This window comes from Polypterus senegalus, chromosome 11 (assembly GCF_016835505.1).
Source record: "Polypterus senegalus isolate Bchr_013 chromosome 11, ASM1683550v1, whole genome shotgun sequence".
NCBI classification, from domain to species: Eukaryota; Metazoa; Chordata; class Cladistia; order Polypteriformes; family Polypteridae; genus Polypterus; species Polypterus senegalus.
In genome coordinates this window covers 89,025,251-89,089,708 of record NC_053164.1, presented here as the reverse complement: position 1 = coordinate 89,089,708, position 64,458 = coordinate 89,025,251, and the positions used below count along the sequence as shown (strand labels likewise).

Genomic DNA, 64,458 nt, shown 5'->3' with positions numbered 1-64,458 from the left:
AATCACTGGTAAAAGAAAAACCTCATATTATGATATACTGTTCAACTTGTTTTGATGTCTAATAAGCAAGGCTTCAAGCTTTTTGGAGTGTACCCCTAACCCTCTAGACCCAAAAAAACTCTAATTTTAGGGCCATTTTTGGAGTTTATTTTGTGAAGGAAATTAAACTTTTAATATAAAGTTTAAACCAAAAGGTGTCCTCAGCAAAAATGATCAGAAGGACTTGAAGTTGTGCATGTTACATCAGTTGACCCCAGGGGTCCACCCCCCCTAATGGGACACAAAGAGTAAAAGTTCCTTTTCGCAAAATTTAAAAAAAAAAAAAAAAAGGACCACTGATGTAGGCATGTGGAATGTCATACTATTCAAATTATAATATTTTTTACAGTTAATTCTTTTCTCGAGGTCCTACACCTCTAACAGCCACTGCCAGAATTTTAAAAATGAGAAATTTCAAACATAAGTATGTGGAATATCATTTTAAACTATTTCAAGTTCAGTGATTTTTAATATTGTGTTATTTTTAGTCCTTTACTAGGTACAGTGCATCTGGAAAGTATTCACAGCGCATCACTTTTTCCACATTTTGTTATGTTACGGCCTTATTCCAAAATGGATTAAATTCATTTTTTTCCCCTCAGAATTCTACACACAACACCCCATAATGACAACATGAAAAAAGTTTACTTGAGGTTTTGCAAATTTATTAAAAATAAAAAAACTGAGAAATCCCATGTACATAAGTATTCACAGCCTTTGCTCGATACTTTGTCGATGCACCTTTGACAGCAATTACAGCCTCAAGTCTTTTTGAATTTGATGCCACAAGCTTGGCACACCTATCCTTGGCCAGTTTCGCCCATTCCTCTTTGCAGCACCTCTCAAGCTCCATCAGGTTGGATGGGAAGCGTTGGTGCACAGCCATTTTAAGATCTATCCAGAAATGTTCAATTGGATTCAAGTCTGTGCTCTGGTTGGGTCACTCAAGGACATTCACAGAGTTGTCCTGAAGCCACTCTTTTGATATCTTGGCTGTGTGCTTAGGGTCGTTGTCCTGCTGAAAGATGAACCGTCGCCCCGGTCCAAGGTCAAGAGCACTCTGAAGCAGGTTTTTACCCAGGATGTCTCTGTACATTGCTGCAGTCATCTTTCTCTTTATCCTGACTAGTCTCCCAGTTCCTGCTACTGAAAAACATCCCCACAGCATGATGCTGCCACCACCATGCTTCACTGTAGGGATGGTATTGGCCAGGTGATGAGCGGTGCCTGGTTTCATCCAAATGTGATGCCTGGCATTCACACCAAAGAGTTCAATCTTTGTCTCATCAGACCAGAGAATTTTGTTTCTCATGGTCTGAGAGTCCTTCAGGTGCCTTTTGGCAAACTCCAGGTGGGCTGCCATGTGCCTTTTACTAAGGAGTGGCTTCCGTCTGGCCACTCTACCATACAGGCCTGATTGATGGATTGCTGCAGAGATGGTTGTCCTTCTGGAAGGTTCTCCTCTCTCCACAGAGGACCTCTGGAGCTCTGACAGAGTGACAATCAGGTTCTTGGTCACCTCCCTGACTAAGGCCCTTCTCCCTCGATCGCTCAGTTTAGATGGCCGGCCAGCTCTAGGAAAAGTCCTGATGGTTTCGAACTTCTTCCACTTATGGATGATGGAGGCCGCTGTGCTCATTGGGACCTTCAAAGCAGCAGAAATTTTTCTGTAACCTTACCCAGATTTGTGCCTCGAGACAATCCTGTCTCGGAGGTCTACAGACAATTCCTTTGACTTCATGCTTGGTTTGTGCTCTGACATGAACTGTCAACTGTGGGACCTTATATAGACAGGTGTGTGCCTTTCCAAATCATGTCCAATCAACTGAATTTACCACAGGTGGACTCCAATTAAGCTGCAGAAACATCTCAGGGATGATCAGGAAAAACAGGATGGACCTGAGCGCAATTTGAGCTTCATGGCAAAGGCTGTGAATACTTATGTACATGTGATTTCTCAATTTTTTTATTTTTAATACATTTGCAAAAATCTCAAGTAAACTTTTTTCACGTTGTCATTACGGGGTGTTGTGTGTAGAATTCTGAGGAAAAAAATTAATTTAATTAATTTTGGAATAAGGCTGTAACATAACAAAATGTGGAAAAAGTGATGCGCTGTGAATACTTTCCAGATGCACTGTACCTAGTAAAGGATTAAAAATAACACAATATTAAAAATCACTGAACTTGAAATAGTTTAAAATGATATTCCACATACTTATGTTTGAAATTTCTCATTTTTATGAGATGTGGAAAAAGTGATGCGCTGTGAATACTTTCCGGATGCACTGTATCTACCCCACTATGAACCTTTATCAGAGGATGAAAAATACATTTCTAATACAACTGAGAATATTTAGATATTATAATATTTCAAATATAAGATGTAACTATTCTTGTTTATTCTTATGAACACAATGAATCTGGTCAGCTTACATTAATTCATATTTTTCAAATCTGCAACTGTACCTACCTCTCTGCACTATTTTGTTTCTTCTTATAATATGTACTCCATTTTTTGGTGACATTATTCATAAAGTAGGCATACTATTTCATATTTATGCTGATTACATTTTGCTTTATCACACTGTAAATACTTTTACACAATAAGCATTATAAAGATTAATAATACAGATTGCTTTAATTAAATATGTAGAAATCTTTATTGATTCATTTCTTTTTCTAACCTTGTTCTGTATTAAATGTTTTATGCTAACTAATGTCTTTTAAGTTGTTTTTTATTTTATATATTTTTAAGATGAAAAAAATGTCTTAAACCCTGGTAGTGTAAACAAGCACTAAAATACGATCCTTGAATCCATGGAGTACCTAAGGAGAATTAAATTTGGATATGGGAATGACAAGCAAACTCCACACATACAATGAATTAGCTGGGAATCTATGTCAAGTCTCCGGAACAGTGAAACAGTAACATTATTTATTCTACTACTGTGCTATCCTGTACTAATTATTTTGACACAATAAAATCTCATTAAACCCTTAAGTAATGCTAACAATACAAGCTCATTACTTAGACATGACATTAAACCGATTCACAACAAGCAACACATACATTCTCATCAGCACGACCATACACAAACTATAGAAGCAGACACAGGGCATGAGTACTTTGATACTAATATGAATATAAAAATATACTGTTTAACTGATAATTCATTTAGTGCAGGACAGGAAGAGTAATAATGAACAATTTCTGTTTGCTGCCCAGCTGTTAAAAAAGTGCCTAAACAGAAAATCACTTTCATAAAGTTGAAGGGAACTACAGAGGACCAGCAATGCTGCTTTATTTTAAGTCTGTCATTTAAAATTATAAGTCTCCAACCTTGTAGAGGTTAATTGAAACTACAGTATACCTACTATTTATCAACTGCATTTTTTTTCATTTCATTTCTCTATTACAGATTCAGGAGGAGGCAGAGCCTATTATGACAACATTGTATGCATTTCAAGAACCAACCCTGAAAGGAATGTGAGAACTATGTAGGGCACATTTACACACATACCCTCACTTGCCAATCTTAACATGCACAACTTTGGAATGTGGGAGAAATATGAAATACCTAAAGAAAGCCCACACAGGAGAGAACTGGACCAACAAGTTGAAAACAGCAAACTGGAACTGAGAGAGCAACACTAACATAATGCAAAGTTCAGATTAAGTTTATCACATACACGCACTGCATCCTTAGTTACTGAGCTCAAGTACAGACTTCCACATCAGACTGCATCCTGTTTATGAGAAAAAATAGTTACAGGCAACTCTTGCAATGTTGGTTTAACATGAACTTTATAGTTAAGTTCCTCCTTGGTGTTTTGTAAATATGAACATTAACCTCTCATCCAACTGAATGTTCCTTTTGGATTTCAGAGATTCATATATAAAGATACTTAGTTTGTCAAACTGCTTAAAATGTCTACTTCAAACAAAAATCACTGGGTACCCCATGCGTTATCTTTACTATTTTAAATGTAGTCGGTTTCAGAAATAGAAGATTAAAATTGAAATATTCTATACTATGAGTTTCCTGACTCAACAATTATCTATGTGTGTTTCCGAATGAGATTCTTTGGATTATTTTGGATGCTTTTCACATCTCAGAGGTGTGTATTACAGTAATTGGCAAACTCTAAATTGGGCCACTGTGCTAAATGGGTCTGTGGTTATGTGAATAAAGGAGTCCTGCAATGGGTTGAGGACTTATCCTGATAACATCTTGCAATTACACAATGTGGTAAGATAAAATCAGTACAGTATTCTAAAGGCATTAAGCATAATAATGTAAACTTCTACACAAAACTACATTTCCCTTACCTGAACATGGTCAGTCACATAAGCAAGAGGAATTAAGAGCTCAGAAAGTCACTGCAGAAACAATTTTTTGTCATGTCCATCTACCATTATAAGGTTTCTCACAGATCTGGTAAGTATTTACTCTCAAAAACACTTTATGTCTCAAATGAAAAAAATGACAGCAAAACCAAGTCTAAGACACACTGGAACGTCAAGGTGAGCATTTACTCAGAAACACCAAAAACAGTAACAGTGAATTTCCATCTTTGTCACACAACACTGGTAAGACTTATCAAGAAATAATTTAACATATTTAAGAGAATCTTTAGAGCTGTCACAAGTGCTACTGTAAATTACTAATATTTATCTTTATATCAATACCCATTAATACAGTTATACACATTCATACACACATTTATCTGATGGATCATTTGAAATATGTACTGGTAAGTCGATTTCTTTACAGAATACACAGCAGAAATAAGTGAAATAACCTACTGAAATTATAAGAAAGCAAAATGGTGGCACAGTTGAGTTATAGGCTTACACCTGCTATATTGCATTATATGTGGAGACAATGCTCTTTGCTTGCATTAAATTTTCTTAACACGATAAATTACCTTTTTCCAGAAAAATTCAATTGAGTAAAGATGACATTTGAAAGTTAATCCTGGTTGTTTTCTGAGTAATTCCGAAAATTGCATTTGATTATGTCATTTAATGACAACACAAATCCTGTCCAAAATGTTACTTCATAAGTATTGCTTCCAGTCATTGGAGTACAGTTCATTCTCCCGCCTGTGTTTCTGTACAGGCATGTCTGTCCGCACTCTTCTCAGCTTGTTCAAGTCAATTTCTGCCAATGCAAAGCCTGGTTTATCTCCTCCACAGCGTCCAATAATGTCACCCCAAGGATCCACAATTAGGGAATGGCCGTAGGAGGTACGGCTAGAATTGTGCCTGCCTACTTGAGCTGCAGCAATTACAAAAGTCTGTGTCTCAATCGCACGAGCACGAAGTAGAACCTACCCAAGCACAAAACAAATAATGTAAAGTAAGTAAAAGACAATAAAGAAGCCTCAAATCCAAAGCTAAAACCCCAAAAAATGCATCAATAAAAAAATATTAAAATGTGTTAAATAACACTCTTCAATAGATATAACTGCATTTATATTTTAGCAATACAACTGCAATTTTACAGGTCTTTTTAAAATCAAAAATCTAAACCTACCTGGTTTGATCATACCAGAGAATGGAACAGATAAAGATCAAACTCGGTTAACAAAAAATATAGTTTTGATCTGACTTCTTTTTAGACACATGGCTTTTGTTTCTGTCAATAGCAGTATAGGATCAATTTCAAAACCAATGTAAATATAATGAAAGCATCTGAAATACTGAATTTTACTACTGTCTCAAGAAACAGAAATACTTAATGAAATGTTATGATTTAGCAAAGTTACAGATTTCATTTCCATAATCAGGCCCTCTTCTCTGTGGTGTTGTCACAGTTAACTAAACTGGTCATCTTCCTGTACTTCTCCCTATTTAGTTGTCAAGTACAGTCAAAAAGTAATGCTTAAACTTTCATATATTTTTATATTAGGTATCATGTTTGTCTTAAATATTATAATGGTGTATTTCAACAAATTTTAAAATCAGTTAAATATAAATCCTACACAATTACTAATTATTAGCACAGTTTATATCTTAAACATTCTACTTTTTGCTCTGCAACAGAGATTATTACTGAGATTCTGTTCAGATTACAGTTACTCCATCTTCAATAGCATTACTTATATCAGATGATTTCTGCATTTTCCTCAAGTGATCTTAATCTTGGAAAAATGCCACTTTATTTATTTATTTTTTTTTTAGAAAAGTGCAAGAAACGTGTAATTTTTCAGATTGGTCTATTTGTAGAATTATGATGTTAAAGTAAAAGTGGCACAGCATGAAATAGGAAACATTTTTGTTTCTCAAGTTTTGCTTTTTTCCTTAATCACAAGAATTTCGGTAATTCTAATTACTATTATAACACGGAACTGGACAACTGCTACGAATCTGAAGATGAACTCTAGGATGACCACCAAAGTACAGGGAGATTCTAATGGAGAGGGCCCTGAGTTATGATGTGTCATTCACATAATAATGAAACGACAGAAATGAAATAAATACAGTGCAATCATAATCGGTGTTGGAAATGGTTGCCTTCTTTTTGCAAACACAGATCAAGACGGCACTTCATATTGGCAAAGGTATCCGCAAGCATTGTAGGTGTGATGGAAATAATTTCCTGTTTAATGTTTTGCTGTAATTGTTCCAGTGTATGAGGCTTGTTCTTGTACACTTTTCCTTTCAAGTGCTCACCAAAGGAAGAAACCCGGAGGTGACAGGTCTGGGGAACAAGGTGGCCATAGTCCCTTTGAAAAGACCTGATTGCCAAAAAAAGATTCAATTTGTGCCACGCTGCAAACTGACGTGTGACAGGTTGCCTCATCTTGCTGGAAATAACCTTCACTGTTTTTACAGTCATCCAGCTCATTCACAATAAGTCAAAAAGAGTGCAATGCCTCACTCGTTTGTACATTTATCCAGGAATGCTGCGATTTTTATTTTGTTTGGATTGCTTCATTATTAAGACAGTAATACATTATAACTTGGGGCCTCATTTGAATTACCCTATACTTTGGCAGTAAAGAGCTAAAAATTGGTTCTATGATTATGCAAAAAGTTTGGCAAAAGGAATTAATTCTCTTTGACGCATGGGTTGCTGCAAGATGTAGTGCAATGGTGAGATTTTGGAATTATTTTCAAGAAACCAACGGGGTTCTGCTCATCAGGTAAATTCTTACAAATGTTTAAACTTGGTGGTGGTATCAAATGCAAGGCACTTACTAAACAAGTTGTGGAAGTGTCTCTTAATCTGCCTATTAACATAAATAAAACAGTAGAAATTCTTATACAAGTACTGTATAATTTTGAATGATGCATAGGAGTGAGAGTAGGCTGAAAAAATGGAATGTTATACAAAGCTGGAAAAGACCGAGATCAGAATCAGGTAGGTATGCAGAAGAACATAAAGAGTGAGGAAGACAAAATGTTACAAGAGAGATAAGATGTACAGGGAGGAAATAAGTGATGTAGTCAAGAAGAAAAATACAGTTGAGTGGAGGTGGAATGGTTTAGGCCAAAAGGAAGCCCAATGGCTATATGACTGGAAGTGATATAACAAAAACATTTATTTCTATAGCATATTTTCAAGTGCTTTACAAGGTGTAAAAGAAATAGTAACAAGAAAAAAATTAATTTAATTAGGTAAGAATAATAATAAATAAGTAACAAAAATAAATGAATATGAGCTTAAATAACAAAGATACATAATCCATAGAAAGGGTGGATAACATAAGAGTAACTGTCCTCCCCTGAAAGGGCTAACCATGAAAAGAGGAGAAAGTGAATTTGAAGGATAATAGTTGTTAGTCTGATATTAAAAAAACACTAACAAACTTGTGATAAATACAATGAAAATTTTACAACGTTTCTAACAAGAAATAAATCCAAACTTTTAACAAAACGGCCTCAGAAATAAGTTTTATTTAGTGTATAGAACAAAACAGAAATTTAAAGACATTGCGTGAAATTATTTTACTGACCTCCCAATGAGCAGTGCCAGTTGCTAATGTAAAAGCTGAAGGATACGTTAAAATCTCGGCCCCCTGTCGCATAAGAGCCAATGAAAGCTCTGGAAACCGCACATCGTAACAAATAGCCAAGCCAAGCTAGGAAAAAGAAAAAGAAAACATAAAATACTTGAACTAATGAAAGAAAAAGGCTTAACCGATTACTCTCTGAAATACATCAAATGGGAGGTTGAGATGACCATAACTAAATACTATATTTTCATTTCACAGTAACAATTTCTGAAAGCCATTCCAACAACTACATTTCATCTGGTTTTAAAAAGCCAGTGCTAAAAAAACAGAAGCCACACTTACACATTTTGTGTGGCTGGTCAGAGTTTGATGGAGTCAAACTAACTAATTAAATCTGGCATTTATCTTTATAGCAGGACTGTGAGTTGTAAAAACTGGTCATCAGTGTCACTTCAGCTAGACTAGTGGCAAAAGCATTGGAACTGATCAGGAATAATTCAATGGGATCTATAGCTAGTGGTAGTAAAGTATTACTTTTACTTTTTAGAGTAGCTTTTGGTAATGATACTTATTTTTACTTGAAGAAAAAATGTGATTTTATCCATTATATTTGTGTCACCATTGTTACTGTTCCATTTTACTTTATTGTTGAAACGTTTTCCTTATGGTCAGCTGGCTTATTCTGTGGATTTCTTTGATTATTTTCAGTTATCAGTCAGTTTAGCCTTCTAGTACAGATAGCCAATAGCTAAGCGTATCGCTTTCTGATAACTTATTATGTGATTTCATTGGTCGTAACTGGCTATCAGTCACAGTTGTCCTGTTAACAGGCAGCAAGTTGACCAAATACATGCTACCTATTTTTATGGAAGATCGAATCTTGGAGAAATTGCTGGAGTAACCTGAGTAAACACCCCTGGCCTTCAATTTAGTGGACTAAAAAAGGGGAATGAGAAAAGAAAAAAAAAAACTTTTATATTAACTACATCTTTATATGTCAAATGATACAGACGTTGTAGGATAGAGCAAATTAACTCCACTTCCAAGTTACAAAAACACATGGCTCTAAGTGGTTGCTTCTCTCCTGTTCAGAAGATAACCTACCAACTTATTCTGTAGGTAGACTAGTATCAATCTTAGCCCTGGAACATCACAAACTCTCTAGCTATACTAGACAACATTCATTTTTGTAAAACACTTAAAGATTTCAAGTCAATCTGATTTTGATATCCTAAATAAATTTGTACTTCTATAATTACTAATATCTAGAAATCAAAATAGCTGTACTAATTAAGTAAAAAAGATCATTATGTTTCTTAGTGTGTGGATCAGAATACAATAGTTAGCTATCCTTAAATTACCATCTAAAGATGACTGTATGTTAAACAAGGCACTTTCAAGTCTGTTAGTTCTGAAATGCTGAAGGATACGGTCTTAGTTGCACAAACGTTTGCCTTTTGAAAAAATTTATAAGTACAGTAGTTTAAAAACTAGTTAGTTTGTATTATATAAATAAAACTGTATTTAAAATCTTTAAAAAATATATTTTTATTTTTTTTTCACTTTAGCTATTTTAGTTTAATTGGATATAGCAGAAACTACCAAAGATTTTTTGACTTATTTTAGTAGTTTTATTTTTGCTTCAGTTCACGTATTTTGCTTGTAAGGCATTGTATACTTGCTTTTTTCTTACTTTGACTTGAAAACAGTGTGCCTGTGAATTACTATACCAGGCAAGATTCCTGGTTATACAAACTCATGAAGAAATCCGGCTTGTGACTTGAGTGGGTCTTAGCTTGAAAAGACAAAAACAAATATTCATCCATTGCAATAAAACTTAAAATAAACTTAAATTTCTGTGAAATACAGCAATGGAATCAAGCTGCCACTGTAATTCAGTGTTAAAATGTATGCATAAGATGGAAAACTCCAGTGTACCTTTAAAACATAACTTGCATATTTTTGTGTGTTTAATTCAGATTACACACTTCTATCGTTTACCTTTGTCAAAAATAAAAATAACAATTAAGTATTTTATTTATTAACCCTTTCTTAACTGAAACTGGAAGGCATAACTAAACGTTGAGGTCTTACTTTCTGATTCTATAGAACAATCATAATATTTGCAATAATTATGCATGAATAAGTCACTGACCAAAAATACTAAAACAAACAAAAAAAGCATTTTCTTGGGAATCTTATACAGTTTAATCTCTTCACTTTTATAACTTATTTCATTCACAAAGCTGAAATTTGATGGCAACAGAGGCAAATACCAATTTAACCTTAACAGGAGAACATGAATTGGTTTTGTTTTGAATCGAGTGTGTTCATTCAGCACACTGTTTGTACTCATTGTTAAAAAAAAAAAAAAAGAGCAGCAAAATAATTTGTCTTCCAGAACTGACTATTTTTAACTACACACGAAACCAATAAACTTAATTACCAAAACCTATCTTGGTTACATCACGCTCAAGGCAGGAAACACCTCAAAGTCAAATATAATTCCATCCCTGGATACACTTGTACACAAACCCACATTCACAAAAAAAGACCATTTTAGAGTCAACAGCTAAACAAACAAAAGTTATCATTGGGATTTGGAAGGACTACCAAGAAAAAACAGATATGGACATAAAGTAAAAGTGCACACTCCATGCTGACATTGGGACAGAAGCTGAAAGTAGGCCTTTGCATCTATGGCGTAGCAGCAGTAATTACTGTTCTACAAGTACAGTATATGAATGAACAGATGGATGGATACTCTTGATCTTCCCCCTATTTTTGCTCAAAGATATAATACTAAGATTATTAAAATTCACTCTTAATAAACTTTACCTTGCCAATTGGTGTCTCTAGGGGTTCAAGTATTTTTGGCCCTGGAATAGTGAAGGCACTTTCTCTCAGTGACACTTTTTTCTCAGGTAGTTCCACATCAAATAGATGACACTTTCGATACACTGCCATGATAGTCCCTGAAAAAAGAAGTTCCATTTTAGTAACACACCACATTTTTCACTGGGTTCAATGACTCCTGATGTTAATATCACTATATGTTTATGTCCAAAAACAAAATAAGCAACTTCAGTTATTTTACTAGTTTGAAAGAATTTTTAAAATGTAAGCATGTTTAACAAACTCAAAAATACAACAGAACTCAAATTACCCAACATAAAAGACCAACGATAGCCTATAGGCAAATATGTGATAATATGAAATATTAATAGCAAATCTAAATGATACAGATTGAGAGAAATATACAGCGCCTTCAGAAAGTATTCAAACCCCTTTCACTTTTTACACAAAGTGAAAAGAGTATTTAAGGAATTTTTCAAATCTATTAAAAATAAAAAAAACTGAATTACAATGACATAAGTATTCAGACCCTTTACTATAACACTTAAAATGTGGCTAAGGTTCATCCCATTCTATTTACCATAGTGGAGATGTTTCGACACCTTGCCTGAAGTCCACCTGTGGTCTATTCAATTTATTGCACATGATTTGTAAAGGCACACAGTTGTCTGTAGAAGGTTTCAACCTGACAATGTGTATCAGAGCAAAAAACAAGTCATGAGTGTGAAGGAAATGCCTGAATAGTGTAACGACAGGTGATGGGAAAGCTACAAAAACTTACCTTCAGAGCTGATGATCACATGACTGTTATAGATTCTTCGATCTGTCTCCCATGCATGCCCTCGTTCATGAAATCCACCAAGGGAAACCCAGATTCCTAGGTCCCTGAAAAGAGGTTACACACAACATTTATAATGCAAGAAATTTCCCATTTAAATAGTGAAAAGAGTCATACTTAAGAAGCAGGAGTAGAGAATGTGTTTCAAGATGTCAACAATGATGCATATTATGCCTGTATCAGCTAGCCTGAATATCAAATACAGGTTTAAAAATGAACATTTTAAAGAAGTACTAAAAACCACACACTATCAAAAGAACAACTTGTGTCCTGTTGGTGTGCCAAAAATGTAATATATCTTTATTTTTTGCATATCCTTTTGTTGAGCTTTTAAACAGCAAAACATTATAATACAATATTATAATGTAAAAAATAATTTCTTCCACCAACATCAAATATGACAAAGCAATGAGAAAAGAAATCCAAGGTACTAGGTACTGAAGAACAGGAGCTGCATCTCACTAGACTACCGGGCTCTGTAGAATAACTATGTGGATTTCCACCGAGTACCATTTAATTTTTTCAGTTTTGGATTTTATTACATGTCTCTTTGTTACTGAGAAGTGAAGAGAAGCACTAGGTTTTTCCAAATAATTTAAGATTACTCAACACGTTAGAAATGTGACAATGGCCAATACATTTCAATAATCTTTGAAAATCTAAAGGCCTCCAACAGCACAGTAAAGCTAAATGCTAACTAGATTCTAAGTTGAGTGCAAGGCCAAACTACTGTATAGTATACACAGAAGGGAGCCTCGTGCTAACAGGCACCTTTGACAGGTGAGATCTAGTCCTGATTTAGGCAGTCTGAGCTTAAAGGTGAATACTATGTATGATTTTGAATATTATTAGTCTATGTCTGACAAATTCATATTTAATGCATTCGTTGAGAAACAGCCTTCTATTCAATGCCTGAGATTGTGAAAATGAGCTCTTTCTCCCAACGCAGTTTTTTCTTGGCAAAAGGCGACCAGTTTTACACATGTCGGTATGACCTATACATGATTTTTTTGTTTGAAGGCTTGTTTACTAAGAATTAATGTATGGTAAATAAGGGTACACATTTTAGGAAAATACCTTTCGTTATAATACACAATATTTCCGTTTTGCAAGTAATACAATGATTCTGCAGCAAGTTATATGTCCAAAGGACGAAAAATGGTGACTATAAGGGTTTTAATGCCTAGCTCATACCAGAAACTAAAGGACTGTTAATTGGTTACAGTTATAAAAATCATTTGCCCAAAAGCACTAAAAAACATTTTGAGAAGAACCTTGTAGCTGGGATACCCTTTGTTAAAAGTTACTATGGCTTCTTTTTCATGCCAGTTTCCACTAGATTATTTACTCTAAATTTGGCAAGCATGTGCCCTTCGATAGATTGGCATTGTACCCATCAGTCGCTCCCGCCTTCCACCTGAAAAGCTGTTGAAAAAGTTTCTGACTCCTAGCCACACTGCAATGGAGAAGGTCGGCTCAGATATATGTCTATAAATATGCTGCTGAATGTTTAATGCTCTCCTAAAACTAGAGTGAATATTTCACTCTTCTATGTACTGCGCTTTAATGCAAAATGGACTAAAGAATTTTCAAGCATTTTAAATTACTGAAATATTGTAATACATTAACTAAAACTATTTACAGTATATAAAGTGTACATTGTGATACAAACATGAGACTTGTGTATTTTAAATTGGCAAGTAAATAATGGCACCGTGAAACATATCAGGTTAAAGTCTACAACAGCAGCTCAAGGGACGTTTCTTTGGGAACGAGAAATCATGGCAAATGGTCTTCTTAGTAAATGAAAGTGCTTCATACAAGCATTACTAGGTAATATGGAGAGATACAATTACTAGCACATCTTTGTAAATTGGCCAGCGGCTCAGGGGCATAAAAGGGCATACTGTAACAAATTAGGAAAACATTTAAACTGGTAATGGCTTGATAATTGTTATTTGGTTGTGTCCAGATAACACGCTCCTTATCAGTACCACCTGGCAAAGACAGAAATGGCTCTGTGTCCAGAAGAAGCCCTCACCTGCATACTCCTATTGGTGTTTCCCTACAAACAGTAGATTAATAATCAAATAACTGAACACTCCAAAACATGTCTTCTGTGTCTCCTTGTCCAAAATGGCCAACTGGAAATAAAATTTTATTGATAACTTTATACATGCTTCATTGCTGAACAACATTAATTTTAAAGTCCTGTCTGGTGACACAGCTTGAGCTTTTTGAGCTTCATGTAGAAAAAAAAAATAAAAATTAAAAGGACTGAAAAACTGGGATAAATTATGATTACTGGAAGAACTGTTAATTTACAGGCAAAATGCTTTTGACATGATGACATCAACATTGTGTTATAATAGAATCTTTTTTTATGATGTTAACAATGTAACTTTAATATTGAATAACTGTCAACCCTAAACTGACCTAGAGCTAAGAACTGTGTTATGTCCGGTAATGGGCTGGTTAATCTCTTTCATCCAAAAATAGATTAAGAAAGTCTGAAAATAGAGAGATGGGTGGATGAGCAGGTGAAAAGATGCAAGTATGTTTATAGATAAAAAAGAAACAGCAAACAAAGAGGGCAGCAAGCTATACAACAAAACATCACCTTCAAAATGATACGGGGATTGATGATTCCAGTATATGCTAATGAAAATACTGGCATCTTTCTAGGCATCATTTCTAAAAATATAGAAAACCTTTTAGCTGACTGATGTGTTACCTTTTTCCTGCGACATCTGTTTGTAAGAAAATTTCATGAAACTTACCTTGTCTACCTCTAATCTCTACAATTACAAACATCACTGAACTCTTACCTAGCCATCTGTGAGTAACGTTGAATTGTGTCTCCCTCCAGTGTCTCAGAGAGCTGCAGAGTTTCCTCGCGATTTGTTCCAATGTAATCAAAAGCCTCAGGAAGGAAAACCATGCAGGCTCCATCTTTCTGGGCCTGTTGTACCAGCTGCTGACAAAGACTGAAGTTAACATTCTTGTCAGCTGTAGAGGTCACTTGACACACTGCTGCAATTGGATTACACGAACCTGTAGTCATCAGTGATGAAGACATCCTATACAATGAACAGTTTATGCAAAGAACAGCACAAATATGAATTGCTCATAAAAACAAAACTGTTGCTCTATCTGTAAAATGTACCATTTCTACATAATGTACTTTGTTTAAAATGCAAGTACATCACTCAGGGAGAATAAAAGGCTATTATACTTGAAATGGTGACAATCCATGATGACAAATGAACACAGCAGTGTATCAACATACATTTACAGACTTTAGCTGTAGTTCTATAGCTACATTTTAGCTTACTTTGCTTGTTTTAAACATTAAAATATGGAGATTTAATACAAGTAGTTATTAAAAAGCTTAAAATCTGTTTGAAACATTAAACAAGCCAAATGTCTTGCCTGTATTTTGTCTGCTAGAGTTACCATTCAAAAGAAATATTACAACCTATAGGACACCAATCTGTCAAACTGGTTTGATAAACAAGTTATCCTAAAATCTCATCCAGACATTTCTTAAAAGTTCTCAGATTACCCATCTGACTCAGTTATATAGTTTTGATGATTAATTCCAGATTTCAAGAACTCTATGAGTAAGGATACATTTCTTAATGGTTGTCATTGATACGCTTCTCTTTACTTTCTACTAGCATGCTACAGTAGTGATTGTCAAAGTGAAGTTTTCACAGGCATAAATCAAGCAGTCTTTAAAGTGGCAGTCATCAGGGCAAAGTGAATTTTAAAACGCTCTGACATGTTAGTCTGTTACAAACTTTCTTATGTATTTAAGTATAAAAATCGTGCTGCTGCCAGACATTCACACTGCTAAATTAAGTTCCTTTTGTTAGTTCTATGAAGAAAAAACATGAGTTTCCTAAGTACAATACAAACTTCTACTTCAACTCTATTCCTTCTTGCTCCTCTCCTGTCCAGTTGTTGCTGTTACACTGTGTCTCCTTCCTTCTTTCTAGACACTTCTTCAAACTCGGTCTCTTACTCAAATCCAACCAATCACTGCAACTGCCAAGGACTCTTCTTCAAATTCACATTGATGGCGGCCTGGAGAGCGTGCCTCTGGTCAACACAGCCCTTTAATTACAAGTGACTGCTGACATACACAGCTTCTGCTGCATCAGTGCTTTCTGTTATAATATGTTCATGTCCCAGAGGTTATTATACTGTATATCATATGATTCTGAGACTATGAAAAGTACATTTAAGAATGTTGAATCAGATTATTAATTTTCTTAGCATTAACTGTAATGCTAAGAAGGTAATTTTTGGCAGTAGGTGATCTGCTGGATCATTGACATTGGTAAAGTAATCCTGGGTCCCAGACAGCTTGACAACTACTATGCTAGAGTAAATGGATTCAATACCTAATGAGAAACATTGCACTTAATTAACTTTAATAATGCCTTGGAGTTGTTCTTTTAAGAATATACACAATTCTTTAAGGCAGGGTTTTCAGCTTTAGTCTTGGGGCCACCCTGTGGCTGCAAGTTTTTGCCCCAACCAAATTTTTCCTTATAAATTGGATTCCATTAATTAGGCAGTTTCTGAGTTTTCTATGTTACTCCAGAAACTTCAAGCTGGTTATGTCAAATAATTACTGGATGAGGCAAGCATTTGTATGTGTTAGACAGGTTGCATTAATTTGTTTTATCCTTAATATTATTTGTTAATGTTCATGATATTTAAGATATTATTTGTTATTAGGTGCACAAGTGTATAACAATGACAAAACTGCTCCCCTTTAAAATTATGCATAATTTGTCGAGTGTCCACTCCACTCATTATTAATTTTCAGTATTCCGATACAATTTAGACAGCAAAGAGAAAAAAGTTAATTAAAAAGCAGAAAAAAAAAAAGAATTAAGCACTTAAAGCTACAGCAAGAAATTTTCAATTTCTTATAAATGTAAATCTCACACTGTTGCCACTTTCTAAATTCATAATAAGATATTGAAAGAGGACACCTAATTAAACTGAGATCAGTTAAATATGAAAATGGCCAATTGTGAAATTGTTTGGAATTAAAATCTGCAGTAACTGGGTTGAGTAAGGACTTAACTTAAACAGGGGTTCCTAAAGCTAGTCCTGAGGTACCACTGTGGCTGCGGGTTCTTGTTCCAACCAGTTTCACAGATAAATGGTTCAGTCTTACTTTTAAATTATCAAATTGTTCAGTCTATTTCTACTCTTATTTTACATTTAGAAATGATGCGCTAATATATTTGAATGTAAATAAAATTTACAGATTCACATTTTTACCATACCAATAAATGTTAATGTTCTTCTACCACGTTCTTTTTAATTAACACCTTTTCCTGTGGAGTTCAGTGTATTCAAATACTGATGACTGGAGACAAGCAATGGAAACTGAATAGTAAAGCAAAGCCACTACTTTAGTATAACAATCATTCGTGAGTTCAGCTATACAGTCAGACATGTAATGACTGGAGAAGAACTAGAGCTCAGTTCCTAACGCCGTGAAACAATGATTAGCACTCCAGTGGACTTTAAATAACAAACCGTACACCGGGTATCCTTCTATATAAAAGCGGTCGGGATTGTCCTTCCGTCCCGTGAGTACTACGCAGGCGCGGAGTTTCACACACGCCCCGTCCATTTTGCAATGTACGATGGTATTTGTAGTTTCGTTTTTCCAGGTAAAAGATGATTTTCTACTCCAGACTGTGCGATATTTTCTTCTTCTTTCTTAATATATAAAAGCGGTCGGGATTGTCCTTCTGTCCCATGAGTGGAAAGCGTATCGGTATTCCGCTTATCCCAGACTTACTACTTGCGGTACGAAGTGACATGATGTGAGCAGAGTTCTGGTGCTCCCATCGTTCTCTTGCTTTTGTGCGCGATGCGCTGGAAAAATAGACAAAATTATGTCTCTGGAAATAATTAATGCTGATGGAGTACAAATGCCTCACCGCGTAGTAAATATCAGGGGGGTTCAAAAGGGCGACCTCAATATAGAAAAAAAGTTTAAATTTCATAACAAAAATAACAGAAACTACGAGTATTAAAGTAATACCGCTCAAATGCAATAAAACCAAATTAATGAGTTTGTATAAAATATCAAATTGATCTACATATTGAATTGCCTTAAGAAGTGGTCAACTTAAACGTCGGTCGCCTTAAAAGGCGGGTTAGCTTAGTATAAACCTATCAGTTGAAAAAAGACGCAGTTCCAAAGATGCCCACCACACGCAATCACTTTACAAACAAATATAAAAAGTGTTTGTTTTTTTGTAAAATAAAAATCACATATAGCTCTAGACAAATTGTACACAGCAAATTTATTTACACTGCATACCTAGCACTCTTTTAAATAGCGTGCATCTTACCTCAGCACACTTTTCTGAATATCCTTAAGGTGAAAAGTCGTTGAATGAACCTTTCGAAAGCAGCATCTGCTTATATACAGTAACATCTGTGGTTTGGGAAGTCTGTTAAAATGTAATGAACCCTTTAGTATTGAATGTTATCTGCTATAACGTTACCTCTTCTCCAAATCTCAGCTTGCAAATTAGAGCATGAAGAAATTCACAACCTTTGCTCTTTGTTAAACATTAACATACAAAATGAATGCCTAAGTTAGACAATGATGTTAGAACGGTGTAATACTTAAACTTCGATCAAGGAGCAGGAGATTACTTATTAAATAATACTAAAGGTTATATTTAAATTAGGAGCTACTGGAAAAACAACATTCCACTGCAAAGCCTCTACTATTGTGATGATGTCAAATGCGTCTTTCAACGTTTAGCACGGCCACTCAATTGCCTGAAATCGATATATATATATATAACATTATTAAACATGTTTTTCGAAACTGTTAAGTAAAATTCTTAAAAGTACTGATGTTCCCTTTTTACAATGTCCTATTCTTTTCGCGTTTTCATTACTAAAATATTCATGCGGTAAAAATGATAGAACAAATAATTAATATACACTTTAAAATCATGAGATTATAAATTAGGATAACGGCGCAGTTTTATGCACTTTATTGATTATACTTCATAATCTGAACAGCAAGTCCCCTTATTTTCATTCGGGCAGTTGGTAAAACAGCCAGCGGTTGTAACGGGGGGCCTGTCGGAGAAGGCTGGGACAATTCAAGATGGCAGCGAGCAGTAGCAGCGGCGCGGCAGCCACCAAAGCCAATGCTAAACAGTCTGGACTTACAGCTGAACAGGTACTGACCAAGAAAAGGAAGTCGGATATAAGCTAGAGGAGGACCTGGAGACTGTTACACAGAGATAGACACATTGCTTGTGTTGTAATATATCTTAGGGCGACCAAGGGGGGTCTTTATCGTTAACGCCCTGCCTCTTCCTCTAGTGTCTAAACCTCGGCGATTGCAGTTTTTATTTACTGTGAATTAAAGGAGAAGGTAGCTCCATTTACCAAAGAAAGGCGAGATAAAATGTGAAATAGTAATTCCAACAGATAGTTGATACAAGCGTATCTAACGGAAAACGGCCAGTAGCATTTTGCACAACTTGCCTGAAGACTCAGTCGTTAGGATACTTTATATGTAAGGCCATCATGTGGTCTGCAGTGCATAGCTGTCACTTCTACAGTGCAGTTTCTGATGCTGATCCATGACACAGAGGACGAAAATGCAAAACCAGTTAGAGGAAAAAAGCTTGATACTGCAATACGAAAGAAAAAGATAAGCATGAATTAAATAATTTAGAGCCATATATCACATTTATATTTATTTAACGCGGCGTCGATTTTATACACCGTAAACATTGATTTACAGTGGGATTTATGGAAGGAGGAAAGAAAATAGAACATGGCAGTAATATTAGTATTACCAAAGGTAATTTCAAAAGTGGATGAGAAGTACCATGAACATCTACAGCATTTCGGAGCGTTTTCATGCACAAAGTCTAAACTGAAACGCAATTTGCATAAATCCTCAAATAAAATAACGTATAAAATGCTGACAGTGTGAAATCGCCAGTTCATAACAGTGGTGGAATTTCGGATCTATCAAGGAAAATGCATAACAACTGAATAATTTACGAGTGTACTTAAAACCGAGGCAGCACTTAGATTTGCCGTTTGAAAGGTAATTGTAATATTTGCATCTGAGGATTCAAATATGAGTAAAGCAGTCAGAAAGTAATAAAGCTCGGCACAATCATACAAAAAACACTTGGCTGTGTGCTTTGACATTATATGCAATTTTGATATTCATGGCTGAAACGTCTTTCCTATTACCTAAAATAAAATAGAAAAATGAAATCAGTTTGGTGAACTCCAGAAATCAAAGCAGCACACGACTAAAAGAAGCAATCTTGTCAAAACTTTAAAATGTTAAAGTCATCTAATTACAAACAAAACGGAAATGCTGACAAAAATCATGGCAGCTCCTACAAATGGAAAATGTCACTACATTATATAAGAAGGTGTTTGAAACTATAGCACTTAAAGGAATGAATGTTCACTCAACATACAGTTTCTCAGATTAAATCTTCTTAAATTTGTAAGGACCAAAATGAAACCATGAACCAAAGGCATTAAGAACTGTAAGAAATGAACTATTTGAAAAGATGATTTATTACTAAATTAATTGCCGTTGCTTTGTAAATAGCATATAAAATGCTGAGATTCTAGACGGATAGATAATGAAAAGAAAAATTTTGAATAGCTGGTCTTGTTTTTACGAATGTTAAATTTTAATACCCTAAAAAACCTGAAATAGCGTAAGCCGTCATAATTTGGGGAGTCCATAAGAAATATAAGGATTTACCACATGCATCAGAAATGCATAATAAAAAAGAATAGTTATGTCAGATATTTGAAATATGAAGATGCTTCCTTCAATTTACATATTTAAAGTCTAAATATTCTCAATTGTAATAAAAAATGTATTGTTTTTCACCCTCTGATAGAGGTCCACAGAGGGCAAGATTCCTAGTAAAGGATTCAAAATAAACAATCCTATTCCTAATTACTGATCTTGAAATAGTCTAAAACAGTACTACATGTGTTTATGTTTGAAATTTGTCATTTTTAAGCTTTTGTAATGGTTCTTAGAGGGCTAGGATCACTGGTAAAGTGTCAGATATCAAAAATATTATCATACTTGTGATCAGCAACCTTGAAATAGCATAAAACGACGCTCCGCATGCCTGTACTACTGATGTCCTGTTTTTTTGAAGTTTTGTGAAAAGGAGTGACTCCTCATATTCCATTTTTGGGTGAACCCCTTGGGTCCTCCTGATCATTTTTGCTGAAGACCCCTATTGGTTTACTCTTTATTATATAAGGGTGTACTTTCCTGCACAAAATATGGTCCAAAAATTAGGGTTTTTGTAGTAATAGGGGGGCTTTCCCAAAAAAACTCAATGTTTTGCATAACTAGACATCAAGATGAGTCAAATGGTATATTTTATGTGGAGTGTTTTCTCATACCTGAGAGTCAGGTGGCATTGGACATAAAACACAAAAATCTGAAGTGATTTCAAAGCATTCATAAATAATTCATATCAACACAAGATGCTCCTTGCATAAAGATTTGTTTCTCCAACCTTTCCTGATAATCCAGTCATTCAATCATGGAGCCCTCTATGCAGCTAAACCCTTTCTTTAATAATAACTTACTCAGTATTCTAAATTTTGTATTTCATTCAGTGTATGTTAAATCATTTTCAGCAACTGGCAAACTTTGCTTAATTAGGCAAAATTGTGTAGTAGAAAGTTGCCTGTGTTTGGATGTGAGTTAATGTAGGTTTAATACAGTGGAGAGAAAGAGAAAGGAAAGATTACAGGGATTATTTTGTTTCACTTTTGAAAAGGGTGTTAAAAGGTTGTCTAGCACTTCTGATTTAAATTGATTTTGATCCCTGCAGACCCCTGACTGTGGTAGAAAATCATGGAGATGGTAAAGAAAAATGTGATTATTTTTGTTGTTTGGGAGTACATATGATTGCGTTAACTATTTTTCATTCAAACACCATCTAATCCATGAATGGTAATCATGTAATCCTAACTATTTATTTGTTATTGTTGTGATTCTGGTCCCTGTTGTTACTGCGCGGTATAGAATTCTCCTGCCATTTTACATTGTAATATATTCAAAACAGAAAGATGTGGTGATGTGAAGTATGTCAGAAAAATAAAACAGCATTAGACTTTTGATTGCAGGAGCACAGAGTATATGTCATCCCATCCATTAGGAGAAGAGTACAAGTATGTAATTTACAGGTATATACTGTGTAAAGGAATGTCACATTGGAACAAAGAGTCCAGAATTAACAGGAAGGCAACTTATTCAGCTTAGCCATTTATGATTACAAGGTGGTGATGGTGGGGGGATTGGTTAAAATTAATACTTTACACATGAAGCAGCATTATTGTTAATGTAATCATTTTCATAGCACTTCACAACACAAATGTTATTTATATACATACTAGCCGTGTAAGCCCGTGTTGTAAAAAGCCCGGGGTCCTAGAAACTATTGAAATTATCAGAAAAAAAAGTCAACTGTAGAGGTGTTAAGTAATTGAAAGGAACTACTCTGGACAACTCTTTCCTAGGAAGATTTGTTTTGCCGACGTGCTCGCATCACATTAGTGGCGGGAGGAAAAGTAAAAGGGATACCGTTTTGCCGATGTTAGTGGCTAAGCAACTTTGTCTTTCCTCTGAGGTTTCGTTTTGCTGACGTACTGGCCTCGCTTGTGTTATTAGCGGCTAAGTGAGTTTTCTGTTTCCTTGGGGGCGGAGCCCTTACCCTGACTCCACCTCTCACTTCTGGGCCTGACAAACGCACACACACTTCCACACGTAAACGTTTATATATGAGATATATCTTTGTATATTATTACTGAAGGTTAATGTTTAATGTGATCTTAAATGGCCTCATGACCCTGAATTGATCTAGGTGGATTTAAGAATGCTGTGCATTTATTTATTTATTTTTGGGCATTAGTACATTATCAGTTTCTTACATACATTAAGCAGCTACTGTAGCTGCCATGCATTAAAATACAATTGAAATGTACTTTATTTCAGGGAAAAATGGATGTTCAGTTTTTAACCTCACCCTAATTACGGTATTGTTTTATTCATGATATGTTATGCAATATTGCCGAATTTTACAGCATTAGTCCATTCATATTTTTGAATGTTTTGCTTGTATTGTAATTAGAGAAACAGACAACTGTGTTTTTAATTATGCCTCTTGATGATGCATTTTGGGTCAGATACTCTGTTCTTGGATGTATACTACTTCTTTTAAGAGCATTTTCAATGCTCACTTTAGCTTTCTTAGTCAGTATATAGTTTAATAGGCAGTCTGCATATTATTTGACTGGTAATTTGACATTTTCATCACCTATATTACATTGTTCTGCAACTGGGGGACAACGACTCTGTTTAATTTAGTTCTGTATGTTACTTCTTGACTGCCACCTGCAGCACTAGACTGGCTTCCCTGCTAGTATTTATCAAGCCATGAAACTAAGAATGGCCCTATGCGTCATGTGTTTTAATTTAACTTAGTTTCTTTTTTGTAAACAGTCAAACTCATTTTAAAGTTTTTATTTAACTAATTTGAATAATGACATTTATATATTGCAATGAGCAATAAATATTTAATTACTTTGGCATTAACCCTGAGCAGGTCTCAGGCTCTGAATACTATATAATTACATTTAAGCCCGAGTGAGGCTCACGGTGATTTAATGATCAGCTTTACAGTGTAAATGCTGAATAACTCCTGGAACAGTATTCTGCTGTCATCTAGTAGATAAAACAACATTATGCTGAAACAAATCATGAATATTTTTATGCGTTTTGCCATGCTAAAGTAATTCATCAATATTCATGAGTTGGGTGGAGTCTTCAAACAAAACACAGTTGCATGTAAAAGAGAAACTGTCAAGCCAATTTTAGAACAAACTGGGACTGAACCATTAGTTGAATTAAGTGATTGTGATGACAACGTGAATTGATTACCAGATGTTGACATGGCTATTAAACTGATGCATATGTCACCGTATGACCAAACTGCCATAATATGCCTGGGGAATTTAGTTTCTTGAAGGTTCAGTGTGGTGCAAATAGGTGTGTGGCAAAAACAAAAAAATGATTGGGATGTAGTAGAAAGGCGAGAAAGACATTCACCCCTAAGTACTGTTCACAATGCAGCAGTTATAGTTTGTGTCAGGGGAAATGTAGAAGTCATTAAGCCGTGTGCCGTGACTCTTAAGCAACAAGTGCACCAGTCATAAACATATAACAGGTTATGCATGCACCGTGAACAAGAACGTAAAAATAATAACACATCTAGTTCAAACATACATATATCATCCAGAATGTTTAAGCTGTGCTTGCAAATATTTCAATATATAATTATTCTTAATATGGATACTGTATTCCGATATTAATGTTTGGGTAATTTGGAGTCCTAAACTTCTGTGTCCTCCATTCAAGCTGATAGGAAACTGGTCACTTTAATTTTTCATTACTAACAACCCAACTTGCGCCATTAAAGTCATTTCATTTCAATAAGCACTGGGGATCTCTTAAAATATAAAAATGAGGAGGGATGCTAAAACTGGGAAGGTGTTGAAAGAAGGATTACAATTTTTGGCAAATATTAGTTAAAGGTAGGATAGCACTGAACAACAAATCTTTTGCCAGTATTATATAAAAAATATTGTGAATCTGTATGTAAGTGTATATCTCATACACAAATATTATGCTGTAGCCTAAAGAGATATAATTGATGAGCAGTAATTTATTGCTGAAATTTTAAAACATAACAAACAAAATTGGAAAGCAGTCCATGATTTACAGAACGTAAAGGCCCACAGAGGAGCATTTGGGACTGAGAATATTGTTCATACCCATTTGCTGTTCATCCTGCCAGTTTCTCCCTGCTGCTCATAAAACTACTATTGGGGATACTGGCCAGGAGATAATTGATTAAGATAAATTTAGGTTGTGCACATCCGGAATATACTGTACAAGATTAATTGTGTAAAGACAAACTACGGTACCAAAAGTGCTTGATTGCCAATTTATTTAGTTCATATTTCTATTTCTGACTTTTCCAGTTGATAAGAAGCTTCTAAAGAATGTGTCTTCTATGGTTTACAGCACAATTGAGAAGTAATGTAATTCAACGTTTGGTTTTGTTGAGGATGTCTTTTTAATTTTGCATTTTACCCATTTTAGGTGGTGGCTGGTTTTCAAAGGTTGCGCCAGGAACAAAGGAGCATGGCATCAAAAGCAGCAGAGCTGGAAATGGAAATCAATGAGCACAGGTATTTTCCATCTGTTTCTCAAAATTCAGAAATTATTTATCTTATATGTATGAGCTTAGTTCCTTGTTTGGAATTCCCATTAAAGAATTGCCCTGGCAGCAAAGTAAATTAAAAACCACCTGCGGGCATTTCCAGTAAAAATTGTTAGTAGAACTCATCTACATATACCTGACTTGGCTATTCAATGGAGTCATTAATTCTGATTTAAATTATGAATAATTTTATAGCAATGACAACATCCAGAGGCATGAATTACATAGGTCATGCTATAAGACAATTTCCCCTTGGGGATTAACAAAGTATATCAAATCAAATCAAAATCAAAAGATGGAGAATTTTACATAATACTGAATGTGTCTTTTTATAATTAACAGCACACAATACTTAAAACTCTGCTGTGGGCTTGTTGATTTAAATTTATATTCAAACCCGTACAATTTGAGATAAATACATTTATATTGTATATATTTATGATCTGTACAAATATTCCTGCTTTAGAGGTTGAGGACTTTGATGTAAACATGCTAATCAATTACATTCCCAACATATTTGAAAAGTAAATGCATTATTTACCCACTGCTGCAATGTTTCCATGAATCAAGTTCAAAAACTTGATCTGAACTTGTTCAGGGTATAGTGACGATATAACTTTGGTAGCAGTTAATGTAATAGCATTTGATCAAGATGTAATCATGGTATAAATGTTCTTATACTGTAGCAGAAATGTGTTTTTTATCCTGGAGCCTGAGTTCTGTGATTAAAAAGAGAAAAAAAAGGATTTTATTTTTTGACTGTATTTTCCACTTTCAGCCTTATCCATTGATTATTCTCCATAAAATGTTATATTAATGGCACTCATTAAATATATATACACCTATACACCTATTGCATTGAATAACTTTTAAAATTATTTTTAAAATACAAGTATGAAATACTTTATTTGATAGGAGTAAGAAATAGTACATAACTGTAATTTAACCATTTCATTGGAAAGATGACCTTTTGCACACATTTTATTTTACTTTTTTGCAATTAAACACTTTACTGTAACCTCCCTCTCTCCCTCTTTGTCTTTGTTCTCCTTAGTTTAGTGATAGAAACTCTAAAAGAAGTAGATCCTTCCCGGAAATGTTATCGAATGGTGGGAGGCGTTTTGGTTGAGAGGACAGTAAAAGAGGTTTTGCCGGCTCTGGAGAACAACAAAGAACAGGTACTGACAAAATTATGGCAGTTTGTTAACAACTTTTCTATTACCAAAAATGTGCTAATCACAGTAAATATTTCTGCAGTATTTCAGAAATTATTCTTTAGGTCTGTATTCTTCATTTCAGGATGCTGGTATCCTAACTCTTACATTCCTTTATCAAAAGGCGCTATTAAATACTGAATGTTTCAATCACTACCACTTTTACTAGTTCATTTGTTTTAGGATGCAGATAACCTATGACTACAGTACTGAGATCACTGACCGTGAAATCTACACTTTCCACTTTGGTTTTTCCCCGATTCTGAAATTTTCCTCCTACATCCAAAACTCATTCTTAATAGGTGAATTGGTGTGTCTAAACCGATTTTGTATGAATAACTATGGTACATGCATGAGTGCGACTTGTGATAGACTAATGCCTTCTTCTCTTTTAATAACCTGATTATGTGTCCATGTAAACCCAAAACTGGGCTACTGTTAAGGATTTTGTAGTCTGCACATATCTGTTACACTCTGTCAACCTTGCATGTATTTGCTCTACACACTCTTTCAGCAGCCATGGGTAGAAGCATCCATTAGATAAATTTCCAGAGGCAAATGGTTGTGCAATCGCATTATTCCTTCTTCTGGCTCAAATAATCTGTCTTAAATATTTCAGAAATGGCTAAATTTATGTTAATCAGCAGAATGTACAGAGCTAAACTGAGCAAAACAATCTTGAAAGCAGAAGGGTGACACATTAAAAGTAACACACGTTACGTAATCAGATTACTTTTTAAAGTAACAAGTATCCTGATGCAGTACTTATCTTTAATTAAATTAAAATACCTGTGTTGTTATTATTACAGCAGCATTGGATGTAAGGCAAGAGGCATACACATCGGGTGTTTTACAGGGCTCCATTGCACAGCCAAGCAGAAAAGAGGGTGCTTTGTGTAGACTGGTTAATAGAAACCTATAAAAATGGCAATTTGACTAAACAGCTATAAAACACAAGAAAATTATTGCAGGCGTCATGCTTCTTTTCAGATTCATGGTGGCCATTTTAATTCTTTTTTGTGCAGTTTAATGATATCAAAGTTTTGGCAAAGGAAAACTCCAAAAGATTACTTGCTCATGTAAATGGAGATTTTTTAAGAAACCAGTTTTCTGCCTTAACTGGGTAATTCAACTTAATATGCTTAAGTGTTGACATTTGATTTTTTAGAAGTATATTATGTGTTATTTTGCAGACGTGCTGTTATTTTATAATACTGTGTAATTTCCCAACTCCACTGTTGCTTTCATCTTTGCAGTATTACTTGCATATGTGGTATTGTGTTCTTCGGGTGTACATATTTAGCAGGAGTACCGTGGACAGTCCAGAAGCCTAAAAGCATTTTTATTGAATCCATTCTAGCCTTATTACTTGTCTGTCTGTTTCAAAATCTTCTCTGTAATATGGCAGTGCAGAAGCTAAAATTTCTACCTCCTTGCTTCAGGGGCTTAGATTTAATTCCTAGCCTAGTCACAGCCTAATTACATGGGTTGATTGGAATAAAGAATGTACCAAGTGATATATTGACACACCTTCATTTTTGCCCTGTACTGCTAAATTAGGTTGTGCGTATTTTAACTTTCTGGAAAGCAAACCTGGCATGAAGGCTTGCAGCTGGTAGCACTGCACATGCCTAGAATTCAGCCCTATGAATTATGTAGCAAAATAGTATCAGAATGCTGTGGGTATGTGTAATGCAGGATGATGCTACAGTCCTAATCACATATTTCTTATTGACCAAATTATGCGAGTTGCTGCAAATGGTATTTGAAGAAAATAACAGAAATAAGGAACTAATTTAAACTAATAAATAATAACAATAAAATATTACTTCCAGTAATAATACTATTTCTTGAAGACTTCAAGCCCAGGTGCTTTTCACAGTATTCACCAAGTAAAATAAAATAAAACAAATGCAACTTGGTGAGACATCTTTAACAACTGAACCATCATTAAGGCAAACTGCATTAATATGGATCTTGCTTCAAGCTAAGCTATATGCATAAATAATAAAACTGCAACTTGCATTTATAATGCTACTAGCAGAATACCCGCGCTTCGCAGCGGAGAAGTAGTGTGTTATAGAAGGTACGAAAAAGAAAAGGAAAAATTTTAAAAATAACGTAACATGATTGTTAATGTAATTGTTTTGTCATTGATATGAGTGTTGTTCTCATCTCTCTCTATATATATATATATATATATATATATATATATATATATATATATATATATATATATATACCCGCTTGGCAGCGGAGAAGTAGTGTGTTAAAGAAGTTATGAAAAGAAAAGGAAACATTTTAAAAATAATATAACATGATTGTCAAAGTAATTGTTTTGTGTATTTGGCGCAGCGTCACAAAGTTTTTTCTCTAGCTGCATCAGAAAATGTACCACGACGTCTGACATGCCTCCTTTTTACTGTTTTCTCACAGCTTGGATTGCTGCTGTCATATATATACACACACACACATACATACATACATACATACATACATATATATACACATATATACACATACATATCTTCATATCTACATATCTATATACATATCTACATATACACACATATATATATATATATATACATACCTATCTACATCATATATACACACACATACATACATACACACACACAAATTATATATATGTGTGTATGTATGTATGTATGTATGTATGTATATGTATGTATGTATGTATGTGTGTGTGTGTGTGTATATATATATATCTATCTATATATATATATATATATATATATATATATATATATATATATATAATGTAGATAGTGTGTGTGTATATATATATATATATATATATATATATATACACACACACAAATTATATATATACACATACATATACTTGTGTGTATAGCTTTTATATATGTGTGTGTATAGCTTTGGTCACTGAGTGCAAGGGAGAAATAATAAAATATAGTCTATAAGTTATTAAACAGTAAAACATTAACGCTTTAAGAAGTACAGGTACATTGAGCACTACTGGAGTGGTTTGGGTAAACTACATTTTAAAGACTGTGTAACACAACAGGTAAGTAACTAACAGCAGCTAAAATATATATGGATCATCTCTCGGTAGTAGATCCCTTTTGAAAGGCGCTACACGACGGCTGTGGTATAGAAATTACATTTTCTATGTGAACGTTCAAATTTGTGCCTCTGGTAATGTGCCTTACCGGCATTTAAAGAAAATTAGTTTTGTGTCCTCTGCAGTGTTAAGCGAGAAAGGCTTTAGTTTGGGATAAAAGGAAAAAAGTTGTAAAGAAAGGAAAGTTGCCTTTTTCTTTTATATAGTATAGAGAGATGTGTTCGCTGACGTTATGATCGCCTTTTGGGACAGTCGCGTGGGTCTTGTGTAGACTGGTGAGACGCCCTCGCCATTAATCGGCTGTGATGGCACTGTCAGTCCTCTACTCGTGTGCGTGTCTTCATAATCCGGGTGAGAACCTCATAATCGTATACGTGCAAAAGAAAGTGTGAATCGCCTTAATATTATTTTGCCGTGGTGTAGAAAAGGGGTCCCGTGTTTGCACTTGTCTGGGCTATAGCGCAGGGGAGGATGAAAAAATTAAAAGTGCTCACTTTGACTTAAGGCAGAAGCGCAGTCAGCGTCTCAAAGGCCGGCACAGCTATGCACGCGCTGGCTGCTCGACTTTTGCAGGGCAGGAGACCACAGTTTTTGCAGACACGTTCATGATATCAAAAGTCTCAGCGCTCTTTGGAGGTCATTCATATATTATATATATATAGCACAATACCCGCGCCTCGCAGCGGAGAATTAGTGTGTTAAAGAAGTAATGAAAAAGAAAAGGAAACATTTTAATAATAACGTAACATGATTGACATTGTCATGAGTGTTGCTGTCATATATATGCCTGCCTAAATAAGTCACCCTCGCTTTGCTCTTACTTTATTTACCGCTCATTTAATCACGGCTAGTGGCGGAAAAATTATAAAATGGAAGGAGGATGGCTTTACCAAAACAATTATTGATGGCGAATCGATTATTCATAAAGCTTGAATTGGTGATCTGTTTTTCTGTGTTAACCTCATATTTTTTCATGCTTCTTCTCAAACTAAGGTGGTGCGAGGGTAAAATGAATCTGGGTGCGCTGATCAAAGTAATCGGTGTACCAGGAAATCATGCATTGACAAAAGCTCCCCTGTGCTTGTAATGCAAAGTGTGATTAAATGCATTATTTTTAACGCTATGGAGCACATGCATCAAGCTTCTCAGCTGTGCTTGTGCTAAGAAAAGGAAAGATTTTAAAAATAACGTAACACGATTGTCAATGTAACCTTTTGTAAGTAGTGCCTGGAGGATTCAGTGTGGAGAAACTCTATAGAGACAGCGTGTGTATTAACTTGTGGATTTTTCTGTGAGTATTTGGTGGCAGTCTGACCAAGTTGCTTCGGAAGACGGCGTTAGCTGCAGAGCTCAGCTCAGAGCCAAATGAGATGAATGGGAGGGAGATGATGACGTGACTCCCCACCCGCCTTTAACTGTCAATCCCCACAAACACAGTCTCGGAATTTGCATAAGCACACCCTTCACCTACAATTTTAACTTAGTTATAAAGTGATCAAAACTCTCGTTTATATCCTGCGTCCTCTCATTAAACTTGTATCCCGCATTACCTGTGGGCATGTGAAACGCCAGCGTAGCCTGTCTATGAACTTAATTTAAAGTTTAGGTTTACACCTTGCTTTCTTTCGAGGTAGCAGCAGTCATGAATATGGTAGTATATGTCACTCGCTCGCTTCTTATTGTTTCGCTGCCTTCTCAATTATATAATGCATGTTTTCTTAAGCGCTTTTTGGTGGTCTTCCTGGTTTTCTACGCACTGCGTTGACAGTCAGTTCACGTGATTACGTGAGAGGCGTGATGATGTCACACGAAACTCCGCCCCCACGTCATTCCAGCTCAACTCCATTACAGTTAATGGAGAAAAATACCTTCCAGTTATGACCATTAGGCGTAGAATTTCGAAATGAAACCTGCCCAACTTTTGTAAGTAAGCTGTAAGGAATGAGCCTGCCAAATTTCAGCCTTCTACCTACACGGGAAGTTGGAGAATTAGTGATGAGTCAGTGAGTGAGTGAGGGCTTTGCCTTTTATTAGTATAGATTTGTGGTATAGCCCTACGGAATCATATTAGGGTCACAGTGAAGAAAAAAAACTATGAGAATAAAATGGAAATGTCGACTTTATTCTTGACATTTCCACTTTATTCTCGCCGTTTATGTCAAGATTAAAGTCGACATTTCCACATTATCCTCATAGTTTATTTTATAATTAAAGTAGAATGTCATAAACTAAACTTCATCCTAAAATCAATGTTTAATTTACTAGATTTTCTCAAACCCCGTCATAAGTTAATGTAGCACATTAGATGCTTTGTGTTAAGTGTTCCCCGACCCAGTTGTTAATCACTACGCGGCTCTTAAACTGACTTCCTCCGCACTAACAGGTGCAGGCAGCGATCTCCGCACAGAATCCATTCACTTCATGATATTCCTGCTCTCTGAAAATTTAGAATGCTAAGATAAATACTAGATCTCATTTTCATGATGAAATGCATTAAAGCAGGTATTAAACATGCACAGTAGTGGTGTATGTTAAGTGTAGAAAACTTTATGGCAGGTGTGACGAGGCGAGGTATCGCACAGGTTTAACTTAAATATTTTGTAAATGTTGGGTTTGTGATCTGGTGGTCGGAGGCACGAACACGGAAATCAATGAATGTTCTTCTGAGCGGGCTTTCTTTATTGCATGCATGCTGTCTCTATCTAACGTACCAAACCCCTAGTTCCTATCCTTCCTTTTTCTTTCTCCAGTAACCAATCACCACACGATAAACGTCTTTGTGAAATTAAAACTAGTTATAAACTTAGACCACGGAGTGTTCAGAACTTTAAAAATATCTTCGTTGTACATGTTTGAATATGCCATCCATTCAGGATTGCGCCCATCCCAGAAAGCATTGTGTGCGAGGCAGGAGCAAATCTTGAATGAGGCGCCAGCACATCGCAGGGTGAACACGAGCAACACATACACTAGTAGGGTTAATATAGCATAACAAAACCCCACATCCTACATGACTTTGAAAGGAAACTGAAGCATGCCGAGTAAACTCACCAGAAAAACATGCAAATTCAAGGCAGGGAACACCCGGGACCCCCTTGCTGCGAGGCAGAAGTGCAACCTCCATGCCACTGTGCCCCCACATGCTTTAATGCATTTCGTCATGCAAATTATATCAAGTACTTATCTTAGCATTCTAAATGTTCAGGCAGCAGGAATATCATGAAATTAATGTATCGTGTGTGGCGAGCGCTGCCTGTGCCTCTTCTTAATGCAAGAGGAAGTCAGTTTAAGAAGCACGTAGCGATTAACATGGCTCGGGGAACACTTAACACAAAGCATTTAATGTGCTACATAACTTATGACAGGGTTTGGGAAAATTTTGTAAATTAAATACTCATTTTAAGATGACGTTTAGTTTACGATGTTCTACTTTAATGACAAATTATGAGAATAAAGTCAACATGTTGTCACACTATTACACAGTAACCAGGTACATTACACTGTATTGAAAAAAATAAAACAAGTACAACTTGGCTTGCAGTATTATCCAGTAATATAGAAACAGTATTCACACATTTGAACATAATGATACACATCCGACCTTTTAAATCCAAAGTATCTCCAGACAACAGGCACGGCTCCTTTTTTCAGTAAAAGTTCTTCTGTGTCATCGTGTTCAACTTTATCGTCTTCTACAGCTTCAGTTTCGGAATGTTCTCTGTCCATTTTCACTGCTCAATACCTCCACTAACGCATGTACTCTGTTGCATGCTTGTTTAGCGGTGCAGCAGTGAAAAAGGTCCCCACTTGAACAGTTTCTCACTGCGCCACGTTCTGAACGTTGTTTAGGGTATTTAAACCTGTGTTGTGGCATAAGAAAAATCCATATCATAACAAAAATAAAAAACAGTTTTTGGTATGAACCGTTACACCGCCCAGCACTACTGTCTACTGAGAAATACTATTAATACACCATTTAAATAAAATTAGTATGACTAGATGTGGTTTTCTAATACAAGATTCCTAACTGGTTTTGGTAATATTATTGAATTATTGAAATATTATTACCTTAATGTGTAAAATGTTGATTTTAAAAGCCTTAAAGATAGAGTTCCCAAACTTTTTTCGGCTGCAGACCCCTTTACGAAAAACTTTTAAAACCGTCGACCCCCTAGTCATTTACTTTACTTACTCAAATTAATAATTTTGTACAGTACTCGATATTAAATATTTCACTAGATATCGGAACTTTTCATTTTAATCACTTGTAATTAATGATTGAAAAAGATAAAAGGACTACGGAATATGGCATTATCTTGTGCAACATTTAATATTGAAACCTGCACTAACAAAAATTAAAGCAAAAAACTACAAGCAGAGTTTTTTTTTTTTTTACATTTTTGAGATTTATGAAATCAATATGTAAATTCAAAATAAGTACAAATAGTCTAAGCTGTACTGTCTGCATTTCTTTTTTGGTTCAGTCATATTATTATCTGAAGGAATAAAAACTTTTATTAAGAAACAGTTTTGACAGCCCCTGTGATAAAAAAAACAATAAAGTATGTACTTAACTTGAAACAGAAGATTTTTGTTCAAACTCGAATAAACTGTGTCCTCTAATTTTCTTTTTTATAGTACTGCTCCTCAATAAATAATTATATTCAAAGTTCAAATCACAAATAAGTACATGCCACATCAAACAAACCAGTATCTAGTGTTTTATGAAAGCATGACCGTATAAGAGTGATAGATTCTGCTAATATCGAATATCCATCGTCTCGTCCCACCGCGAGCAAGTGCAGACATGCAACGGTTTTTAATGCTTTGATACGTTCAATAAGACAATGCACAGACATGTTTGTGCTACATGTACTTTCATGCATTCTTCTTACATGTGACTCTTTTATTAATATTTGTTACCTTTTCGTTCGCAAGTTTGGTACGTAATGTGTTTTCATCAAAAAAGTGCTTTTTTGAATTATTCTACTTCTTAATTAGGTACCTACTGGAATCATAGATATTTTGAAGTAACAAACAAATAGCAGTAGTAAGGGGGGTCTATTTTTGCTGTCGTCGACCCCTAGATTTTTTTATTGAAACTATCGACCCCTAGAAAGTTCATATCGATCACTTTGAGAACTCTAGATAGATAGATAGACAGATGGATATACAGTGCATCCAGAAAGTATTCACAACACATCACTTTTTCCACATTTTGTTATGTTACAGCCTTATTCCAAAATGGATTAAATTCATTTTTTTCCTCAGAATTCTACACACAACACCCCATATGACAACATGAAAAAAGTTTACTTGAGGTTTTTGCAAATTTATTAAAAATAGAAAAACTGAGAAATCACATGTACATAAGTATTCACAGCCATGACCATGGGGTACGCATGACAGAGCCCCATCCACCCGCTCTAACCCTCCTCTCGTGTCATGGGGAATGCACGACAGAGCCACGCCCGCCATCTCTAATCCCCCTTCCACGTCCACCATCGCTCTCGAGGCTAAAGAGAAGGCTAAATCAAGCAGCAATAATTAGCAAACAAACAAAGATAACTGGCAGTAACAGTGCAAAATTCACAATTGGTATGCCAGTTTGAAAAGATAAGTTTTGAGGGTAGTTTTAAAATGTGTTGTTGAATCGAACTGACGTATATGAGAGGAACGAGAATTCCCGAGTTGAGGAGTACTAGGAGAGACGCTCGAGCTCCCATAGTACAGAGTCTGATGTGTGGTATAGAAAGTTGAGCGAGAGGAGTGTCAGTCTGTAGGAGATCAGTGAGGTTGTGGAGAGCTTTAAATGTTAAGAGCGGTATTTTGTATTGTATTCTGTAGTTAACAGGGAGCCAGTGAAGTAGAGAGAGAATAAGTGTAATCTGTTCAGTGGATTTAGAACAGCAGGTTATTATCCTGGCAGCAGAATTTTGAAGAAGTTGTAAGTGATGGATATGTTTTTGTGGGATGACAAATAGAATAGCATTACAGTAATCTATACGTGAGGTGACTCGGGCATTAACCGATACTTCAGTACTGTGTTGCGTAAGAACAGGATGAAGTCTAGAAATGTTTTGGAGATGGAAGAAGTCAGTCCGAGAAATGTTACTTATACGGGAGGAATTATTTAATAATAATAATTATTATCATTCTTTAATAATTGCCATTATTACTGTATAAATGGATATAAATAACTGCATGTAAACGATTCACCAAAATCTGTTGTATGTAAACGATACTGTTTAAAACGTTATTGTTTTTTCATCAGAATACCCAGTTTCCACGTCTGCCTGTATTAGTTTAAAAGGCACTTTTACCACTCGCAATAGGATGGACGTGCTGACTTATCGTGTCGACTGGGCAGCACAGTGAATGCGGCGTCTATCTATATACTGTATGTCTATGTTTTCCGTAGCCTGGTACAGGGAGGTACTCTCTCGACCATTGGCATTGGTTTCGCTCCTTGCTATTTTCGTTATACTGCGATGGTGGTTTCCTAAGCCTTTGATATACTGAATTCCTTTCTCACCATTTTCCATTCCTATTCTTACACTGCCGTATGCTATGGCAGGCTTCGGCTAGTGGAGAATAAGAGAAAAACAAAATGTGATTCTTGAGTACATTTTCTGGACCAGACACCGAGTACCGAGTAGATTTTTTAAACCATACTGTAGAGTGTCATGACATAAGACAAGCTTTCTGTGCAAGTATCTTGGTGCCTTTCCTGGGAAAATGAATGCCTTCCATCACTTTTCTGATTGTGTTTCACCGAGTAAAGGTTTGTACCCAGCTCTTCCATCATCAGACATACAGTACTTGTGTACATACCATTGTTTCTCCCAATTAGAGCTCTTCATCCTTTACGAGTATGACTTTAGACCATGTGGCAAAACTCGAGGCCTTAGAGGAGGCCCACTTGAACACAGAGGGAGAACATGAAAATTCCACCCAGGAGTCCTCCCAATGAGGAGTCAAACTGCAATCTAAGAGTAATGACTTAACAGTGATGTTAAAATTAACGTTGTGGACACTAGGTAGGGGTGTAACTAAGCCCCGGCCCCCTGACACAACTACACAGGACTCAGACCCGGGTTCATAGCATCCCTTTTATTAAAGAGAGTACCTTTGCACAGGTTTTCTTTCCAATACAGCCTACTTTCTCTTCCTTTTCCTCCCTGGTAACCAACAGAGTGGTTCTATGGGATGACAACTCCCATGCTTCCTTGCTAGTGTCTATTTATTTTAGGGCTCGCCATAAGGAATGCTGCCACCCAGTGTATGAGGTATGACCTGCACAAGGGAGGCCGTCTGTCACTGTCTCACATTTCTTCTTCTGGCCTCCCTACTGGGAAAAGGACTGGGTAGAACACTTCTCCACTCAGGACAAGCCGGGTAAGGGATTCCCATCCAGTGCACCAGCTGCTGCAGTGCCTCTCTTCCTGACCATTCATTACACTGGTCACTTGGTCCGGTAAGGACGTGAGGTCCATCCATCACAACATTTAAATGTCTTGTTTTTACTACAGAACAATTGTTAGTCTCTTTAGTGCGATGCGTCACTTCTTTTCAGCTATAAAGGTGTTTTTGCTTTTATTAATTCAAAGTCTGACCTAAGCTAAGGATCATGGCATACATTACTGCAGTTACACCCATGACTCTGCTCCTGCCGCCTCTATAACCAAGTCAAAGTAGAAATGAACAAAACGTGACATATTTCTCGTGTACATTGCTTTTCTGAATGATGTCTATTTTGAAGTCATTTTTATATGTATTGATGACCTTGCATGCCTTCAGAAACATCCTGATTTTGGTCTTGTTCTTTTATCTTGCAGATTTCTAGAATAGTAGAGTCTCTAAACACCCAAATGCAGACGAAAGGTCAAGAGCTCAATGACTACCGGGAGCGTTACAACATCCGATTAGTTGGGGAAGATGAAGGAGCAGCAAAATCCACATCAGCTAATCGGGAAGAAGGCGGAGGGGCCAAAAGTAGTGCAGGGGTGTTGGTCTCCTAGACTTTTTGAAGCATTGTGGGAATTCGATTTCCAGAAAGGAGAACTGAAGTTTACGCTGAATTTCTGTGTAGAATTTTTTTTTTGTTTGTTTGTTAATAAATATCACTTGCTAACTTAAATAATTGTTGTTTTTTTTAATTTAAATACACCTTTGTAATATTTTGCTGGCTGTTGCGAACTTGATTTCACGCTCGCACTTTTTTACTTTATTTTGAAATTCTCAGGACTCAAATGCCTCGTGTTCATTCTGTAAATACTAATTTGTAGAGATTTGTTGTGTCAGGCTATTTAGATTTTTATGTACAGTACATTCAGAAATAAAGGTAAAGTATTACTTTAACAAACACACACATGCTGTCCAAACTAAATCGATGGTCCAGTAGACAGGAGTTATTACAAAAATTACATCGGACTTATTTTACTTTACCACAAACAAGCATTTCAGTTTTCACCGTAAAGGACTTTCCAGAAGATAAATACACAGAGTGGGTGGTGCAGTTGTGCAAAAAATGTGTTGCTGATGAATAAAATAAATGAATAAATGATGAATAAAATAATGCATATTGCTATTCTACCTTACTGGGAAATCAAATGTACAAAAACAAACCTGCAGAACTTTGTCAAGTAACACAGTGCTGCTGCCGCCGCCATGGTTAAAAGAACAAGATTACTGTGGAAAATATAAGAAAGTAGCGTGCTAAATCCAAGTAAGCAATAGAGACCTCAGCGTTAATGTTTGCAGTGCACCATGTAATGCCCATGTATCTGTTACATGCCATTTGGTATGAGATTCGCATAAGATGTTCTGGAAATTAAAAAAAAAAAAAAAATCCAGAGCAGCAACCTTGGCAAAGTGACCTGTTGTTGTGAGTTCATAACAGCACAACCAAGAGCAGTGACATCTGCTGAGCGCCAAGCAAATTACAGAGGCCAATTACAAGGGGTCCTCGGCTTACGACACAGTCCCGTTCCTACAACAGTTTGGTGCAAGTCGAAACACACCCTAGCCTAAGTCACTTACCTATCCTAACACATTTGCAAAATCATAATTTAGAACATAAAAACACAACTAGGCCACAGAAAAAGGAAAAGGACCTAAATATACTGTACTGTAGGAACAGAAAAAATGAGTGTAAAAAAAACACATTTATTCCTGCTCACATCTCAATTTTTTTAAGATTTTATGGGAGTGAGCGTTGTAAACTCGAAACGTACGTCGAGATGTTGTAAACCAAGGACCCCCTGTATTTGACAATACCAAGAAGAATACATAAGAAGAAGAAGAAGGACAGTGGCGCCAACCGCTGAGTGTCCGGTATGGGATAAGAAAGCAAGAACGAGGAATGCAGGCCGACAGTAGTGTGAAGAGTTTACTGTTGTTTATATGTAGCATATTGTGGGGACACATAACTCCGTCATATAAGCAGACAAGACGCTAAGCAAGAAATATTTCTGAGTACAGAGCAACTGAGCAGCAGACAAACACGCCGACTGATACAGAATGCAAGAAACAGAAATGCACGGCACCAATCGAGGAAATGGAAAATTAGTTGAAACTTCTGACCAGAGATTCGGTGGGGGGATATGAAGACTTTTGGGACTTTAGCCCCTGATTTTCGAGAGCCACTCTCCTGTTATATATGCATGTATGCCAATAGCCGCTGCACTTCTCTAAGCTGGCCCTGGTTTCTCTGTGATAATACAAACCCCCTTCCCGATGTCAACAGTACACGAAGACTCCAAGGTGGACCCACCTGTTGTCCGGGTGCTTTGGCCAAGACCCCAGTAAGTGCTGATGCTAGCAAAGCAACTACTTCCGACCACATGAAAGAACAGCTTTCACATCCTTGCATTGATGTTTCTTTGAAGACCACTACTGAGCAAAGTGTCTTTGGCAATGTGATTCAAAATGAAACAATGTGTTGCCAAAATAGAAAGGTTGTACTGGCTAGATGAGCCAGCAGAAATAACAAAAAAAACAAAAATCATTGAGTCGAAGAAATCAAAGGGTTCAATTATTTATTTCTGTACTCCATACTTTCAGCTCAGGAATACAAATTACTAAGGCCTATCAAAAAAGTGACCTGAGCAAAGCTGATACTTGACCAGTTTAATGAACGGCAGCCTGGCATCAGTTTGGGTCAAACTGGCAACGGATTACAGGAGCTGACTACTGGATAAGTCTCTAAGCATTATTGCATTCATTTTTCAAGCACATTATTTTAGTTATACTGCAATAATTTGCTTTGATAATAAAAATAATGTCTAGTGATATATGAAAAGGATAAAATGATGTACAAACCAGATTCCAAAAAAGTTGGGACACTATACAAATCGTGAATAAAAACTGAATGCAATGATGTGGAGGTGCCAACTTCTAATATTTTATTCAGAATAGAACATAAATCACGGAACAAAAGTTTAAACTGAGAAAATGTATCATTTTAAGGGAAAAATATGTTGATTCAGAATTTCATGGTGTCAACAAATCCCAAAAAAGTTGGGACAAGGCCATTTTCACCACTGTGTGGCATCTCCCCTTCTTCTTACAACACTCAACAGACGTCTGGGGACTGAGGAGACCAGTTTCTCAAGTTTAGAAATAGGAATGCTCTCCCATTCTTGTCTAATACAGGCCTCTAACTGTTCAATCGTCTTGGGCCTTCTTTGTCGCACCTTCCTCTTTATGATGCGCCAAATGTTCTCTATAGGTGAAAGATCTGGACTGCAGACTGGCCATTTCAGTACCCGGATCCTTCTCCTAAGCAGCCCTGATGTTGTGATTGATGCAGAATGTGGTCTGGCATTATCTTGTTGAAAAATGCAGGGTCTTCCCTGAAAGAGATGACGTCTGGATGGGAGCATATGTTGTTCTAGAACCTGAATATATTTTTCTGCATTGATGGTGCCTTTCCAGACATGCAAGCTGCCAATGCCACACGCACTCATGCAACCCCATACCATCAGAGATGCAGGCTTCTGAACTGAGCGTTGATAACAACCTGGGTTGTCCTTGTCCTCTTTGGTCCGGATGACATGGCGTTCCAGATTTCCAAAAAGAACTTCGAATCGTGACTCGTCTGACCACAGAACAGTCTTCCATTTTGCCACACTCCATTTTAAATGATCCCTGGTCCAGTGACAACGCCTGAGCTTGTGGATCTTGCTTAGAAATGGCTTCTTCTTTGCACTGTAGAGTTTCAGCTGGCAACGGCGGATGGCACGGTGGATTGTGTTCACTGACAATGGTTTCTGGAAGTATTCCTGAGCCCATTCTGTGATTTCCTTTACACTAGCATTCCTGTTTGTGGTGCAGTGTCGTTTAAGGGCTCGGAGATTACGGGTATCCAGTATGGTTTTACGGCCTTGACCCTTACGCACAGAGATTGTTCCAGATTCTCTGAATCTTCGGATGATTGTTATGCACAGTTGATGATGATAGATGCAAAGTGTTTGCAATTTTTCGCTGGGTAACACCTTTCTGATATTGCTCCACTATCTTTCTGCGCAACATTGTGGGAATTGGTGATCCTCTACCCATCTTGGCTTCTGAGAGACACTGCCACTCTGAGAAGCTCTTTTTATACCCAATCATGTTGCCAATTGACCAAATTAGTGTTTATTGGTCTTCCAGCTCTTCGTTATGCTCAAATTTACTTTTTCCAGCCTCTTATTGCTACTTGTCCCAACTTTTTTGGGATTTGTTGACACCGTGAAATTTTGAATCAGCATATTTTTCTTTTAAAAATGATACATTTACTCGGATTAAACGTTTGATCTGTCATCTACGTTCTATTACAAATAAAATATTGACATTTGCCATCTCCACATCATTGCATTCAGTTTTTATTCACAATTTGTTTAGTGTGCCAATTTTTTTGGAATCCGGTTTGTAAATAAAAACAAAATTGTTTTATGGAGGTTTTGGCAGAATGATATCTAGAATAATAATAATAATAATAATGTCCCATCGCTGTAAGCAGGAGTTCCCAAGTTCAATCCCGGGGTACCTTTATGGCTGTGGTTTTCATTCCAGCCACTTTCACAAATAAAGTGTTCAGACTTACTTCTAAATAATAATCAACTTCTTGTATTAGTCGTGTTCTGCTCATATTTTGCATTCAGAAATATGTGCTAGTATATTTACATGTAAACAAAATTCAGAAATCTTCATTTTTTGCCATATCTTTAAATAGTAACTTTCTTTTACCGTATTCTTTTTAATTAACTATTTCCCGTGCCGTTTGCTCCCTTAAGATTGAATGATGAGCAGTTAAGAGCTGGAAGTGGCAGAGTTGAAGATGGTACGAGTATATATTAGAAATGAGTACACAGTATTAGAGGTACAACACAGGTACGACAGTTTGGTGACCAAGTGAGAGAAGGTGTGGGCACATGCAGAGGGGACAGGAGGGGTACACTGGGACCACCAGGCAAGAGGAAAAGAGGAAGGCCAAAGAGGAGGTCTATGGGTGTGGTGAGGGACAACATGAAAGCAGTCGGTGTGGTAGATACTGATGTAAAAGATAGCAATAGATGGAGATTGATGACTGCTGTGATAACGCCTAAATGGAAGAAGCCGAAAGAAAAAGAAGAAGAAATGATGAGCAGTGAAGACAAAGGTGCAAATGAGCCTGAATGTTAGAGCAGCTACTTCAATGTTACATTCATTTGAGGGTTACTTAATAAGAAAAGGCTTAACTAAGTGGTCCTCAAGTTCAGTCCTGCAGACCACCTTCACTGCAGATACTCATCCCAACCGTCTTCTGCTTCCAACTAAACTCCTGCCTAAATTAAACAAGCTGCTGTTTCCCAGTTCCTGCCTTTTTTGTTTCACTCCAAACATGAATTTGCTAAATTTTTAGGGGAACACAGCGAACATTTGTGTGTGTGATATCAATTATTGTCCTCTTTCTTTCTTTTCAAGATGTTGCTCTTTATTTTGTTGTAATCATTTAAGCCCTTTTATAATTATTAGATCGCAAGTAAGAACAGAATATGACCAATTAAACCTTTCGATCATTTGGAAGTAAGACTGAACCATTTATTTGTAAAAGTGGTCGCAGACATACCCCAGGACTGAACTTTGGAACTTGTGTGTGAAGCGTCTGAGGACGCAGATCCTGTCATTATCAGCTTTGATTAAGTCGGAAATCGAAAACTCGAGAAGGACTTGGCGGCGCCTGAAGGTCACATCGTAGTCGTGAGTGATGAACAATTAAACAGGTCACACGCAAACTGTGAACAGCAGCCTGATTCTGCTGATCTTTGTGTGATTTTAATGCTCTTGATTATCGATACACTGTCGGATTCATACAATAATAAATGCAGGAGTCTTCGGGACTGCCCTTCTACGCTACAATCATGTTTAATACGTCTTTCTCACGTGACATAATTTATTAGGTAAAGAATGTAATTCGACATATTATTATCTTATTTTAATCGACTGTTTGAATCAGTAAATTATTTACATTTATTTCATTTAAATATTTATAATTCGTCACTGTTATGTATGGCGATTTCACTTTTCATTTCCGAAGCAGACGAGGTGGCCGAGTGGTTAAGGCGATGGACTGCTAATCCATTGTGCTCTGCACGCGTGGGTTCGAATCCCATCCTCGTCGGATGTTTTTGAAGATTTTTTTTTTAATACATGGATAATTTGTAACCAGTTACTTTGATTATATTTTTAATTTTAGTCGTTCATAGATTAAAATTAAAAAAAAAACGTGTGGCGGTCGATAAACGAACCATCAAGTTAAAGTATGTGAAGTTATCTAAACGAAGCATGTAAATTTGTCTCATCGATGACTTGCGTTTTATATAGATAACGCAAATTTGAATTACTGAAAACATTCTGTATTCGAAATTCACTGATCACAAGCGTATCTCGAATTTAATTTCAGAGGTACTGTAACGCCACAGTCCACGGGTGATTGGTGAATAAATAATGATTGACGGGTGCCCCGCCCAATGGCTTCCACTGGTCCAGCCGCTCCTGCTGCTATTCACAGAGACCAGCGTTTGTGTTGGAGTCTTCGCTGCGGTCGCTCTGGGAAGCGTTCGTCTGAAGAAGGTAGCCATCGTAGGATTTGCTCCTAGTGTTTTAATGCTGCTTAATGAACTTATCGCCCTTTGTTTTTTTTCAGTCGGTGTTTTGTTATAAATAAATCAGGCAACTCACGTAACATTATGCTCTTGGATAGCAACTAAATAGTAACTACAGTAAAGTACATGTGGGTGTAGATAATGGTATTGATGAAGTACAGAAATGGTTCTTTAGAGAGGCTGATTGGGAGAATTGTTGGTGTGTCACTGAACAAGAAATGCAGAAAGTGGATATGAATGATGAGGTTGATATATTTAATTCTTCTGCCTGTAAAGCTATTCTAGAAGGTGCTGAACAGTCCATTAAGAAGTTGGGGAGTATAAGCGGGAATAAAAAAAGGATTGTGCCATGGTGGACAAAAGAGTGTGATAAAGTAATTAAATTACAACATAAAACATTTAGAATATTAAAACAGAATCTTAGTTTTCAGTTTCTCTTATTGAATATAAAAGGTGGGTCTCATGAATCTTTTATGAATCCCAGCTGATATTGGTATTAAAGGTAATGAAATTGCAGAATAAATGACAAACAAATCTACAAAATACGAACAAATACAGTTAGTAGTTGGTTTAAGTAAATCTGAAGTGAGAAGTATTGTTAAACAAATGATGAAGGAAAAGTGTCAGAAACAATGGGAGGAAGAAAAGAAGGGACGGTGGTATTGCAGAGCTCTGAGGAAAGTGGGACAAATGAGATGTACAGGGAGAAATAGAAGCGATGAACGAAGATTTGGACACACTGGTCTGAACAGTTTACTTTACAGGATAGGGAAACATCATACATACTTACGTGGATATAGTTAAGGTGGGCCAATCCGGGGACACGGGGGGCTGGGCTAGACTACAGTCTCTAAGCACTACAGAGTACAAAGGGAAAGCTTATCACGTGACTTCTCGCCAAAGTTGCAGGACGCGGTAAAGCATAACCGCCGTCAAAACACCGCGCACGCGCGCCGAGTTCATATTATCGTGGTGATGAGATACATTCAAAAAAGTGAACCAGCTGAAGCCGGGGACAAAACGGGGACATGTTTCTGAGTGGGGGCTGTCCCCGGAAAAACGGGGACGGATGGTCACCTTAATATAGTGGAAAGGCAGAAACAGTAGAACATGTAATATTACAATGTTGGAGGTATGATGAGGACAGGAACATTTCAGTAGAAAACCACAAGGAACTAAAAATGAATCTTATTTTGGAAGATATTTTGCTGAAGAAATCAAAGGATACATGCTATGTATGTATATTACAATTTCTGAAGGACACTAAGTTGAGTGACAGAAAACAGCATTGAGAACCTTCTGACCCACACTCCATACCAGGTGGTGGAGGTAACGCACCAAAATGTTGTTTGCCAACTGACAGTAAAACAAGAAGAAGAAGAGGAAGGCTTCATTTTCAGTGTATGATGTGTGCTGACTTTTTAACAACATTTTAGCACAAAAGCATGTGTATTAGATATTTTCATCATACAACTGGATAACGGATATGTGATTATGCAGGACATGCACCATGAAATTTTAACTTTTTTCAGTTAACAATTTTCACATTTTTTACAGCATTGGCTTTTATTAATATCACAAACTTTTTTCTCTCAATTTTGCATGAGTTAAAACTTTTGAAGTCTGTCTGTTTATAGTATTCGGGAATTATCTACCTTTATTGCCCATAGCATTGGCGATATTTTGGATGGTCGGTTCACATTTGAGGCAAACAATTAAAGCATTACCAAAATTTACTTCTTTTAGCTTTGTAATATGGCAAGACTTCAACCATTTCTCTCACAAGCTGCCATTACAACAATAAATTCATGCCTTTATCACCTCTCGCTTAGAGTATCAGCAAATTCTCTTAAGAAGCTCTAGTATGTGCAAACCTGTGCTGCTCGGATTGTAACTCACACTCGTAATCACATCACGCTTATACTTTCACTTTTACACTGGCTCCCTGTTCATGAACTCATTACATTGAAGATTCTTCTTCTTCCACACAAAACAGTCCATGACACAGCCCCTCGTTACATTTGTGGCCTTGTGAAACCTAACTGCAGGCATACCACCTTCACGTCAGAACAGGTTATCCACCTGAAGCTAAACATGTTTGGTCCTGACCAGTACTTGGATGAGAGACCATTTAGGAAAAGCTTGGGTTGGTGCTGGAAGAGGTATTAGGGAGGCCAGCAGGGGGCGATTGTCCTGTGGTCTGAATGTGGACCCCATAGGCAGTGACGGGGACACTGTGCTGTAAAAATGCACATGTCCAGGAAATTGATGAGTCGGTTTCTTTTTTCAGGCCTGGTCCTGTCGGTCGTGCAGGCTTGGCATGGGGCTAATCTTTTCCACCACGAATATCGGTAACTTGTTTCAAAGAAAAACGGGCAAGGCACAACACGTGAATTGTGGCAGCTCAAGTACGCAGCACATCAGTCATCAAACATTGTGTTTTTTTACTGTTTATTGGAATTTTACTGATGACTTAATTAAACTTGTCGCCGATTCATTAAATGCATAAGTCAAGTTTTCGTCTACCTACGAATGAATACATCTTGCCTGAAGAAGGGGCATGAATTGCCTCGAAAGCTTGTATACTGTTATCTTTTTAGTTAGCCGATAAAAGGTGTCATTTTGCTTGGCTTTTCTCTCCTACCTACAAAGAAATTTTCTTTAATTTTTTTTGACATTAAGGAAATTGCGAAATTTTTTCATTTTAAATACACTGGTTTAGAAAACAAGTGAAGGTATTATAGGGTGAGAGGGTGGCTGAAATTAAATGGCATGATGGCGGCTTTGCCTCTAGAACTGGGCCTGGTTATACTCCACGGAAGCTGCCATTTAGCGTCTTGGGGAAGGCAGCGCAATAAAGAAGCTACCTTCGCCCATCCTTCCATATCCGGGGTGTCCCGGCCAGGTTGAGCTGCCGGCCATTTCTTACAATATATAGACAGTATACATACACTAACACATACATACACTATATATATATATATATACAACCCCAATTCCAATGAAGTTAGGACGTTGTGTAAAACATAAATAAAAACAGAATACAATGATTTGCAAATTCTTTTCAACCTATAATCAATTGAATACACTACGAAGACAAGATATCTAATGTTCAAACTGGTAAACTTTATTGTTGTTTTGCAAATCTTCACTCATTTTGAATTTGATGCCTGCAACACGTTCCAAAAAAGCTGGGACAGGAGCAGCAAAAGACTGGGAAAGTTGAAGAATGTTCAAAAAACACCTGTTTTGAACATTCCACACATGAACAGGTTAATTGGAAACAGGTGTTTGTCATGATTGGGTATAAAAGCAGCATCCCCAAAAGGCTCAGTCGTTCACAAGCAGGGATGGAGCGAGGTTCACCACTTTGTGAACACCACTTTGTGAACAACTGTGGGGGCAAATAGTCCAGCAATTTAAGAACAACGTTTCTCAACGTACAATTGCAAGGAATCTAGGGATTTCATCATCTGCTGTCCATAATATCATCAAAAGATTCAGAGAATCTGGAGAAATCTCTGCAAGTAAGCGGCAAGGCCGAATACCAACACTGGATGCCCGTGACCTTCGATCCCTCAGGCGACCACTGCATTAAACACCGACATCATTCTGTAAAGGATATTACCACATGGGGTCAGGAATACTTCAGAAAACCATTCTCAGTTAACACAGTTCGTCGCTACATCTACAAGTGCAAGTTAAAACTCTACCATGCAAAGCGAAAGCCATATATCAACAACACCTAGAAACGGCGCTGGCTTCTCTGGGCCCGAGCTCATCTGAGATGGACTGACGCAAAGTGGAAAAGTGTGCTGTGGTCTGACGAGTCCACATTTCAAATTGTTTTTGGAAATCATGGATGTCATGTCCTCTGGGCCAAAGAGGAAAAGGACCATCTGGATTGTTATCTGCGTAAAGTTCAAAAGCCAGCATCTGTGATGGTATGGGGGTGTGTTAGTGCCCTTGGCATGGGTAAGTTGCACATCTGTGAAGGCACCATTAATGCTGAAAGGTTTTGGAGCAACATATGCTGCCATCTAAGTGACATCTTTTTCAGCAGGACAATGCAAAGCCACATTCTGCATGTGTTAGAACAGCGTGGCTTCGTAGTAAAAGAGTGCGGGTACTAGACTGGCCTGCCTGCAGTCCAGACCTGTCTCCCATTGAAAATGTGTGCCGCTTTATGAAGCGCCAAATATGACAACAGAGATCTCAGACTGTTGAGCAACTGAAGTTATATATCAAGCAAGAATGGGAAAGAATTCCACCTACAGAGCTTCAACAATTAGTGTCGTTAGTTCCCAAACACTTATTGAGTGTTGTTAAAAGGAAAGGTGATATAACACAGTGGTAAACATGCCCCTGTCACAGCTTTTTTGGAACGTGTTGCGGGCATCAAATTCAAAATGAGTGAAGATTTGCAAAGCAACAATAAAATTTATCAGTTTGAACATTGAACAACTTGTCTTTGTAGTGTATTCAATTATATATAGGTTCAAAAGGATTTGAAAATCATTGTATTCTGTTTTTATTTACGTTTTACACAATGTCCCAACTTCATTGGAATTGGGGTTGTACATATATGTATAATTATTACATTCTATTGTGTTGTTTGTCTGATCTGCTAGCTCTCTCACCCTGCAGCAGCCACTTTACAAACTTAATTCCATGATGGAGGGAGTTTTTTCTTGTCATGCTCCCTGACAGTTGGTGTCAGATGTTCCCAAACTCTTTACTGCTTTAAGAAACTGCTGAAAACATATTTGTTCAAGAGAGCTTTTAGGGATTTTAACAACTGTTACACTGGGACTCCTTTATACCAACAGCAGCAAACCTGTACAATGCCTCACTGCGACTTGGACTGCTCAATTATCTTTGGCAAAGTCAAAACAACTGTTACACTTGTCTTTCTTTTACTTGGATTTTATTTGCACAATCTTATGTTGTATTCTGTTTTATTATTCTGCTTTGTCTGTATATGGTACTATATGTTACATATCATTTTTTAATTTACTACTTGGTTTATATTTTTATTCTACTTTTTTGTTATAAATTTCACCAATTTGGGTTAAGAAAAGTGTTATAAATAAAATCTATTATTATTATTTGGAACTTATAATAAAGAATATAAATAAAATGTATTATAATTATTATTATTTGGAACTGGCACTAAAAAATATAGTTCAAATCTATTATTATTATCATTATTTAGAACTGGTAATAAAAAATCCTTTTATTTCTTTATATCTATGTAAACATATAATAGGTGTGAGTAGTTTTCAACACATAATAAAGTATCTATCTATCTATCTATCTATCTATCTATCTATCTATCTATCTATCTATCTATCTATCTATCTATCTATCTATCTATCTACCTATCAGCTAAAATAATACTAAATTAAAAGCAATACTTATTCACTAGATGGCAGCAAAGTGTGCCTTACTGAACTTGCTTGGCAGCAATGGTCCTTTGTTTATTTAAAATATTAACATGTTTACCTAAGACTTAATAATTGGCTTTCAGTGTTCAAATAGTTAAATATAACAGAAACAATGAGCTCAAACGAGGTGTTAACTTTACCAAGGATCATACAGTACATTGCAAACATTGCATTTGCTCACCAGTCTTACTCATGCCCATTAGCCAGTGTGCTGCCTTTACAGCATGAACACACAAGCAGCTGCTGAAACGTACAACAATGCACTACAACTTGAACATCCTAACACCAGGACCATCTCAGAACATGGCATCCCCTACCAGCCTGACGTCAAATTACAGACTATCTGTTTGAAGACACAAACTTTATAAATAGTAGTTCTCTGCTTACTACTTCCTCTGTGTCCAGTCATTATTCAGGGGATGGAAGTAGAGGTGGTGCACTGTGAGAAGTACTTGGTGGGGTCCACAGCAATGACAGGTTGGGCTGGTCTCGGAACACAGCTGTATAAGAAGAGGTGGAGCAGGCTTTTCCTTTAGAGTTTATTTATTTGTCATTATACTTTCGTGCAACAAAATTCTGATGACAACTTTCCATGTGCAGCACTAAAAAAGTAACAATAAAGTACTACACTAAGACAATTATTCAGGTTATTCAGGTAAAGAGGAAAAGTAATGAAGATAGCAGCATATATTCAATTGCTATATAGAAAATCACATTAATTATGTACAACTTAAAGAAATGTATTTAAAGTGTCAATAGATATTGCTTAAGAATAAATTCCTTGTATGCGTGATTAATGTGAAGGTAAAATGTGTCTATATGTGGGTGTCTATGTTGTATATTTTATGTTTATATTACAGTTGCTGTAAACTGGAGGAGTATTGGGTTTGGAGAGTTCTCTATGAAAAAAGCTATTTCTCAGCCTGTTAGTGTGTGATCTGATTGCCCCAAACCTCTTTCCATACGGCAGCAGGGTAAAGAGATGGTGGCCTGGATGTGTTGTGTCTCTCATAATCCTGCAAGCTTTTGTCTGAAGTCGGCTAGCATAGATGGTGCCCATGTTTAGGAGGTCTTCCCCAATAATTCGCTGCACGGTGTAGCTCCTTCCATTCTGTAATTGTGCAGCTGACATACCATACAATCATGCAGAGGAAGAGGATACATACTATTGCACTATGGTAGAAATTGATTAAAAGCTACTGAGGTAGATGAGTCTGTTTCAGCTTCCTGAGAAAGTACAGTTGTTGTTGAGGTTTTCTCACCAGATAAGAGATGTTTACGAGACCAAGTGAGATCCTTTGTTTTGTACAGTAGACTCCTTGGAACTTAAGACTCTTCACACATTCCACTGCATCACCATGAATATGAAAGCAGAGGTGTTCTTTGCCCTTTTTTATTGATGTCTACAATGATTTCCTTTGCCTTGCTGATATTAAGGATCAGATTATTATTGATACGCCACTCAGAAAGGTGTGCCACTTCCATCCTGTAGGCTGTCTCATTGTCATCCGAGATTAATCTGACTACTGTGGTGTCACCAGCAAACTCCACTATTGTATTTGATGGGTTTATTGGGGTGGAGTCGTATGTCATGGGGTAAAGAGCATTGGGCTCAATACACATCCCTGTGGAGAACCTGTGTTCAGTATTACCATGGATGAAACGATATTTATAATCCTGACACTATGTGGCCTATTTGTGAGGAAGTTCCAATACCCAAGAGCAGAGAGAGTTGCCCAGGCCTAAGTTGCTAAGTTTGTTTCTCAGTTTGTGAGGTATAATAGTGTTAAATGCAGAACTAAAGTCTACAAATAATATTCCCACATAGGTGTTTGGTTGCTCGAAGTGTGACAGAGGTACAGTACATGAAGTGCAATCAACATGGCATCATCTGTAGAACGGTTTGACCGATAAGCAAACTGGTGCTTATCCAGATACAGAGGAATAATAGACCTGATATAGGAAAGCACCAGTCTCTTGAAACACTTCATGATTATGGATGTTAGAGCAAATTGACCTTTTGAAGGGTGGATCTCACCTGGTGGCACTGTAAGACCAGTGACTATTCACGTACTGATATTAGTAGTGTAGAGAGACGCTCCACTGTATTCAGTGTCAAAGCGGGCAAAAAACTGGCTCAAGGCATTAGGAAGATCTATGTCATCGATATTGGGCAGAGTGCTGTCTTATAGGCCGTCAGTTTTTTGATTCCCTTCCACATACTTCGGGGGTTGTTGTCCACAAAGTGTTTCTCGATGTGCTATATTTATATTTGCACCTGGCCTTTTGGATGGCTCTCTTGAGACTCACGTGCTGCTTTGTGTGCTGGTGTATCACCTGCCCTGGAACCCATATCTCGTTCTCTCAGAAAAGCCCGCACGTGGTTGTTCATCCACGGCTTTAGATTGGGAAATACTTTAATCATCTTTTTGAAAGTGCATTTCCAGTACAAAAATGTATATATCCCAGGATAATGTGAGAAGTGACATCCTTCACATCCTCTATAACTCTGTGATGGCCAGTGCAATTTTCTATGTTTGGTGTGCTTGGCTGGTAACATCACTTCAAGAGAGGCCCACTGATTCAACAAGCTAATAAAAAGGGAAGGCTCAGTTATGGGACACACTCTGGACTCCACAGAGGTAGTAGCAGAGGAGTGAAATGTAAACAAAACTGCGTGCCATTATGAACAATTCTGCACATTCTCCTCTTGATACACTAACACTGAGGACTTTCAGCCAATGAATCATTCAGCAGAAATGTGTCAAGAAACGCTACTGGGGACTCCTTTATACCAACAGCAGCAAACCTGTACAATGCCTCACTGTGACTTGGACTGCTCAATTACTTTTGCAAAGTCAAACATTTTTCTTCTTTCCTGTAGTAAGGTATCACGTCCTAGTGAGCAGAATGACTTCTGGCCTGTCGCTCTGACGTCGCATGTGATGAAGACCATGGAGCGGCTGCTGCTTCACCACCTGAGGCCACAGGTCCACCACGCCCTCGACCCTCTGCAGTTTGCATACCAGGAGAAGGTGGGAGTGGAGGATGCCATCATCTATATGCTACACCGATCCCTTTCCCACCTGGACAGAGGCAGTGGTGCTGTAAGAATTATGTTTTTGGACTTCTCTAGCGCCTTCAACACCATCCAACCTCTGCTCCTTAGGGGCAAGCTGACAGAGATGGGAGTAGACTCACACCTGGTGGCATGGATTGTGGACTATCTTACAGACAGACCTCAGTATGTGCATCTTGGGAACTGCAGGTCTGACATTGTGTTCAGCAATACAGGGGCGCCACATGGGACTGTACTTTCTCCGGTCCTGTTCAGCCTATATACATCAGACTTCCAATATGACTCGGAGTCCTGCCACATGCAAAAGTTTGCTGATGACATTGCTATTGTGGGCTGCATCAGGAGTGGGCAGGAGGAGGAGTACAGGAAGCTAATCAAGGACTTTGTTAAATTGTGTGACTCAAACCACTTAAACCTGAACACCAGCAAGACCAAGGAATTGGTGGTGGATTTTAGGAGGCCCAGGCCCCTCATGGACCCCGTGATCATCAGAGGTGACTGTGTGCAGAGGGTACAGACCTATAAATACTTGGGAGTGCAGCTGGATGATAAATTGGACTGGACTGCCAATACTGATGCTCTGTGTAAGAAAGGTCAGAGCCAACTATACTTTCTTAGAAGGTTGGCATCCTTCAACATCTGCAATAAGATGCTGCAGATGTTCTACCAGACAGTTGTGGTGAGTGCCCTCTTCTACGCTGGTGGTGTGCTGGGGAGGCAGCATAAATAAGTAGGACGTCTCACGCCTGGACAAACTTGTTAAGAAGGCAGGCTCTATTGTAGGAATAAAGTTGGACATTTTAACATCTGTGGCAGAGCGACGGGCATTAAGCAAACTCCTGTCAATCATGAAGAATCCACTGCATCCACTGAACAGTGTCATCTCCAGGCAGAGGAGTAGCTTCAGTGACAGACTTTTGTCACTGTCTTGCTCCACTGACAGACTGAGGAGATCGTTCCTCCCTCACATTATGCGACTCTTCAATTCCACCCGGGGGAGTAAACGCTAACATTATTCAAAGATATTGTCTGTTTTTACATGCATTTTTATTACTTTTTAATTTAATTTTTTTTTTTGTTTTTTGTATCAGTATGATGCTGCTGGATTATATGAATTTCCCCTTGGGATTAATAAAGTATCTATCTATCTATCTATCTATCTATCTAGTTCTTGTGTGTGTTTGAGGGGGTTGCTGTTCTTTGCTTGTTATAATATTTCTTGAGGGTCTATAAAAAACTAAATTTCAAATATGTCAAGCTAGTAAGATTGTACATTCGCAAAACTGCTGGAAATATACTTTTTTACATGGCCATGTCAATATTTAAACATAGCATGTTGATTCTAGAACTCTAAAAGTAAGTATACATCATCACATATTTTAAAGTGTGTTTATTCACAATGGTGTGTTGGCTGTTGTCATTGAGTAGAACACTTAGACAATTCCAATTATTCCTATTGTTTTTACCAGCTACCAATGACTGCATCTGTGTTTCCCCTTCTTCTGCTATCCTGCGGTACCGTTCTGCTTCACTGCCACTTGGGAAAAGTAGTCTGCAGTCACTTGTAATGTTGTAAAGGGGGATTTGGTCTCGTCCGATGCGAGAGATGGACGTCTGAAGTGGAGCTCCGCTAGCAGTGGTGCTATTTTTCATATTATTTGCTTATTATTCTGAGATATCCTGTATTTATTCAACCCGAGAGGGACCGCTACAGTATATGTAAACACATATAAACATGGCCAACAAGAAGGGGGGTCCGAAAGAATCGAAGACTAAAGCTACATCCAAGCTGCGATCAGCAAGCCCTAGTTCGAGATACGGCCTCTCAGAGACAGACCTGGATCAGATGGGCGAAAGTACAGACTCCTCGGGACCACGGTCCGCTACATCGTCGCCTGCTGAGAGCGAAAAGGGGAGCGAAGGTGCGATCGTGAGTGCAGATGTGGATAGCTCGCCGATTGGAGAGGATTACCTGAAACTGGAAAAGGCCGGGAGGTCCGCGGCTTCAGTTACGCAATCACGCAGGACTGGAGCAGCGGGGACACCGGCTTCAGCAGAGTCTGCTGCTTCATCTACGGTACAAGAAGGCACATTTGAGCTATCTGAACTGAAAGTGTTGCTCGCTGACCTCAGGCAAGATATAAAGAAAAGCGAGAAGGCTAATGAGAAAGCAACGGCAAAGGCACATGAGAGACTGAAACAGGAATGGAAACAGGAGATGAAACAGGCCAATGAATGTCTGCGACAGGAAATCCAACAGGCAAATGAAAGGCTTCGTCAAGAGGTACAGCTTGAACTTCGACAGGTGCTGGGTAAAATTGAAGAAGCGCATTGAGAAAAACTCGCTAAACTGAGCACGCTTGCTGATCGATTGGAGCATCTTAGTGAGACATTCACGAATCGGATCGAAATAGCCGAACATCTAGCTGCCAGTGCCGAGGAAAGAGCAGTAAATGTCAGTTCGGAATGTAAAAACTCGGAGAAAAACTTGGAGACAGACTGGCTGCTTTAGAAGATGGGAATAGAAGGTATAATGTCAGAATTGAAGGCTTGCCGGAGAATCGAGAAAGTTTAAACCCGGTGAAATTCGCAACTGAACTTTTTTCTAAAATAATCGGGGGCGACTTTAAAGCAGAATCTGAGATAGCAGCGGCTTACAGCGTCGCGATCAAACACCGTCAGACCCCGACCAAGATCTTTTATAGTCCGTTTTGAACGATTATCATTTAAGTTAGAGGTGATGGAACTCCTCAGGAAAAAAAGGAAGATATTATATATGAAGATTGCCACATTCGCGTCTTCCCTGACTTCTCTCCAGCAACAGCTATCAAACGCCGCCTTCTATAATATTAAACAGCTGCTACGGCAAGCCAATGTCAAATACGGCCTCCTGTATCCGCAAAACTGAAAGTGGAATGGCAGGGCATTTCTATGTTTTCGCTAGCAAGGAGGAGGCAGAAAATGAGTTAAGAAAGCTGATCCCGGACTATTCTGATACATAATTGTGAGTCATGGCGGTAAATGATAAAGCTAGGATTAATAATCTACTGTCTGATCTATTTGTTTTAAAATACGGGTTTTTATCAGCATATATTCTCATATTCTTATATTATTATTACTTACTTATTACTTATCATTACTTAGTATTACTAGGGCTAAATGTTTGTGTTTTATTGTGCTTAATTACGTTTTCCTCCTCTTTTTTTTCTTTTCTTATTATTTCATGTGTACCCTAAATGAGACTGTTCAATATCATACCCTTGGTTTGCTGTTATTGCTATTACTGCATTAAGACTTGTTATGCTTGTTTTGGACACATCTTTAACACCATCACCTGGGTTTATTATCTGGGGATATCATCTTAATGCACTAAAATTGATGAAGATTATATGTATGTATGTATATATATATATATGTATATGTGTATATGTATATATATATATATATATTAAGTGCAAAATTCTTTTCTTTCTTTTTCCTCTTTTAAAGACTATATTGGTAACAGATATCTCTATCTTTTAACCTTAAAGCGCCACTGCATGGGGGCTTGATGTGCTTTGGACGTGCTCTGTCTCTGGGTATGTCAGAGGACTGGGACTGCATGAAGTGGGTTTTAGCCTCACCTGGGGAGGCAAAAAGGGAGGGTGGGGGTTAAGGGGAAGAGAAAGAGAGCAGGCTTGATCTATATCTAATCTGTCATCTCAATCTTTATAATTATAACTATCAACGTAATAATAAGCTGCATGGCAACAACTCTTGGGGGAATAGGAAATTAAGACCTAAACTATTTCACTTCCAGTTAAGACTATAATATGACACCAAAAACTCAGAATCAGTGTCTCCATGATGGGACAGTTAACTTCGTAAGCTGGAATGTTAAAGGCCTGAATCACGAATTAAAGAGAAAGAAAGTACTTTCTCACCTAACAGGTCTAAATGCTAAAATAGTATTTTTACAGGAAACTCACTTACTAAGTAAGGATCAGTTCCGCTGCAAAAGACTGGACTGGCCAAATGTTCCATTCTAGTTTTACAAAGAAAACTAGAGGGGTGGGAATTCTCATACATAGAACAGTACCATTTGTAGCATCAGATGTAGTATTGGATCCTGAAGGGAGATATGTGATGGTCATGGGAGACTTATCTAACTGTAAAATGATTTTGATAAATGTTTATGCACCTAATGTTGATGATAAGGAATTTATACAAAATTTATTTGCATCCATTCCCAATCTGAACACTCATAAACTTATAATGGCTGGGGACTTTAATTGTGTTCTAAATCCACTTTTAGATAAGACTTCCTCCACAGGGGAACGCAACTAACACCGCAAAGATAATTACAAAGTTTATAACTGATCACAACTTATCAGATCCCTGGAGGTTTTAAACCCAAATTCAAGAACATATTCTTTCTACTCACCAGTACATCATTGCTACTCAAGGATTGATTACTTCTTTATAGATAATAACTTCTTGCCTAAGATTAAATCTTGTAAATACGATGCTATTGTTATTTCAGACCATGCTCCGATGATCTTGGAGCTGAAATTACTAAGCCCCATACACTCACCCCGAGATGGCGTCTCAATCCGCTTCTATTAGCTGACGAGAATTGTACTGAATTTATATCCAAACAAATTGAATTCTTTCTAGAGACAAATACATCCCCTGAGATCTCTGCAGGAACACTCTGGGAAACTCTTAAGGCCTTCTTAAGAGGACAGATTATCTCATATCTTTCCCACAGAAATAAATCCGAAAGAAAGTAGCAGAGATAAAAAGCGAAATTACTAAAATAGATGAAGAACATGCCAGACTACCAAGCGAGACTCTACATAAGAGGAGGCAGGCTCTACATTCAGAATTAAACCTCTTGACAACTAAAGAAACCGAACAACTAATTTACAAATCCAGACATCATTATTATGAACATGGAGAGAAAGCTAATAAGCTTTTAGCGCAACAAATTCACAAGCAAGAAGTGCAACGCAATCTCGTAATTACTAACACGAATGGAGATAAAATCATCGAACACAAAAATATAATGTGCACTTTTAGAGACTACTATAAATCCCTATATACTACTGAGTTTAAAGAAGACAATATACAATCTAATGCATTTCTGGATAAATTACAGATACCACAAATTGACGCTATTAGTGTGGAGGAGCTCGATAAACCTCTGTCATTATCAGAATTACTGGATGCTATAAAGTCACTCCAAGGTGGAAAAGCAGCAGGCCCTGATGGCTACCCTGCAGAGTTTTACAAGAAATTCTCCGCTCAGCTAGCTCCCCTCCTATTAGCAACATTTACAGAAGCCAGAGATAACCAATCTCTTCCACAAACCTTTCGCCAAGCACTAATCACTGTCTTTCCAAAACAAAATAAGGACTTATTACAATGTGCATCATACAGACCAATTTCACTTCTGAATAACGACGTTAAAATACTCTCTAAAATCATAGCTAGAAGGATGGAGAAAGTGCTCCCTCAATAATATCACAAGACCAAACTGGATTTATTAGGGGCCGACACTTATCTTCAAATCTTCGACGCCTGTTTAATGTAATATACTCACCAACTAAATCAAACACCCCAGAAATATTATTATCATTGGATGCAGAAAAGCATTCGACATGATTGAATGGAAATACCTTTTACTATTTTGGAGAAGTTTGGGTTTGGCCCAACATTTGTGCATGGATTAAATTACTGTATACTAACCCAGAAGCTTCAGTTTGCATCAATAACATTTGCTCAGACTACTTTAAACTAGAACGTGGCACAAGACAAGGATGCCCTTTGTCACCACTGCTGTTTGCAATTGCCATTGAACCACTGGCAATACATTGTCGAAATACTGATCAGATAAAGGGGATTAGCAGAGAAGGACTGGAACAGAAAATCTCATTATATGCAGATGACATGGTACTGTATATATCGGACCCAGAAAATTCTGTGCCTGCAGTCTTAGCAGCACTCACAGAATTTCAAAAGCTCTCTGGTCTCAGAATTAATCTGAATAAAAGTGTACTCTTTCCGTGAATTCGCAAGCATATAATATTAGATTAGACACCCTTCCTTTTATCATTGCAGAACAGTTTAAATACCTCGGGTAAACATCACAAGTAAACATAAAGCTCTTTATCAAAAAATTTCGTCGTCTGTATGGAAAAAATTAAACAAGACTTGCATAGATGGTCAACCCTTCATCTCACACTAGCTGGAAGAATTAACACTGTTAAGATGAATATTCTTCCTAAGCTCCTTTTTATTTCAAAACATACCAATATACATTAATAAATCGTTCTTTAAGCAATTAGATTCAACAATAACCTCATTTATTTGGAATTCTAAACATCCACGCATCAAAAGAGCGACCCTACAAAGACAAAAGGCAGAAGGCGGCATGGCTCTACCTAACTTCCAGTTTTATTACTGGGGCAAATATACAGTCGATAAGAACCTGGACACAAATAGAAGAACATACACAGGCATGGACCGCAATAGAAGTAAAATCCTGCAGTACTTCTTTGTATTCCTTGCTTTGTGCTCCAATAAACACACGCTATCGGCAATACACTAATAACCCAATTGTGCTCCACTCACTTAGAATCTGGAACCAATGTAGAAAGCATTTTAAGACGGAGAAGCTTCTTTCTGTGGCACCCTGCAAAAGAACCACCTCTTTCAACCCTCACAAACATATGCAGTTTTTAATATCTGGAAAAATTTGGAATTAACTTGCTTAGAGACCTTTATATAGACAACGCCTTTGCATCTTATGAACAATTACGTTCCAAATTTAACATTCCAGCTACAAATTTCTTTCACTATCTTCAAATCAGGAACTTTGTTAAACAGAACCTTCCAGATTTTCCTCATCTTGCACCCTCATCCACGCTGGAAAAATTATTGCTCAATTTCAAGGAGTTAGACTCCATCTCTACAATATATAAAATCCTTTTACAATCCCTTCCTTTCAAAGATCCAAGAGGACACTGGGAAAATGACCTCTCAATTAATATATCAGAAAAGGAGTGGAAAGTAGCAATGCAGAGAATTCACTCAAGCTCCATATGCGCAAAGCATACAATTATACAACTCAAAATTATATATCGAGCACATCTGTCTCGACTAAAACTCTCCAAAATGTTTCCAGGGCATGATCCAACCTGCGAACGTTGCAACCAAGCCCCAGCCTCACTAGGTCACATGTTCTGGGCCTGCTCCAAATTAACATTATTCTGGACAAAAATTTTTAATTACCTCTCAGACAGCCTTGGACTCACAATCCCTCCTAACCCATTAACAGCTGTGTTTGGGGTTCTTCCAGAGGATCTTAAAGTGGAGAAAGACAAACAAATTGTGATTGCATTCACTACACTGTTGGCACGCAGACTTATTCTGATAAACTGGAAGAACCCAAACTCTCCTCTTTTAAGTCAGTGGGAAACTGATGTGTTATATTATTTAAAATTGGAAAAATCAAATACTCAGTTAGAGGATCCGTACAGACTTTTTTCAAAACATGGCAGGATCTAATCAGTAATATTTTGAAATGATTTTATAAAGCACAGAGAATTTGTTGATTTAGGTATTTTTAAAAGCCTTAAATTTTACACCGTTTGGCTTGCTCTCTCTCTCAAGGGTGGGGATCGATCTGTTCTTAGCATAATTTTTCTTTTTGTAAAAACTTGATTGCTATGTATTGATTGTAATAAAATTAATAAATAAATAAAAAAAAAAAAAAAAGAATCCAAAAGATGTAATGTTGTAAAGGATGAAGAACGCTACATCTAAGAAGATGCTCACTGCATCAAATTTTCAAGAATGTTACATCATATATAGAAACTAATAAGCAATGTTGTCACATAAGTACTGTAGAATGCTTTCTGGCTTGAGCAATGTGGCTAGTCTTTTGGCTTTGGAATCCCTAGAAGTTTATATCGGCCGGCATCTGTGCCAGTTGCAGTTTTGTTTTCCTCTCCTTCCTGGCTATTTCATCATAGCTTATATTTATGGTCACCATTGACTTTAGCCACTATAACTACTAGACACTTTTATCTAACATGATTTGGTCCTTTGTGTCATTTTGAGCTACACTTCTGTATAAATGTTTGCTGTATAAATGTGTTTTCGAATTGCATAATTGGGCACAACATTCACCTGCTTCATGGGTAAGTTGCAGCATGTCATCCACTCTAACCTTTGGGAGTCGTCAGCCATCACCTTTGTTGCTACTCAAAGACAGGGCAAAGAAACAAGCAGGAAAAAACAGCCGATGATCACTCCTTTCATGCAGGGCACTACCTTCTTTAGAAATTCATGTTGTGTAAATTCTAGGAGTCTTTATGAAGCAGAATGATCAGTGCTGAATGACCTTTTCTCCAAACATACTTCCCTGTACAAACAGTCCTTCCAGAAAATGTCATTTTGTCCATCTTCTGTGCAGTTGTTAGACATTCTGCCGACGTCAAGTACAAACAGTCCTATTTCACTTGACTAGACACAGTGCTGTGGCACTTACTAATGTACTATTAGTCTTAGTTATCAGTTATGCATATTCTTAAAATACTGCATCATTTTTATTGTCATTCTCTGCGCGCCTAATCTTAGATCCTGCCTCCGTATTGTGTGTTTAATTCTTCACTCAAAAATTGCTTGCATGTGTAATCTATTTCGCAGACACGGGCACCAGTGTCCAGATGAGTTCACATTAAGAAATGTCTTAAGTGAAGCCTCAGTGCTACCCCAGATTTTGCATCTTCCCAAAATGCTTAATATTCTACTCATTTCCAGCCTTACATTTTGTATCATAAAAGCTAAAATTCATAAAAGCAGACAACCTCTTTGGCAACCTCATTTCTTAAGTCTGCTTCACCTTTTTCCAGTTGAAGCTGTCATCATTCCCAAACTCCAACCCCAAAGGTGTTCAGTCCTGCCCTTAGCAGGGCCAACGTGTGTCGATAGGCGTTGAAGGCACTACAAGACTTTTTAGTTGATGTGAATCATTTAAGATAACTGAACATCCGCTGTCTTCAGGTAGTTTATTCCTAATCCTAAACTACACCTTTTGGATCTACTTAAGGAGATTATGACACCAAACGTGGAGATCTACTGTTCTCATCTTTAGTTATTATAACAAGTTTATTGAAAAAATAAACTGTTGGATTTACTTAGCTCTTTCAGGGCTGATGTCGACTTTTGTCAAAAGGAGGAGTTGACAATGGTAATCGGCTGTCAACTGTAACAAAACCAGCTATTATGTTTTAGTTGGACTCTCATTTCTAAAAGGAAAGTTAGATTCATTGGTTTGACCGAGATTTCCTGGGCTTGCATGAATAGCAAGGCACAAACAACAGCAAAAATGGGACTGACATCTGGCGAGAGATCAAAGCAAATGCGTAATGCAAAATACTCCACGGGCGACGTTTTTGCCTATTCTCTCTGAACTGGATTATGACTTGTCAGACTTAGATTTTGATACAAGTGATCGAAAACGAATGTGAGGTTCCAGCTTCAGCTGATTGGTCCCCAGTTAATTGTGGAACTGACAATGTTCACCAGGTAGGACTGCCACTTAACAATAAGAAGAAGTAGAAACCAGATTGCAATGCACTGCGACCGTGATCATTGCTGCTGCTGCCCCAGCCACGCATACTGGCAGCCACAACATGCAGCAACAGATATTTTATGATGATTTCTGTGTGAAACCATCGCTTTTCAGAAACTGTCTTTTGGAAAAGATATTTAGCCCTCAAAGGGTTAATACATTTTTTATTTATTTGCACTTGATTGAATTAAGTTATCCTAATTTAAACCAAATGTTTAGATCTAAAGCACATATTTCTTTGTGCCCTAGCCTTTCATAAAGTACAAAACCACCCAGTAAATCCTTAATAATTTTTTTGGTTGTTTTGTTTGAACTAGCCTCCATCCATATTGCAATACTCTAAAATATACCAATGCCAACCCAACAAGGCCAGACATGTAAAGAACCAATTCTGCCCAAGACACGTAATAATCTTCACATGGAGAACACATGCATGGTCTTGTGATGTACAGTGTGTAATGGGTTTGCCAAATGAATGAAGACACACTCGCCTAAAGCCACCTTCATCATTGTACAGATTTTTGGCAGTTAAAAAGCTACTTTTATGTACAATGTTTCAATCTTTGTTTGACGCTGTGGAAAAGAGTAGGGGTCAACAACAATTAGGAAAATATATAAAAATAAATCACACTCTGCCCATGCCCTCACCTGAAAATAATGATTATATGGCAATGAAATTCATTTGCTCTGTCTGGACGTAAATGAACTGAGTTACTATGACATCTGACAAAATGATGTCAATTGTATTGGAAACAGATATGTAGAATGGGACTATAATAATATATATAATAGCTAAAATCATTTTTTAAAAGTTAAAAACATGCTCATTTTAAGTAAAGTCAACATAAGGCAGCTGCCTGGCAATATACAGTCAAGATGATATGTGGAATTGATGCTGATGTATAAAGCAATTAAATCCATTTATGTTGTTTACACACCCAATAAATAAAATTCAGTTCTACTAGAGAAGCATACTTAAAGTCTTAAATACATGCTAATGTTAAGTAAAGTCAATTGAAATGAACTGTGTAATAACAACATACCACAATAATTTCGAGTGACCAGGAAAATAATCATCTTGATCATAATTCATAATGATGATTATTGCAGTAACAGCTTTTTAAAACGCAGATGTGTTTTCACATCCTCTTTTGTTGCTTACTATAATTTTCTTAACCACCCATTCATCCTGGAGCCTCGCTTAGCAAAAACCGGGTGCAAGGCAGAAATGATCCTGGACAGGGCGCCGCGCCATCACCTTGCTTTGTGTTCATTTTTAAACATCTCTTCACTAAAAAGATGAACTATTAGGGGCGTTCAATTTGTGCATTTAGATTAAGTTAAGTAACTATGCCTTCTGACATTACTTACATTTTTCTAGTTACATTGACTTAAGTTTATTATGTGACAATAACACATTACTTTGTGTTGAAACAAAGCAATCAGATTATTTTTCTTCAAAAGAAACACAATCAGTCTCGGTGACTGTGGTTATTATTCACTTATTTTATGTTGATCTTATTCTTAATTAATACTTTTCTAATTCTAGAAATGTGGTATTCCCAGTCTCCTTTACACAGTTAAATTAAGTTGATTTAACTTAAAATAATGAAGTTTTCTGTACATGACTATGTTAGATTTGCATAAAATGTGAGATTTTATATAAAGAAACATTCAACTTACTTTTAGTAAAGTGATTTCTACATGCTACAGATTTGTAAGGATTGGGGCGATTTATGCTACTTTACTTTAATACATGTTTGCCCCCCTACATCAGAAAGTTATCTTTTCTAAGTTTCCAATAAAATAATATAATGTTAAGATTACATGAAAAATACAATCAACTAAAACAAAATGTGATGACCTTCTGCAGTAATAAGTGAGCCACTACACATTTACCAACCTCCTGTATTCTATGCGTTTATTGAATCGCACCATAGTCCACAATTTTCATTCATATGCAGTGAAAAAAGTTTTAGATGGATTGACTTAAGACTAAGAAACATGTCATTTTAATGGTTAATGAAAGGGATTGAGTTACTTTAATTCTACACATGCATTTAATTTACCTTAACTATGTTATGTTTTCTGAACACAAAGTGAATGTATCAACTTAAAACAAATGTTTCATTTTAGAACTAAACTAATTGTACGGTACTGCTGTCCATTACTGAATTTAGTTCATTTAACAAATCGTTTTTGAGTGTTTTAATGCACGGGTGTCGAACTCCAGTCCTGGAGGGCCGCAGTGGCTGCAGTTTTCATTCTAACCATCTTCTTCATTAGTGAGCCGTTTTTGCTGCTAATTAACTTCTTTTGCCTTAGTTTTAAATGAACTTGATTAAGGCCCCTTAGTTGTCTCTTTTTCCTTAACTAGCAGCCAAACAATAATGAGACAGAAAACAAGCGACCACATGACCAGCTCACCTGTGCCCATCACACAATATCTTAAAATAAAGAAAGGCAATTGTATTGGTACGGTTGATCTCTCAGGTCACCAAAACATTTTGACTGTGTTCTTAGAAATTTGAAATGTCTGCTATGACAGAATGAGAGCAGCAACAAGCCATGGAATTAAATAACAGGTTTAATTAACAGCAAGAATCAGCTTCTCATTAAGAGATTGGTTGGAGTGAAATTAGTTGGAGTTTGAAATCCCAGTTTAGCTGGTCATATGTTGGCTTGTTTCACATCCCATTTCTGTTTGGGTGTCATTTAAAGGGATACATTCAGACGACTGAATCCTTAAAAATAAGGCTATTAAAATTAAATTCGATTAAAAGAAGTTAA

General features: G+C 36.9%; 2 protein-coding genes and 1 non-coding gene across 3 annotated transcripts; 2 read left to right on the top strand and 1 right to left on the bottom strand.

The window, feature by feature from the left end:
• Nucleotides 1–4,545: 4,545 nt before the first annotated feature.
• Nucleotides 4,546–18,467, bottom strand: nit1 (nitrilase 1). The gene is made up of 6 exons (XM_039769216.1): nucleotides 18,094–18,467; nucleotides 14,530–14,781; nucleotides 11,645–11,748; nucleotides 10,846–10,982; nucleotides 8,008–8,133; nucleotides 4,546–5,376 (listed from the first exon to the last, which is right to left on the bottom strand). Exons 1-6 carry the CDS (start codon nucleotides 18,177–18,179, stop codon nucleotides 5,104–5,106), a joined length of 978 nt encoding a protein of 325 aa, XP_039625150.1. The 5' UTR covers nucleotides 18,180–18,467; the 3' UTR covers nucleotides 4,546–5,103.
• A 371-nt stretch (nucleotides 18,468–18,838) lies between these two features.
• pfdn2 (prefoldin subunit 2) lies at nucleotides 18,839–37,531 on the top strand. The gene is made up of 4 exons (XM_039769215.1): nucleotides 18,839–18,944; nucleotides 24,948–25,036; nucleotides 26,123–26,246; nucleotides 37,230–37,531. The coding sequence occupies exons 1-4, from the start codon at nucleotides 18,870–18,872 to the stop codon at nucleotides 37,410–37,412; spliced, it is 471 nt and encodes a 156-aa protein (XP_039625149.1). The 5' UTR covers nucleotides 18,839–18,869; the 3' UTR covers nucleotides 37,413–37,531.
• Nucleotides 37,532–42,954: 5,423 nt separating this feature from the next.
• On the top strand, nucleotides 42,955–43,036 carry trnas-gcu. Its single transcript has one exon. It is a non-coding gene; the product is annotated as a tRNA-Ser (tRNA).
• Nucleotides 43,037–64,458: the final 21,422 nt, after the last annotated feature.

Excerpts from the sequence above, each read along its gene's own strand:
- nit1 (XM_039769216.1), bottom strand. The coding sequence starts at position 18,179 with ATGTTACTGTATATAAGCAGATGCTGCTTTCGAAAGGTTCATTCAACG. Across the intron at positions 11,749-14,529 it reads CGTTACTCACAGATGGCTAG|GGACCTAGGAATCTGGGTTT; the intron begins GTAAGAGTTCAG and ends ACCTCTTTTCAG. Across the intron at positions 10,983-11,644 it reads TGTGATCATCAGCTCTGAAG|GGACTATCATGGCAGTGTAT; the intron begins GTAAGTTTTTGT and ends TTCTTTTTTCAG.
- pfdn2 (XM_039769215.1), top strand. The coding sequence starts at position 18,870 with ATGGCAGCGAGCAGTAGCAGCGGCGCGGCAGCCACCAAAGCCAATGCT. Across the intron at positions 25,037-26,122 it reads ATGGAAATCAATGAGCACAG|TTTAGTGATAGAAACTCTAA; the intron begins GTATTTTCCATC and ends TGTTCTCCTTAG. Across the intron at positions 26,247-37,229 it reads TGGAGAACAACAAAGAACAG|ATTTCTAGAATAGTAGAGTC; the intron begins GTACTGACAAAA and ends TTTATCTTGCAG.